At 34.9% G+C, this 72089-nt stretch overlaps 4 protein-coding genes and 1 non-coding gene across 6 annotated transcripts; 2 read left to right on the forward strand and 3 right to left on the reverse strand.

Annotated features, from left to right (window-relative positions):
• Nucleotides 1–2364: 2364 nt before the first annotated feature.
• Nucleotides 2365–8157, forward strand: LOC115725341 (AUGMIN subunit 8). Of its 2 annotated transcripts, none has more exons than XM_030654826.2 (7): nucleotides 2365–2657; nucleotides 4453–5954; nucleotides 6326–6445; nucleotides 6799–6915; nucleotides 7000–7089; nucleotides 7352–7459; nucleotides 7662–8157. In XM_030654826.2, the coding sequence occupies exons 2-7, from the start codon at nucleotides 4614–4616 to the stop codon at nucleotides 7764–7766; spliced, it is 1881 nt and encodes a 626-aa protein (XP_030510686.1). In that variant the 5' UTR covers nucleotides 2365–2657; nucleotides 4453–4613; the 3' UTR covers nucleotides 7767–8157. The 2 variants fall into 2 exon arrangements, with proteins under 2 accessions (XP_030510686.1, XP_030510685.1); XM_030654825.2 differs by having other exon boundaries at nucleotides 2438–4345.
• Nucleotides 8158–13114: 4957 nt separating this feature from the next.
• Nucleotides 13115–18637, reverse strand: LOC115725342 (cellulose synthase A catalytic subunit 7 [UDP-forming]). The gene is made up of 13 exons (XM_030654827.2): nucleotides 18304–18637; nucleotides 18008–18203; nucleotides 17039–17244; nucleotides 16852–16951; nucleotides 16635–16758; nucleotides 16283–16549; nucleotides 15843–16188; nucleotides 15418–15681; nucleotides 15089–15301; nucleotides 14793–15003; nucleotides 14500–14696; nucleotides 14041–14394; nucleotides 13115–13916 (listed from the first exon to the last, which is right to left on the reverse strand). Exons 1-13 carry the CDS (start codon nucleotides 18376–18378, stop codon nucleotides 13335–13337), a joined length of 3135 nt encoding a protein of 1044 aa, XP_030510687.1. The 5' UTR covers nucleotides 18379–18637; the 3' UTR covers nucleotides 13115–13334.
• Nucleotides 18638–23602: 4965 nt separating this feature from the next.
• Nucleotides 23603–26848, reverse strand: LOC115725546 (translation initiation factor IF3-4, chloroplastic). The gene is made up of 9 exons (XM_030655104.2): nucleotides 26447–26848; nucleotides 26281–26320; nucleotides 26059–26118; nucleotides 25526–25578; nucleotides 25276–25331; nucleotides 25133–25166; nucleotides 24534–24606; nucleotides 24338–24430; nucleotides 23603–24016 (listed from the first exon to the last, which is right to left on the reverse strand). Exons 1-9 carry the CDS (start codon nucleotides 26746–26748, stop codon nucleotides 23861–23863), a joined length of 867 nt encoding a protein of 288 aa, XP_030510964.1. The 5' UTR covers nucleotides 26749–26848; the 3' UTR covers nucleotides 23603–23860.
• Nucleotides 26849–37733: 10885 nt separating this feature from the next.
• On the reverse strand, nucleotides 37734–40028 carry LOC115695984 (heat shock 70 kDa protein-like). The gene has a single exon (XM_030623102.2). The coding sequence runs from the start codon at nucleotides 39857–39859 to the stop codon at nucleotides 37877–37879; it is 1983 nt and encodes a 660-aa protein (XP_030478962.1). The 5' UTR covers nucleotides 39860–40028; the 3' UTR covers nucleotides 37734–37876.
• A 19634-nt stretch (nucleotides 40029–59662) lies between these two features.
• LOC115696098 (small nucleolar RNA R71) lies at nucleotides 59663–59769 on the forward strand. Its single transcript, XR_004007696.2, has one exon. It is a non-coding gene; the product is annotated as a small nucleolar RNA R71 (small nucleolar RNA).
• The last annotated feature ends 12320 nt before the right edge of the window (nucleotides 59770–72089 follow it).

The raw sequence follows: 72089 nt of genomic DNA on the forward strand, positions 1-72089 counted from the left end.
AAGATATTTGCACAAATCCCGCATAAATATAATTTTATGAGATTAGAGAACTACAAAATAGAATTTTAAAAAAAATATTTATTAAAAAAAATGATAGATTTATTTATTTTTTTCTAAAAGAAATAAAAATAAATATGAGAAAGAGAAAGAAAAACTATGAGGTTGTTTGACTATCTTTACCGTTTTTAGTTTTTAAAATTGTGTTTTTAAAATTGAGAATAAAAAACAGTTTTTACCATTTTAAAAATTTGATGGTATTTGGCTTAGATTTTTTAAAACTATTTTTAGATTTTTTTACTTAAAAAAATAATATTCTACACCATACTATGACATGAATCCATTCAACCTCGAACCCGAACTTGAACACGATCCTAGACCCCAAACCTCGACACAAACACAGACCCTAACTTAGGCTGGCGTCTGGGTTGGGATTCGGGGTCCAGGTAAGGTTAGGGTCTGGAGTCGGGATTCAGTGTCCGAGGTCCAGGTTTGGGTCGGAGTCTGGGTCCGTGTTTGGGGTTAGGTCTAGGTCGGGGGGTCCGGGTCAAACTAAGGTTGGGGTTCGGGGTCAGGCCCGGATCGAGTCCGTGTTTGGGGTCCGAGTTGGGTCTGAGTCTGGGTCTAGGGTCTAGGGTTTGAGATCCGAGTCCGGGTTCCATGGTCAAGGTTCGAGGTCTGGGGTCTGGGTCCAGGTTCCTTGGTCAGGGTTCAAGGTTTGGGGTCTAGGGTCTGGGGTTCGAGTCTGGGTTCCATGGTCTGAGTCCGGGGTCCAAATTCCATGGTCCTGGTTCATGTCAAGTCTGAGTCCAAGTCTATGTTTATATTTGAAGAGTTATTTTTAAAAATGTGGTTGGTTGTAGTGTGATTTAATATTTTTGAGTTTTAAAATATTAAATTTGTGATTTGTAAAAAATCTGAAAAATATTAAAGTAAGAAAATATTTGAAGATTTTTTAATGTTTGAAAACATAAAAAGCATTAAAAAAAATTGTTTTTAGTTTTTAGCCTAGAACTTAAAATTATTTTGAGATTTAATTTTTGAAAACTCTTAACCAAAGAATTTTCACACTTTTTAAGTTTTAAGAAACATAAAATTATTTTAAAGTTCGTAACCAATCAACCCCTAATACAATATTTTGTTAGTTATATATATATATATAAAAAAAAAAATAATACAATATTTTGTTAGAATTCACATTAATTAATTGAGCTCTTAAAGCCACCTCACCATGATGAATAAGCCAACCTTGGACATTTAGGATATGAAGGACCATTTATTTTATGGTACTAAATAAATTAATCTTTCCACCACTTGGAAAATTTAACACATATATGGAAAATAAATAATTTACTAATTATATTAAAATTAGCAAATATTTTTTAAAAAAAGAAAGAAAGAAAGTGGTAGATAGATATACATAGATGAAAAATGAATAATAAATCATTCATCAATAGTTTCTAAATTCGATTTCGAACCATTAAATACCTAAAAACTTGAATTTCCCATTTTTAGTTAATAAAATCAATAATTAGGTTTAATCATACATTTGGTACGATTTTTGAGAATTTTTTGGACATGTAACATATATTTAAAAATCTATAACAATTGCTTACGAAGATAAAATTTATATTTTTATTATCTCGTGTATTTTTTTTTAAAAAAAATTCTTCCATAATTTATGATATATTTACTTAATGGGAATGAAAATTAATGGGATGATATTAATTCTAATACAATTTTTTATTAGATTTTGCAAAGAGAAAAAATAGTGGGGTTCACACAAATTAAGAAGAAAAAAAAAAGAAAAAGGTTAGAATTCTTTTCCTAATTTAATTTAATTTTATTTTATTTTATTAATTAAAAATAAAAAAGATAAATATGCTCTTTAAAAATCTATAAACAGAAAATAATCACATGTTCTAATAATGACAATTTTGTTAAATTAAAACATTTTATTATTTTTTCTAATTATGTAAATAAAATAATATAATTTTAATTTTAATAATCAACATAATAAAATATTATTTTTGATTATTTTTTATTTTCAACTAATTCATTTCTCCATTTATTATTCTGATTCCATATACAGTTTAGTAAACGCTCCACTAATAGCTTAAGTTTTTCTTCATTCATGAAAAAAAAAAATTGTAACACAGGATTGGTAAAGCTAATATATATTTTTTTAAAAAATGTTTAAACTTTTAGATTTATATTGGCATAATTCAAAATTAGAAGAAAAAAAGTGATATTTTTGCAAAAGAAAACGTGGAAAGTAATTAAATAGTTGGTGGCGCGAAATCAACGACTTCTTACTTAGTCCTATTCAACTCAAACCGTTTTTTCGCGCAATTTATTTATTAATTTATTTTTTATATAAATAATTAATTTTTTTAATCAATTAAAAGTCTTTTTTTTTTCTTTCTTTTTATTTATTAATTAAAAAATAATAATTTAAATTTTGATTATTTCTTCAACGCATTGTTTCCCTTTCCTTCTATTCCTTCATCTTGGTCTCTCAGCCCAACGAAGACTTCTCGCCGGAAAATCTGACTCCGATCATCGTCGATCGCTTCCTCCAGTCTCCGGTGATACATCAGAGCGGAATCCGTCGGATTTCGATTCGAAGTTTGGGAAAATCATTCAAACACAAAGTTTAGGTAATCGCTGAGATTTTGGGTATTTCATTTATGGATTATCGTTTATTAGTGATTGGATTCCGAGAAAATATTAAACACAGAGAGAGAAAGGTTTTAAGGTTTGTCGTTTGGTTATTATTAATAAAATAGTGAGATTTTTTTGTTATTCTCTTTTATGATGTATTAAATTTTATAATTAGCGTTTGGTAGGGTTTCAATTTCAATCTTTCATACTTTTTACTTATTGTGCCAATCAGTGAATATATATATTATAAATATATTACGGTTTGAATATTATCGCTATTATTTTACAACTAGAATGTAGTTAGTTTTGTTAATTTTTTTTTTATTTAAGTAAATAAATAAACAGAAATTGATTAATCTGATTTTGTTGTAATTTTGGGTTCAATGAACAATCAAATCTCTCTCTCTTTTTGCTGTGAAAATGGGTTATGGAGAGATTTGATGAACAGTGAAACACTGAAGTTTGTCTTCCACAAAAGAGACATGGACCCCTTAAATGCAGAAGTTTATGTTATGTTATGAAAAAACCTGGGTTTTCTTTCTCTATTTCAATTAAAGCCAATGCTTTTCATTGATTTTCGTTCCCGAATCTTGGAAAAATGAATTCAAGAGTCAAATGAAAAATAATTACCTATTATATACAATTATTATTTTCATATCTTACCACTCTGACCCTGTATCTCATATATATTGTTTTGTGTGTACTATATTTTATTTTATTTATTTCTACTGAGAAGTGAGAAGTTCTTTTCTTTTTCTTGGTATAATTTAGACTGTAAAAAAATTCATGGGGATGGATAGTGATCTCCATTACACGTGGATTTGCTTGTCTCTTGCCATTTCTCCAAGGACATTACCATCTGCAATTTCAATCTTCTAATTATACATGGGAATAAAATATACATTAAAGTATACAAACAAAATAAATGTATTTTCCCTTCTTTCTTTTCTTATTTAATTTATTTTATTTTTTTATTTTGGTGGGTTAGATTTGTAGTTGGTTTAGTAAAAAAGGCATTAAAAATCCATGAATGAATCTTTTGATAATAATTGGTAGCAAGTGATCCCAAGATTGCTTTTGTTTTTCATTCTAAGAAAAAGAGAGAATTTTTTTTTTATTTTTTTTTTTGAGCTTGTTTTGTCAAAGTTTAATTTTGATATACTTCCATTGAATTCGCTTTCATGAAAGTGAGTTGGGATAGAAGAAGAAGGTAATAAGTTAAGTGGGGTTGTGTTTAGAGCAAACCAACTTCCAGCCTAGCCGACCATGGCACTCTCGTGAGAGAGACAAAAGAAAAGAAGAAAAAAAAAAGAATCCCTTTATCCTACGCACTCCTCTTTCATAATATCCTACACCCATTACCTTCTTCCTTCCCCTTCTCTAGTCCACTCTCCCAGTATCCCCAAATTGCTGAGGGGACCCCTTACCCTGTAATGGCAGTTTATGGGATAACTAAAGCCAAAGCTACAATGATAACTGTTTGTGCACGTAGTGGCATTTCCCGCAATTCTCTGTGACCCCATTTCACCATATGTCTTTTAACCCCTTTTCCCACCTGAACTCCTTCCCATGGCCTGATCTCCCTGGATTCGGCCTTATCCTTAGGAAAGAGCAATACCCATTTGAGTTTATGAGTTGTAATACTGATATTGATACTCAATCAGATCTGTGGTTCTGTAAAGATGTATGCTTTTCTCATCTTTCCCTTTTTCTTTTGCAGGAGTTTATTCTTTGCTTTTCCTTTTTAGCCTGGCTTAAATTGCATCTCACTTTTCTTTTTTGTTTATGCAGAGAAAAGGATCTTCTTTTTTGAGGAAGCCTGTGTGTTGCCATTGAATGCGGAATACTAGAAAAGGCAAAGAAGGGGTGTCAGATGATTGCTGGTTTAATTTTGTGAATTTTCATTATATCTTCCTCTTTTGATCAATGTTGTCTAGTTTGGATATTGTTTGATGGATGTATGTAAATCGGAGCGAGCATTTAGGAAGCACATAACGGTGGAGACCCCACGACCACCATTGGTTCCGGCAGAAAAGAATAATGTACTCACCACCGGCCGCCTTCGAACGAGGGAAGTTTCTTCAAGGTACAAGTCACCTACTCCCTCGACCACGCCAAAGGGTGCTCGGCGTTGCCCATCACCCAATCTTACAAGAACAGCATCTTCACCCACTTCTTCTTCTTCCTCTTCTCATTTGGTATCTAAAAGAGCAATATCTGTGGATAGGAAGAGACCTTCAACGCCTCCTTCCCCCTTAAGTCCATCTACACCGGTTCAGGATTCGTCCGTAGATATGCATTTAGCGTCCAGAAGAGTTGCTAGTTCTCGGTTGCCGCCGGATAGTTTATGGCCTTCAACGATGCGGAGTTTGAGTGTTTCTTTTCAGTCTGATACAATTTCTATTCCTGTTAGTAAGAAGGAAAAACCAGTTGTTACAAATGCTTTGTCTGAACGTACTTTGAGGTCATCATCAAATGTAGCACATAAACAGGTTGAAACATCTGTTTCTAGAAAGCCTACACCTGAAAGAAAGAGAAGCCCTTTAAAGGTGGGGAAGAATGTGGCTGATCAGTCAGAGAATTCTAGACCAGTGGATGGTTTACATACTCGTTTGATAGATCAGCATCGGTGGCCGAGTAGAACAGGTGGGAAGCTGTCTTCTAATTCATTAAATAGAAGTATGGATCTTGGTGATAAAAGTGCCAGAAATCTTTCCACACCTGGACCTGGATTTGGGTTGTCTTCTTTGAGAAGAACACCCTCTTCTGATGTTATAGGAAAGCCTTTACAAAAATCTTCAAGTGATGCTGCAAGGCTATTATCAACCGTGGAAAGTTGCAGAGCAGGGTTTGGGGTGAGTTTAGTTGATGATAATTCACTTCATACATCCAGACTTCACAAGTTTCCCTCTACAAGTTTGCCAGAAAGACCCAAGTCTGCAAATTCTGTAGCCAGATCTCAGTCTTTGCCTACTCGTCCACCCTCACCTAGTAAGACCTCGTTGATAGCCTCCTCTGTTACTAGGGGTGTCAGTCCGTCACGGAACAGACCATCCACTCCCCCTTCTAGAGGAATTAGTCCATCTCGAATAAGGGCATCCGGCATTTCAAATCAACCCACCAATCCAAATTCTGTGCTTAGTTTTATTGCTGATTTTAAAAAAGGAAAAAAGGGTTCTGGGTACATTGAAGACGCTCATCAGCTAAGGTTGCTATACAATAGATATTTGCAATGGAGATTTGCTAATGCTCGCTCAGAGACAGTTCTTTATGTGCAGAAAGTAACTGCCGAGGTAGGATTTTGGTTTCAGTAGAAATAGCAAAATCTGGGCATGCATTTATTTATTATGTTAGCCTTTAGTAATGCTATTGTATCATCAGTGTTGGTAGAACTTGGCATTGTTTGCAGGAGTGATAAGAAAACTGAATTAGCACCATAACTAAGGATGCAGTAATCTGTTTTTGTTTTAAGATATTTGCAATCCATAACTAATTTGTTTTCTTATGTAATTATGTTGTGAGGGGCCTTGTACTCTCTAGATAAATATTTCAAAAATAGTTCATTTTGTTTATATTGAAGAATGGAATCCTTTTCAGTACTGGTTTGTTTAATACATTTACATATTGCATAGTTTTTTATAACAAATTTTATTTGATGGTGTAGAGAACTCTATTCAATGTCTGGAGTGCAACACTAAGTCTGTGGGATTCGGTGATTCGGAAAAGGATCAGTCTGCAGCAGATGAAGCTTGAGCTCGAACTGAACTCAGTTTTGAATGATCAAGTAATGTTTCTTCTTCTTATTATGTTACATGAACTTTATTAATTTTCTTCATGATATGGGTACATTTTCTAGTCAAGAGAATTTCAGTTGAAAAAAAGGAAATAATTGTATGCTTTTAGGAGGCTGGTCTGGGAATTCGGTTGTATCCACGTTTATTCATCCTGGTGAAATAAGCAAATGATTTAGAAAGTAATGTCATATATGCATAATTTATGGGCACCTTTTCAGTTTTAATCTCTTTCTATTATTTTTGTTTCCTTTCTTCAGTCTATACACATCTGAACCCAAAAGTTTACCTTCACATGTCATTGTGATACCATTTCTAATCTCTTGTTTACCTGATGATGATTCAGATGCCCTACCTTGATGATTGGGCTTTGCTTGAAAGAGATCACATGACCTCTTTATCTGGGGCTGTGGAAGATTTGGAAGCAAGCACTCTCCGTCTTCCAGTTACCGGTGTAGCAAGGGTATGTTAGTTTGAATGAAGTCATCCAATTTTGTCTGTTGTGGTAATAATTACTGATATCATTGTACACTTCTTATTTTTGCAGGCAGATATTGATTCTTTGAAGGTTGCTATCTGCTCAGCAGTTGATGTGATGCAGGCTATGGGAACATCTATTTGCTCTTTGCTTCCAAGGGTGAGCTCATATTTACAAATTACATTACACACACACATATATATATATACAATCCGGTTCTCCTTTTTCTCTTTTGCTAAATGCATGGTTTTCTGTCTCAATGCTTTTGTATTGTGAATGTTCCAATTATCCATCATTATCAAATATTTGTCTAGTCCAAAGGATAAGCCCTGTAAGATTGAAACCCGAGTAAGCCCATAGTGTCATTCTAGATACTATCAATGTACTAAAAGACTTTTTCACATCTTAACATGACTTGTAGGCGGAAAGCATAAATAGTTTGGTTTCAGAACTTGCTGTTGTAGCAGCTCGGGAGAAAGCAATGCTTGACGCATGTGAAACTTTATTGGCTTCGACAACAGCTATGCAGGTAAAAAGCAATGATGAAGTATTTTTTTCTCTAAAATCTCTTTACCGCTTCTTTCACTAACCGCTCGTAAGATTAATGGAAAACTATATGATCCAATTGCATCGACAACATGTTCTTTAAATTCTTCTTATCTAGTGTTTAAGGCTTTTTCAAATGTTAGTAGTAGTATTTCTATCTCTAATCACTAACTGACTCGAAACAGGTGGAGGAATTTAGTCTAAGGACACATCTCATACAAATAAAAGAAGATTTGGGAAGATTAAGTAGCCAATTTTGGCAATCAAGACATCCTTATAATCCTCACTAGTTGCGGCGAAGAGATCAGCGGTGTCTCCTCCGTTCTCTGTATGTAAATTGAGGTTTTAGTGTTATCTTTTTTCTTTTTGTTCCCTCCCTTAATTTTTTTTTTTTCTAGAACTTAAATGGATTATTTTCTTTTTCTAATCAATCCCTTTTTTCTTTTTAACAAAGCAAAGAGTGATTAGCTTAGCTTAATTGCTCTGTCTTTTCCCACTTGTAATTCTTTTTCTTCTTGTATTAAGTAACTAAAAAAAAGGAAAATTCAAAGAGAGATATATATATAGAGTGAGAGATAGGAAAATGTTGAGTTTCATTATTGTACATGCAAATCCAGAAATGGGAAAGAAAAGGGTGTAGAAAAACAGGGTTCTGTTTTGTACATGTGTTTTTGAGTTAAATTTTGAGTTGATATATACTTAGAATTGGACATAACATATCTAACGTTTCTTATCATTGAAATGAAGAAATGGAAACATCCCAATTTGCTATTGTGTTTCAACTTGAGATGCGTACAGTTTATGCTCAAATATTACACTTAGCAAGTTTGGGTTTATTTATTTTGTTGCAGAAAGTTTAATTTTGAACTAATCATATGAATGGATTTATTTTAGTTTTTTTTTTTAAAAAAAAAAAGCCACGTGTAATACTTGATTGTAAAATAAAATCCAAACACTGCAAGTAATTCACGTTATTTTTTTGATAAACATCCAAACACTGCAACCAACCACGTGTAATGCTTAATTATTTATTGTTTCTCATAAAAGTCAAGCGGTCATTACAATTATTCACCCGTTAAAAGAATTTCGTCTCTAAAATCTAACATGAATAACTCCAGACACTGAGACCTCATGTCGAACTCTAATTCTCAGGTGGCTTTCTCCACTTTACTATTTCTCCAGAGTACTTTGACTAGTGTTATGATCTTGTTTCAAAGGACTTTATTCTTTCTGTTAAGAATCGACACTGGTTGCTCCTCATATGAAAAATGTGATTGGAGCTCTTGGGTTTCATAAATTAGAACATGGGTTGGATTCGAGATGCATTTCTTCAACATAGAAATATAAAATATGTTATGTATTGGTGACAAAGCTGAAGGCAAGGCTAGACGGTATGCTACCAATCTAAACTTCTCGAGAATCTCAAATGGCCTTGTAAATCTAAGGCATAGCTTGCCCTTTTTCTAGAAATGTTTAACCCCTTTCATTGGTGATACCCGTAGGAAGACATGATCTCCTACCTGAAACTCTATGTGTCTATGTTTTGGATCTGTATAACTATTATGCCAGCTCTGAGAAGCAAGTATTCTGGCCTTGATCTTCTCTATAGCCTCATTGGTCTGCTAAACTAATCCCGAACCTAGGTATTTTCTTTTTTCGATTTCATCCCAGTGAATTGGAGATTTACATTTTGTGCCATACAACATCTCATAGGGAGTCATCCCTATGGTACTCTGATAACTATTGTTGTATGAAAATTCCATCAGTGGCAAATACTTACTCTAGGAGCCTTCAAAATCCATCACACAGGCTCGTAACATATCATTTAATATTTGAATTGTCCTCTCGGACTGACCATCTGTCTAAGGATGGAAAGTTGTACTAAACTTCAGCGTTGTTCCCATGGCTCGCTGGAGACTTTTCCAAAACTTGGAAGTGAACTTTGGATCCCTATCCAAAATAATGGACTTTGGAGCCCCATGAAGTCGTACTATTTCTTTTACATAAAATTCTGCACACTGATGTAGTGAATATGTTGTTTTCAGTGGCAGAAAGTGTGTTGGCTTGGTAAACCAATCCACAACTACCCATATGGAATTAAACATACCCGTGGTTTTAGGTAATACAACCACAAAATCCATGGTAACATCCTCTCACTTGCACTCAGGAAGTGTCAAAGGCTGCAACAATCCTGCAGACCTTTGATGTTTAGCCTTAATCTGTTGACAAATAAAACATTTGGTCACATATTCCACCACATCCTTTTTCATACTACACCACCAGTAGTATGGATTTAGATCTTGATACATCTTGGTGGTACCAGGATGTAATGAATAGGGAGTGGTATGAGCTTCATCTAGAATCTCTTTTCTAAGTTCGGGATACAAACTTGGGTTTTATAAAATAACACCATGTTAGCTGATACTGAGAAATCTTTAGCTTGGCCAACTAAGACTTCTTCTCAAACTTTCACCAATTCTGGATCCACCAACTGAGCATTTTTAATCCTCTCCAACAAGTCTGATTATAGTGTCAAATTACTAAGTTTGCCAACCATAAACTTAATACCTGATTTGACCACGTCATCTGCCATCTAGGGTGGAATGGTTCGAGATTCAACGGTGTTGTTTCTGGAAAATGGGTCGAGTGGAGGTTTAGGAAGATTTGAATCAAAAAGTTGAAGACTTCTTACATTCACTATTAATACAATGGCAAAGAAGATATTTTTTGGAAAATAGAGTGCTCTAGCTTGAGAATTCAAAAATGGGGATTTTGAAAGTCTGAGATAGTGAAAGAGAAGAAAATGGTTAGACAAATCCTTTTGTACCTCTATCAGGACTCTTGTAACTCGAAATGGATGGCCCAGATCTTTTCTTCCAAAAAGCATCTTTCGATCCGACGGATGGGAAGTTGTAAAGATTGCATTTAATACTCACACTGCATTTATTATTCATCATTGCACGTCCCGTGTACTATACACATTATAAGAGGGGTCATCTCAATTGTCCTACCATCATTGCAACTCCTCCTAAGAAATGTGCCCCCAACGCGCGCATGTTGCCAACAATTTCTTTAAAGGTGCCGCATGCGTGCCACGCCAATGGTACATGAAATTAATGACCTCTTACTCGATAACAGCTCATGAGATACGTTTGTGATCCCAGCCAACACCATGTGTCAAAGACTTATCTCCAAAGAGCAAAAGAGTAATGCAAGCTATTGGACTGTAGAGCGTCCTGAAAGCTTGCGGGTAAATATTATTTGTACTTCTGAACATATGACATATGACATTTAATGAGGGGGATTAGCTTAATGCTTTCCTAATCAAAGTCCTTTGGTATAATTCTGTCACGGAGAGGCCTCCTAGAACCGAGAATAGCTCAGGATAGAAGAATACACGGAAGCCTACTTAACTTTGCCTTGGCTTCCCGGACGCAGAAGGCGAATTGCCTCTCCTGGACCCGGAGGGTTCTAAGCACGGAAGCATGCCCAGCTGATACCCAGACGGGTATTCGTAGAGCCTAATGTGGATGTCGACCATCTTGGAGTGTCGCGGATGTCTACCTTTTTTGCATGTCAGATCACCAAGTGACAGTGATGCTTTTTCTGACGAAGATCAGATCTTGTCTCCTACTTCCAAACATGGTAGTGCGCACACCTCTACCACCTTTTTTCCAGGCAGATATTGCAGACTCTTGCTTTTAAAGAAGAAAGCTTTGAGCGACACGTGGACTATACTTATAAAGGTTAAACCTTTGGATGACGCGTGTTCACTTCGTACAAATAGTCCCCCATTGTCTAGCTACATCACGCATAGGGACAGTGGTTCCTAAGGGACCCAAGTGACATCTCTTGCTTTGCACAATTTACCCTATTAGTGGGCTTTGAGTAGAAATTTTAGGCGGGTCATGGCCATGTCCATACCCGTCACTTAGCCTATAAATAGCCTTCTGTTTACAAAAGGAGGATCACAACCTACATAGCTAAAATTCTTCCAATATTACTCTTGGTCTTCATCTTCTACAAGAGAAACTTAGAGTATAGAGTTAGGGAATCTTGCAAAAAATATTGTAAACATATCAAAAACTCCCTAAGAGGCTAATGACTAACTCATAGACTAAGGTTAATTAACATCCGAACCACGTAAAAATTCTCTGTCTCTTCATATTCTGCATTTCACTATTTCTTTAGTTCTAAAATATTTAGTTTCCAAAAATTTCGATAAACAAAATCATATATTTAACCACTTTTCAAATTCAAATAATAATCTCATTGAATTAATTAATTAATTAATTAACCCAAAAAGACAAGCTAAATTAACCCTTGTCTGTTTAGGACAAGGATGGTGTCTTTTAACCTGATAATTTTTGTCTCAACAAATTTTGTCTTGATAAATTTTGACTTAACAATTTTTATCTTTTTCCTATTTAATTAATTTGAAAATTATTTATTTATTACAAAAATAAATAATTATTATTTTTCCAATCTATATCCGAATGATATTATAGTACTCTTTATCCTTTCTCTTGACAGTGTTTCAAGGTGGTTATTCGGGGACCATGAACCTATAATTCTAAGCTCCAATAAATTAGATTATTTATTGAGCATCAACCAAATAATCTTTGTTTATTAATTTCATGATTACTCCACTAAAAATATAGAATTGAACTCTTAGTAATTATATAATTATATTTACTGAGTTTTACTCCATTGTCTATTGATATAATCAATTCCAGTGATTATCCCTCCATGTGTTAGTTTGTAATTAGTTTCGGTCAAAATACAGTTTTATTCTTCTAATTACTTCTTTATCCTTTAGTACATTAATTCACTAGTGGAAGTATAATTTAGATCCCATCTAAATTTGTGCATAATATTCCAGTTCTAGAATTAACACTTAAAAGGAACTAGCATCCGATCCGTTAGAAAAATCAAGATTCCATAATTGTAAATCATGTTCCCAGCCATCCACATTGTTAGCTTCTCAAAATAGAAGTTCTAAGAATCATCTTCTTTGATAAACTTTAACGAGTGAATCAAGAAAACTAATAACACGAGTAGGAATTCATGATTACTCAAGATTTAGGTCGATTTACTATTGATCATTGTTATGATATGAATTAGTCTTTATAGTAAATGACATATTAAATAAAGACAGTTTCATTCATATTGGTCCTTGTTATATATAATCTCTATTATATACAACACCTTCACTTTGATGTCATACTACATCCGTAATCTGAATCAATATTACTTGCATCAAAAAATGGGCATTAGTGAACCGTACTAGCAACCATTGATTAAATATTTTATAACTTTAATATGTTCTCTGTTTTATTCATAGATAAATGGTCTTAGTTCTTTGTACAACTACAAGCTACAACCTCATATATGAATAATTTTTTTTTTTTATATTTATATATAAATTATTCAATACTAAATTTTAATAATTTAATATTCAAGTATATATCAAAATGTTGCGATGTTTTGTATTTTTAGACTTGGACTATGAAACTTAGCGGTTTTGTTTCATCCTCTATTTGACAGCATAAACTAGTTACAAATAGTGTGAAACAACTTGATTGTATATAAACATTTGGAAACATACTTTGTGTAACTGATTGCCAAAAGATGGTACTGGTGTGAAAAGCATCATAAGCAACAATTTTGTTTCAATTGCAAAACTGGGTACATACATTGAATTTATGCTACACAAAAATTTCACTCTATCTTATTCATTCTTGGGAATCTGCAATGTATTTGGTTTATACATCATAATCACATAAACAAAAATATACCTTGTATTCTTGTGGGGATGCACACATTGAAAGGGGGACAAATGCAAGTACAAAATATTTTCAGCAATTGAGTCCACATTGCTTGACATCAGGCCCCTTGGTTTTCATTACAAATGGATCAATTCGAACCCAAAGTAAGGAGAAGATAGAAGCCAAAAGAATTGACCATATGACAACAATGGTAGGTGTTCGGTTTTGGCGCCCCATCAAACCTTTAAGGAAGGGATATAGATGGACAATGACCCAAAAGGCAAAGAAAAGCTTTCCAAATAGAGGACCCCATGATTGGTATCCATTGTTTATGGCATCTGCAATCCCAGCAACCACTCCAACAATGTTGATGATTAATAGAGTTGTTGGTGGAATTAGAAGTGTGGTCCATTTAAAGGCATACAACTCTCCAAAATCATCATCATCTGTTGTTTTTGATGTGACTGTAAAGTTAGTGTCAATTCCAGCCAAAATCTTTAGAAGACCTTGTACAACAGCAAATAAGTGAGCTGATACACCACCAATGACCCAAAATTGCTCATTTCTCCACCACTCTTCAATGCTTACTCCACTCCATCTCAACTCAAGAATACCAGTAGCAAAGATTGAAATGAACAGAGAAATGAAGTAGAGACTTGCCCAAGTGCTTATCTAGATCATGAACAAACCAAATCATCATTTTACCAACAGAATCAAATAAATGTAAATGGTTAAATGAATAGTTATCTTCCTCATAAAATGAGTTGAGTTGAAAGAGTTAATGTAATGCACATACCGGTGGCATGATGAATTTATCAGTGAGCAAGCAAATTGCAGGGAGGGTACAATAGGCAAGAAGTGGTAGGGAGGTGAAAGGGTAGACAGTTGTGTTGACATAAGCAAACCGCTCGAGCCACTTGAGCTTTCCTTGCTTGTGGCCATACCAGAGAGGACAATGGTGACTGAAAAAGATTTCAATGGAACCTAAAGCCCATCGAAGTACTTGGTTGAGCCTATCAGAAAGATTGATGGGTGCTGTACCCTTGAATGCAGGCCTCTTTGGCATACAATATATTGACCTCCAACCACGGCAATGCATCTTAAATCCAGTCAGAATATCTTCTGTGATAGATCCATAAATCCATCCTAGCTGCATATGCAATGAGCAAGAAAATATTCAGTTCTTTGTTCAAGCTACCATTTTTCTAAAACTCATTACATAAAATGTAAATGTTGATAAGCTTTTGAACTCTACCTCAAGACCCCATTCTGTTTTGTCTTCATAACCACAACTGATGACATGAATGGCTTCTTTGAGCAAGGCTGCTGGACTAGAGGAAGGAGGCACACCACCTTCTGTCATCAATGTTGAGGTTACAAAAATTGCAGATTGTCCAAATTTCTTTTCGAAATTCATCTCTGACAGTAGTATCTCCTTGTCATCTTCCACTCCTACACGAAAAACGAACATAAACTTAGTCGACTTGGAAAGAAAAGTTTGCATTTGATAACAAGGAAAGTATTTAAAGGATAATGATCTTTACAAACCTTGTAGACTGGCTCCTTCATTTACATCATTCTTGACATACTTGGGAAGCTTCTTGCGGCGGCCAAAGCAAGGACAACAGTCACAACTCACCATCTTTGGACGCTTTGGACCCTTTGGAGGATTGTAGCCATATAAGGCTTGTCTTCTAAACACACATCCTGTACCGACATATACTGGTCCTTGAACACCATCTAGACCTCTCATGTTAATCTACAAAAACAAAGATTTTGATTGTTAACTACTTGAAATAGTAGGATTATAGGCCATTATGATGTGAGAGTTTTGTGTGACTTACATCAAAGAAGACTGAGTTCTTGTTGGCATATCGATCGTTCTTATCAATACCATCAAATCTTTGAGGGAACTGAACATAGCAGACTCGCTTTCCCACCTGAGGATCCATCAAGAAACACATGGCCTCTCTTGCAGCCTTGCTGTTGTTAATATAATGATCACAATCCAAGTTCAACATGAAAGGAGCATTGGTAAGCACAGCAGAAACTCGAACCTGAAGAATGATTTTCATGAAGTTTAGAAGCATTGGCAAGTAAAATCATTGCTATTACTAAAACATGCACATTGATTTTCTCAGGATAGAAAGAACAGAATGCTTGAAATTCTTACCAGGCAATTCATGGCACCAGCTTTCTTGTGATGTTGGAAACCAGGCCTTTTCTCACGAGAGACATAGACAAGGCGAGGCAGCTCATTTCCCTCAGTGTCAAGTCCTCCACTATGACCAAGAAAAACTTGAATCATACCAGGATGATCCTTGGTGTTGTTCCCAGGCCATGGTGTTCCATCTTGCATAATCCAACCTTCTGGAGGAACCTTTGTAGCTTTGGCAACAAGAGCATTGATTCTCACCTTGAATTCCTCATATTCTCTCTGTCAAAAAAACAAGCAAAAAAAACAATATATTATTATCTCTCAAAAGGGTTTCTAACTTTTGATTCCAACATGAGCATTGCTATGTAACAACTTAGCAGGAAAAGCATCAAATCAAATCAAATCCTTGTGTAACATTTTGATCTATTTTGTTCACAAACCTTCATTGCTCTTCTCTCCTTGACAAAAGTAGGTTGCACTTTGTCCTTGAGGTAATCAATCTTCTCACAGAAGTACATGTCAGGAGCTCTTGGCTCTATGGAAAACTTCTTGCAGAAAGGAACCCATTTCCTAGCAAACTCTGCAGTTTCCGATAAGGCTTCGAATGTACACATGGAAGCTCCATCATCAGAAATGTAGCAAGAGATCTTGTCAACTGGGTAGTCCATTGCTAAGATCGAAAGAATTGTGTTGGCAGTAACAATAGGAGGTTCCTTCATTGGATCCACAGTACTCACAAACACATCAACTGGGGCAAGCATGTTTGGCTCTCCCTCTCTCTCATACCTACATAAAATTTGAGTTAGTAAACTCACTTGTCAAAATACACAACTTTTATTTTGATTTTCACTTGCTTCTTATGCTCTTTAGTTTTACATACCTGATTGAAAGACGATCAAGATAGGTCTCGCGGTCAATGGGGAACCATTTGGGAAACTGATCAAGAATCCATGAAAACCCAAACCAAATCTCACATATCACAGAAGTCAACCATAGACCAAATGAATCCTCAACTGGGTTCAGAATTCTATAATGGAAGAACAAGGCCAAGATGAACAAACGAGCCACAATCACCATTCGATATGGATTGAGCTTGCTTGATGCAAGTGGTACTTTTCTTGATAGTGGCTGCCTTGCCTCATCAATCCTACATAAAATAATTAGTATTAGTCTTTTCATATATCATATTAATTTGTATATACATGTATTGATTAATATGTAAGTTTACATACAGAGCCATGTCTTGATCATTAACATCATCATGAGGATCAGGACCAAGATTTCCCTGCTGCATTTTCCAATCCTCCATTCTTTCTTTCCATCCTCCCTCTTTCTTTTCATCCCATCTTTCACTCCCTTCATTTTCAAAAACCAATAATTACAAATGTAAGAATCATTAAGGTTGTTATAATCTTTATAAAGAAATATAATAAGTAACCAAAAGGGTACCTGGCTCAGAAACTGGATATGGGTGAACTCTCTTATGGAGAGAAGAAGACAACATTTGCTGATCATGATTATGAGATGCCAATGGAAACTCTCCACTAACCTGTGTAAACATGTGAAATTTACATGAACAGAAGTTTTAGAGCAAATTCAAGTGAATACATTTTAAATATTATATTTTTTTTATTACATGTCTACTTCTAACTCCAGCAATAACAGGTGGGAATTGAGCATTGGAAGTGTCCTCATCTTCATGGCCTCTTCCATAGCTCATTTTTCCATGAAGCAGAGCATCCACAATATGTTCTTGCCTTTTCTTTTCATCTTCCATGTTGAACTCTTGCTCAATATCATCAACATCTTCCTCATCCTCATCTCCCTCCACCCTAGGACTCCCTTCAATAACAGCATTTTATATATAATTAATAAAATTATAATTCAAATTATAGATGTAATTATATATAGATAAAAAATTAGGTCAGAGAATCACTTTTGCCTGGTAGGAACATTTCTGATTTACAGCAGTACATAGAAAAATTGATTTATACATTATAAGTAGTATCTATCCACTTTCAGAAAATTATGAATAATTTAAGTATTGTTTAGTAATAATTAAAAAATTAGTTTTCTGATTAATTAATCAAAAACTATGAACAACCCACATAATTTTGTTAAACTAAACTAGAAAAAAGAAAAGAGTTACTGAAGAGGCATTTAAGGTGCCAAAAATATGATTCAAATAGTCTTTTTTTTTAAAAAAAAAATGCGTAGATATATTAAACATTAAAATAGTTAGACCTCATGGTCATTACAAATTAAGTTACTTGGAATGGATGACGGATCCACTGTACCAGACACATTACAATTGAAGGCCTATTTAGTCACATTATAAGCAGCATAGTTACAGTTGAAGGCCTATTTAGTCAGTTGTTGGGGTATTTATATTATTTCATATGCGTGTAACTGATCAATTTGAATTTTTTTTATGCCATAAATTATTCAAAATTTCTTAAAAACATACCAAATGCTTACTATAACTTAACTATAGTATATACCTCCATAATTCATATAAAAAATTTAGAATATAGTTTCTCTAGGTGACAAAAACAACATAAAACAATATATACGTATGTATGTATGTATGTATGTATGTATGTACCTTTGAGACGTTTGAATCTGGTTTTGCATTGGGGGCAGTTTTGAGAGCCTTCTCTTCTCTCATACTCATAACAAGGACGACAGACAGGAAAGCCACACTCATTACAAGCAACAAACAACTCTCCATCCACTGTCAATCCCACTTGGTCTCCACATATCTCACACACTTGACCATCCAAGTTCCTCAATGTCTTCGGCTGCAATACACAAACATATATATATATACTCTATTAATAATTCTCATGCACGTACGTAACAATATAATTAATATACAACATGCATATGTCTTATATGCACCTCTTCATGGCCATGAATGACCACAAGTTCATTCCGGTTATGAGATCCGGCGACAAGTCCGGCGCTAGCTTCCATGTTGTGATCAGAAAGATGGGAGAGAGCATGCAAATGTGGTGAGAGATGAGAATTGAGAGGTGTGAAGTAGTGAAAGAGGGGAGAGTTGTAGGTTATTATGAATGGAGAGGGAAAAGAGAATTATGGGATATATATTTTTTATTATAATTTTGGTGTGAAGGTGTCTCACCTAATGAGCACACGTTATTAGAGGTGTTGTTGCTGTTGTTGTTGGTTGCAGGGTCCCCATTGCCATGAAGTTAAGCTTCAGCTATTATACATTTTCAGATTTTCTTTTCAACTGCCATATATATCTTATATGGTAATGTACTATACTATACTATTACTATTCTTCTTCCTTAGCTTATTAATATTCTATCTGTGTTGCCACATTTTGCCTTTTCACAACGACCAATACTGTTTTCAAGTCTCATTCTTCACTTTTTTTTTTTTTTTTTTCAATGGGCGACAGTATGTATTTAATGTTTGTCATAAATAATTAGGAAATTACTTTATATACTATTTTTTTAATTTTTTTTTTTTAAATTATGGTATCGATTGTTCTGGTAATTTTTATGTAGATTGCTGTGTAAATTTTAGTTACAATTTAAATTGTTCTGTTAGTTGCTCTATATAAATTTTTATGTGAGTTTCTCAACAAATTAAAAAAAAAGTATAAAAATAAAAAACTCCAAAATATTTTTAGGATTATATTACAATTTAAATGTAATTGTGTAATTATAATTAATAGAGTAATATTTATTTATTTAAATTGATGATTACATCTTACATATGAACTCATCTAATAATAGTTAGTTTTATAGAAAAAAAATTAATATTGTTTAGTAATTAATGTTTTAAATGAAAAAAATTAGTAATTATATAGACTCAATTCTCTCAATTACTTTAATTACATTAAATTTAAAAATGTGTAATTAAGTTAAATGTAGTAATTATTTTTAATTCCCAATTCCAATTAGATGGTAGGTTTATTTTTTTACACGGTTGTTACGAGTTGCTACTCCAATAACAACAATTTATTGTGTCTATAGTTGTACTGATTTTTTTATACATTTTTTTAATGTTTAAAAATGAATATACAGGTATATATATATACTAGCAAAAATTACGTGCGAGGCACGTATACTAAATTTTATGCTAGTTTTTTCTATGTTATTTGAAAGTGATACAATAAAAAATTAAAGAAAAAACATTATTAGTTATTAGGTGAGATTATTTGAATAAAGAACAATAAATAATCACGTAAAAATCAAAAATAATTATTTGAATAAAGAATTCAATATACACATTTATATATATGAATCTCATTAATCAAAAAGAATTATTAAATATATGAACAATAATTTGTCACGCTATATGTTTCCCAATAAAGAAATCCACCTCCTCATAGTCAAAAATAAACAATATATGTAATACAGATCTTTGTAATGAAGTACCTAAAAGAAACAAAACTTCAGTTAGCATAATCGGAAAAGGTTTAAGTGAACTAAATAATGACTAAGAACATCTAAATTACAAAATGAAAATAACATGTCTATATGAGTATGATTCTATTGCTATATGAGCATAATTGATCTAAGAGAAAATAGATAAACTTATAAACATATAAATATACTTAATATTAATTTTGACAAAGAAACAATTCAATTATAAACAATTCTAAATATCAGCTTGACAATTTCAACACACTAATTACTCATTAAATAACCATAATGTATACATCATGATAATTTTATTTTATTTGATATCAAATGATAGAGATTATTGAGGTTTTCAGCCATGAAAAACACACTATGATCAAAAAGTAATGCTCATTAATTGTATATTTCAAAGAAACTCTAATTTCCATGAATGTCCCTAATAATATATAAACAATAAAGTTGTAATAAAAAAAAAAAAGTAGCGAAATTTCATTTAATATAAGAAATAGAACAAATTGAAGATTTATACAATACTGGAATTTGAACTCTTAGAAGCCATTAGCGAAGGGGCAAAACTCGTTAGATCTCCTAGTTGAACACTACCTTAAAAAAAATTAAGGAGGCGTTTGGTTGAGAGGAATGAAAATATAGGAATAGGAATGGGAATGGGAATAAGAATGGGAATGGAATGGAATAAAATTTAAAATGTATAAAAAAAATTGATAAAAAAATAATTAAATTTTTTTTCTTGTTACATTGGAATGGTCATTCCTTTCTTTTTAAAATGGAATAGTCATTCCACCAAAATTGTGGAAAGAGCATTCCATTGGAATGCCATTTCAATACTTTAAAATGCAACCAAACAAAGGAATGGAATGAAAATTATTTCCTTTCCATTACATTCCATTTCATTACCTCCAACCAAACGCCACCTAAATGATATGGAGGTTTTTTTTATGTGTTTCTGTTTCGATATGTTCTTTTAAAACACCATAAATTGTAAAACAAGCCTAACAGTTGCTTAATGTTTCCTTAGCTTTAACGTGGCACCCACTTCTTAGATTGACTTTTTTATCTTGTATATTTATGTATCTTTGAGATTTAACGGAAAAGGCTCTATTGCCTTGAGATTTAAACCACGTTTGATTTTCTTATTATTTACAGGGCCGGCATGCTTTGGTCTATTATATAAATACAACAAATGAGACTTGGGAGTGGGTTGACCCTAAGGAGGTAACAATTGTGTTTTAAAATCTTGGTTCCTGAAGAATGTTTCAAGATACAAGTATGATGGGTTTTTTATATTATAGACGATTTGTTCCAAAACATAATAGAACTAACCAATTTAGGTTAATGATCTGGCTTCTGATACGTCCATATTAAAGATGATTGGGGGTGTGCGGTTCTCTAAATGCTATGAAATAATTTTGTAGTTAGTCTGTGAATATTGCAATGAAAGTGTTGGTTTGAACTGACAATTTTGTGGTTACTTACAACTTACAAGAATTCTTGACAAGGTTGTTGAATAGTAAACCAATATAAAACTTGTTTTACTCTCTTGAATAATATGAACGATAATTCATTTTTTCACCATGTTTAAAAATAAATACAAATTTGATGAGCATATTACTTTTTTTTTTTTTAATTGAGAGTCTCAGAGTATCAAATCCCGGGTTGTTTTTTTTTAAATGTGTTGTGATTCTCGAATATTTAGCATCAAATATCAGTTCAAATATTAATAGAATTTGTTTTATTATTATTTTATTATATAAATAATATTTTATTATTTTATTAAATAAAAATTAAAAGTCACCCAAATATCAGTTCAAATATTAATGGGATTTGTTTTATTATTATTTTATTATATATAAATAATATTTTATTATTTTATTAAATAAAAATTAAAAGTCACCCATAAATTTCTCAAAAACCAAGAATTTTAGTTATATAGGCACACTTTATATAGAATAGATATAGAGAGAGAGAGAGAGAGAGAGAGAGAAGAGAATACTTGTAATTGAATATTGGTAAAGAATATAAAATATATGAAATAGCGTAAAAGTTAGAGAAGTGAACACTCTGGTTGAGATGATTGCTTAAGGAATGTTTGACAATGAGGAAATTTATTTGGTCACACCCACTAACTACAATTTGTTATAACACAGCAACAACATCTGTATATTTTTAGAAACTCATTTCATTTACCACTTACTTGATTCATTTCCCCAACAATATATTATATTATTAATAATTACTTCATAACCCACAGTTTTCAATTACCAAAAATATTTGTTGGGTCTCAATTTATGTGCTCAAAATGGCAATTCAGTGAAGTCTTCACAATATCATATCAACACACATTTTGTAATTTTTAAGTTGTTTTTAAATTTTAGAATTAAAAAAAAATGGCCACAGCTATTAACAAAGAAGGGTGTTCTTTAACGAGCTAAGTGTGCTATTTAAGAATGTTATAGTTTTATTGTTTAAACTTTTAGGGACAATTTTGTTCCATGTGGCTCGGGATGCAAATTCTGCAGCACATGATTTGGCAAAGCATGCCCTTTAGTTAGACGATAAGTTATCTTAGTTTGAGAAAGTGATGCCGCCGATTGTAAATTATTGCTTTGTTAATCATGTGTGATTTGATCACCGTCAAAAAAAAAAAAAAAACCCACTTTTAGAAGTTTTTTATAAGATTTATTATTAACTAATAAACATTTATTATATTTTTCTTTAGTTTTTTTTATTGTTATCATTATTTTTATTATTTTGTAGCTTTTATATAGAAATTATTATAAGTATAAACAAAAGTAAAGTCAAACAGAGATATGATCCCTATTGGCAAAGCTTAAAATAAGTTATTTCTAGCTTATTTAATTAAACAAAATACACTAATTTTTAAAGAAATTAGGATTCCAAGTTTACTAAAAATTATATATTTATGAAGCTACAAATACAAGCAAAATCTATCCCAAACACAATATTTAAGCTTTTAAATTTGAACCAAAAATGGTGGAGTACAAAAATAGAATTCTAGAATTAGCCACAATGTTTCTTAATTTAATTTAATAGTCTGAAGAAAGTGATGGTAGAAGAATAGATAGATAGACACATTGCCAACATATTTAACATGAGTTGGCCTTTGAAATTTTTAAACATTGGTGGTGGTGCCTCACCTAAACGGTGACGTTTTAAGAAGAAACCACAAAGGGAACAAGTAGCATCAAAAGTACTTATCTTGATGATGATTTGTTTTTTTTACAGAAATAGTTTCTAAATAACCAGAACAAGAAGAATTGAAAACCATGCTTGAATTGCAAGAACTTAAAACCTAAGCCAAAGCTCATATCGTTAGGTAAGTGAGTTGAAGACTCTCTATCTAGGACAGAAATAGCAGCCTTGTGGTTGTGTACCTGTATTTGCACATGGTATTATATTGATTGGGACATGATTTTGTTTCGTGATTGTATTTTTACGAAATGTATTCCATGATGTACGACAACCGTTAGATGAGGACATTATTTGATCTGATGGTTGAGATTGATCTAGGAATAATTAAGGTTAAAAAATAGTAACATATCCTGAGACCCATCTAATGTACCACGAAATACATTCTGTGAAAGTACATTATGGGACAAAATCGGGACAAAATCGTGTCCCTATATTGATATATATATTTACATAAATGTATGTATATACTGAGAGAGAGGTTAGAAGTACATCAAACAATGATTTTCTGCCAAACAATCAGGTTGTGCCAATCTAATCATTCTAGTACCAATAAAGTTTTCAGAAGATATGAATAATCTTAAGCTTTGAAAATCTTTTCACAACTATATGCTTATTACACAATCATAAGTGTTGCTTCAAAAAAATAAATATTTTTTTACAATAAGGGCCTTTAAAATCCATTATAGAATTCTAAATCCAGAAGATAGTTTACAACAAAATTTAGTGATATAAATATAATCTCAACCAGCTGTTACACTAATGCTATACATTACCTTCCAATTTTACTCAAGCTTGTTAAATAATACAAATTAAATCACTATTTCCTTCAATCAAACATTGGCTGATACTTCATCAACTCCAACTGCTTCATTTGAAATGTCTTTTTTCTTTGGGGGTTCTTGAGCTTTTTGTTGAAGAGCTTTGTTTGGAACCAAGATTATGAATATATTCCTGTCCCTAAAGTTTTTGGCTTCCTCTGTTGCTAGCTGCAACAACAAGCAGAGGTGAACAATTAACTCTGAAACTTACACAAATCTGAGCATAAGCCCATAATGAATATTTGGAAACATGAGATGATAAATCTGAGTCATGATAGATTACATAATCACCAAACAAACCAACCAATGATAAATTGAACTTCATTTTTTTACTGTTCCTATTTTTCGGTAGAGCCACAATCTTTCTGAATCTAAGAGATTTGACAGTCCATAAATTTGCAAGAAAAATAATTGTATGTTGTTTGTGAATATTAAAAATAAAGATGACAACTATTCAAAAAACAAAAAATAAAGATGATAAATACACACCTCCCCAACATCGTTCTGGAAACGTTTGATAAGCTCTATAGCAATATTTCGGAAATCATTTTCACGACCTTTCAAGTTAACTATAACTTTAACCTGCAGAAATTACAACAAAGATTTAACTATACATGCAAAATAAAACAAGAGACGAGATAATGTGTGTAGGCAAATGCTGACAGTTAAAAAGAGTTTTATTAACCTTGTCGCCATCTTTCAAAAACTTCTTCGCAGATCTCAAGCGTACGGAATAATCGTGTTGATCAATATTAAAACTGCAAAGAGAATTAGTTAAAGTAATTAGAAAAAACACAATATAATAAGGATGTCTTGTTTCCAATTTTAAAAAGGTAGAAACTTAAATGAGGAAGCGGAATAAAGAGCATCATAAACAGTTATTTTGCAGCCAAATTCCAAATTTCATTATATTTTTTTAGCAACTCACAGTTACTAAATCAAAAGGGTAATTATTTTTCTAAATGGAAATCTAATTCAGGGAGATAAATAAACTAATGGAAGGAAATTCACATTACACAAAACATGCACCATATGCCTCATGGCCAAACCACTAACAAGGATTCTTTATTTCCCCTTCATTCTTTTTTCAGCTCTTGCAATTTTCAGGTCTTTTGTTTGTATGCACATGGGTCCATTCTTACATGTGTATTCCTCAGTATAAAATTAGTCAGCTTTCCCCTCCATAATGTATATACCATTATAAAATGCACCACACAGAACAAAGAAATACTAAAAGAAACAGAAGTTGTATAATAGAATAGAAATAAGACTAGAGTATTGTACCCCATTTTTAGCTCTTTCAAATCCATGCGACTTGCTGACATTTAACAGCACAATGTCATCAGTAACTTTTCACATATCTAAGAATCATTCATGAACGGTAATGAGAAAAAAAAAAAAAGAACTATAGAAAGAAGGACATTCACCAGCACTTTTCTTCTGCTGTTCTCTTTTCTTCTTTTGTTGTTCATATCTATATTTACTGAAATCAGATAAGAAATGGATATTATGGTTTAGAATAGATTTCATGCTCTCTGTCCATTAACTGATTACTTTTCCCTTTATAAAGAAACTACTTTCTAAAACTGAGATTTTAGGAGACATATGTATGAATCATAAATGATCTACATAGATAGCTAGCTTTGTGTGTGTGTGTATACAACAAATTTTTTTTACTTGTAATCCATTATTTTGAGGACGGGTGGGTCTGCCTCCGGCGATAATATAACCTGCAACAGCAAGGAAAGTATAAGTCTATCAAAATACAAAAATCAACCGCAACTTGCATTAAAAAAACTCAAGGTGAATGCTTCCATATTTCATGTCAAAAGAACACAATGACAAAGAACTTCTATTCAGTTTATATATATAATGTCTAAGCTTGAACTCCATCATGAACTTAATAAACTCATAACCCCACATAGCCTACTTAGTCAACAATAACAACATACTCTAATATTCCCCCGTCATAGAAGATAGAGAAAAGGAAAGAAGGCCTTCAAAACCAATGATAAATCAGTAGCTAGTTAGCAACAATTGGAAATTTTCAGATTATTCCTTTTCCATTGAAGTTGCCATCTTTAGCCACAAAAGGGAAAAAAGGTACTAAACTTTCAAAACATAACATTGTAATAGCTATAAGTATGTATAAACAGATATATTTATATATATATATATATATATAGAGAGAGAGAGAGAGAGAGACGTACAAGATCAAGACCAGCATCGTCAGCCATTTGAACAGCCTCAGACTTAGTAACGACTCCCACCTACATAGATAGATACAGCCAATATTAATCACAAATCCCAAACTTAAACACAGTTAAACAAACTATCTGATTATAAAACAGAATTCAAATATCAAAAAATGACAATGTTGTGAATTTTTAGCTATGCATTCATAACAGTAGACACAACATTAAGTCACTAACCATATTCTGCCGTTCATCAATAAGCCTCACGGAGCCTGACCTATTTTCAAACCACCCAACAAAAAACAAAACCCACTTCAATTTCAACTCCAATTAGCTCAAATTTCAAAACCCACCAAAAAAAATTCAAATTTTGGACAACAGAAGAAGATTAATTTCGATTAACCTGATGGTGGACAAATCAAGAGCTTGGTCATCGTCGGAGTCGTTCTGCTTAAAACGCCTAGAATCTTGGCCCGAGTAACGAGACCCGCCGCCGCCGCCATAACGGGATGTAATTGGAGCTCCGCAAGTGGAGGAAATAGAAATGTGAGAGGTGAATTTGATGAGGTCAGGGTAACGAATTTTAAGGCCGAAAAGTCTGGAATCGAAGGAAGATAGAATGAATGAAGAGGGTGCCGCTTTGGCTGGTGCTGTGGTCCGACTACGGACCAATTTAAGCGAACAGCTGGTGGTGATACCAGCCATGGCGTTTGAGCTCAACTATGCTACAGTCTACACTGATAAGTGGTAAGGATTTGGCACATTATTGCTTATATTTTTCTCCTTCCTTATCCACAATTTTTGCTAATGAGAAGAAGAAGACTACAGAAGGAAGATCAAGACTATTGGGCCGTAAGTGGGCCGTGAAGAAGGCCTGAAATATTTCTGGCCCAAAGCTGTAGAAAAATTAGATTGGAAAATTTGAATGTATACCCACTTTTTCTATTTTCTTACAAAAATACTACATGCCACGTGTCTTTATAGGGTTTTGCCACATCAATTATTAAAAAAAAATCTTCTTTTAAAAAAGGTAATTGGACGTTGGATGTAACTGTTTGTAACAGTTGTTTACTTTTTTTGGTTTTAATCTATTTAAAAATTATTCTTTATTATTTTTAAATATTAAATAATCATTACATAAATCTCACTGTTCATCTTCTTCTAATTTTCTTTCTTTTTTCGGGCAGTTATTGTGTTGTGGGAAGTTTATTTTTTTTTTCAAATTTTTCTATTATTCTTATTACTATTATTATTATTTATAATACTAAATCTAACAAGGTTCAGTATATATTTTAGTCAAACAACCTTTAAAGTTATATGGTTCTGTTCTCACTCATAAACAAATTGATCATTCTAAATCCTAAAGTCTTCAACCTCACTATTATACTCTTTGCCAAATCCATGTAACTCCTTACAATTATTATCATTCACCATCATCTAATGTCTCTAAATCCAAGAAGCTTAAAGTATTTGAGGTAAATAATTCTAAGTTTACACGTCTATTGTTCACAATAGGGAAAGATTCATAGGTCTTGTTTTCTTATTTTCATTTTCAAGTTTATGTCGGAGTAAAACTGTCATATCCCCCTAAGTACTAAGTACTCATCCGATTATAGTGATCTTGGTACCGTCGCAAAGCTAATTTGGTGATCTAAAAATTTTATGAAGAACCTAGTTTCCAATTCGGTGCTATTCTATATCAAAATTTATCATCTTTCCGATGCTATTATCATCTTACTCATAATTTTAGAAAAATTACTTTCACTTAAAATATAATAACTCTCTCAATTTTGATCTATTTTTAATGATCTATATATTATTTTAAATCTTATTCGATTCTCATAAGTTTCATGAAAAATCTTTTGTTAATTCGGAGTCATACCACGTCGAAAAGTTTGTTTTCTTCTATATTATGTTATTCATGTCTTGAATGTTGTTTTTGAAAAACTATTTTAGTAATATTATAACATCTCTCTCAATATAAGTCTGATTCTAAAAATTTTAGTATCATTTAAAGGTAATTAAATATTCTTAAACTTTCATGAGGAGAGCATTCCATAGTTTAGTATATTTCTATGTCAAAACTTTATGTGTTTGTTGTCTCCTGTAATTCACTACTCTATTCTTTCTCAGAATTTGTTTTAGTAAAACTATAATAACTCTCTCAGTTTTAATAAAGACAACTTTTACTGAATCCATGTAATTCTTGGTTAAAATTATAAAGAAATTAGATAGTTTATGTGTTGAATTGCATAATTTAATTATTTGTATATTAGAATATGATTTACGATTTATTATTATGGATGTATGTATGATACTGAGAATGTATAATTTTGGAGACAATATGAATTATGTGAATTGATATATATTATGGTTTTTATAGCTTGTATATGCTGTATCTGTATGTTGCATGTTGTATGGTGTATGTTGTATGCTAACGTCCCATGTAAAGTGAGGGACCATAGTGGGATATGAAACGGGATAAGGTCGTTGAATGTAGAGATATCCTACCGTGCCTTTTTCTGGGTCGTGTATGAGATTGTAATTGTGCAGTATGATACGGCGATGTTGCTGTTGAATGTAGAGATACCCTATCCTATTACAATGGTAGGGTTGCATATGCCCAGGTTATTATATGGGCAAGTTAGGCCCGGGATGTTGTAGGGCCAAGTTAGGCCCGAGTTATGTCTGTAATGGCTATGATATGCTAATGTTATGGCAATGATATTATGATTTTATAGTATTGATATGATTATATTATGAGTATGATATTGGATTTATGATCTTTGTACATATGTATGGTGTGAACAATTAGTATGGACCTATATGATAAAGGTTTCCATGTGTAGCAATATTTGGTTATGGTTATAAAATAAGGTGTATAATATTGCTAAAACTTAATTAGTACATTAATGATATGTGTTATATTGTATGATATTGTATGATAAGTATTTTTTTATTGGGCTTTTAGCTCACTCCCTTATTTTCCCCTACAGGTATTAGACAGGGAAGTGCTACTACGTATAGTGAGCAAGGTGAGTTTTGGTATGTATACTACGAGTGGCTACGAACGAGCAAATGATCTTGAACGTAGGTGGTGCCTTAGTTTTATTTTAAGCAGTTGATAATTCTAAACACAGTGGAAATGTATAATTTAAAACCATTTACTTATCGTATTTTGTTTTACAAATGAAGGATCTGATGCGTGTCGTAAGCCACAATAAATTTACTAATTAGTATATGATTTAGAACCTATAATTAGTATAATTAATTTTTATATGTTAATTATCTAAAATTACATATCAATTTCGTTATTATTTTATGTGCAATTTTTTGTTTATAAATCTTAAAACTTTAGGGGTTTTATTGATCGTTAAATTCTCTTTCAATTGATATATTATATGCATGAAATCATTGTGTATATTAAGAGAATTTTAACTTTAAAGTTTCAGGGTTTATATAATTACATTATGAAATTATAATTTGTGTTTTTTAATTTTATAGTTTTTGATCTAAAATTGATAATAGATTTCTCATAATTAATTGTTTATCAATGTTCTTACACAATTTATTTCGTGTTTTAACCGAGAATTTATATCACAATCAATTTTTTTAAGTTCTTCAATTTTTTGGATTGATTTTAAACATAGATCTACCCATTTAGTCTTTAATACACGAAATTAATAGTGTAAATCAACTAGAAATTGATTCCCGATCGAAACCCATCCAAAATCCCCACTTTTCGTCGTTTTTTTGGCTGGTTTTCACGTCAGACCCGAACTGGAGGCAACCGGGTCGCGTGACCCGGTTTCAGACCCGCCCAAGGTTGAAGAAGGTTCCAGCCAGCGAAGCCCACTCGCGGCAGTGGCGCGTGGGGGCGCGTGCGGCCACGTGGGACATCATTTTTCGACGTTTTTTTTCCAGCGTGCTTAGAATTTAATTTCTGATTTTTCTATGATTTTTAATTAATTTTTTGACTCCGTTTAATAATTATTATTATTTTAATGATAATTATGTAGTTAAAAAATTATTAAAAATATTTTTTGATAATTTTTCGAAATTTGTCGATCATAGAAAAATTTTTGAGTTTCTTCTCGTTCCATAAGACATAGTCACTCTCTTAATTAATTTATTTTGACTATGTAGTCTCCACCAATTTTCTTATATTCAAATCTTTTGATTATTTGTTGTTCTAAAGTTATAAAACTTGGTTGTTTGATACAAAAATAATGTGTTATGGTGGACACTTTATTTTTGATTATCAATATAATAAAAGCAATTATATATCTCTTTTGGAAATTTGGTTGAAAATTATTAATTTTCAATGATTGTTTTATCACCAAATTTCACATGTTGAAGAAAATATTATATTTTTGGTTGACTATATGTGTAATTACTTGCCCAAAGGTAGTATTTACATATATTAGTTCACATTCCATGAAGTGAGTTAATATTAAATGTATATATTTTAATTATTTGCCCAAAGGTAATAATTTAAATATATAAATTTATTATTATTTTTTGCTTGAATTAATACATATTTTTAAGAAATTTATTTGCCCAAAGGTAATAAAATTCTTAAATAATATGTATTTTTTTCTTTGTTGTAACTTCATGAAGGTAGATCATGTGTGTGTTATATTCTCACCCCAAAGGGGAGTTTATAATGACCAGTTGATTCTACAATATTTTCTAATACATTGCTCATATTGCTTATTCAAGTTTTAATTTTTGAATTTTTCGATCTCCTTTTACGTGAACAACAATAATGCTTCCATCCATATTTTGAATGCTTCCAACTACAAGACATGGAAACGAGATGTGGAATTTACTTTAGGCATAATGGATTTGGACTTGTGCCTACGAGAAGAAAAACTCGCCGATCTTATCGACTCGATGTACCGCCGAGAGAACTCATCATGCACAATGGGAAAAGTCAAGTCGTCTTAGTCTTCTTACTATGAAAAGATCCATTCCTGAACATCTATTGAGTGGTTTGCCAGACACTACAAATGCCAAAGAGTTTTTCAATGCTGTAGAAAAATTATACGACACTGGTGAAAACGCTGAAGCTGGACATCTTATGGATGAAATGACAACCATTAAGTATGATGAATTAAAAGGAGTGCGAGATTTTATTCTGAAATTGGTGAATGTTCAGTCCAAGTTGAAAGATCATAATATTCCTCTTCCTGACTCTTTCATTATTCATCGAGCTCTTCATGCTCTTCACCTCTTTCAGCCTTATCAAGACAGCCTACAACACTTACAATCAAACATGGACTATCAGCGACCTAATTTCTCAGTGTGTAGCTGAAGAAAGCAAGCTTAAAAGGGAGAAGAATGAATCTGCTAACTATGTTTCTCACCTCAAGCCCAATAAAGGAAAAGGAAAATTCAAGAATAAAAATGATGGTGCTACTAAACAGAATGGTAATGGTAAGGAGCATAAGAATAAACAGAAGAATAACAATGGAAAGTCCAAATACTCTAATGTGAAGTGTTACTTTTGTGAAAAATTGGGGCATCGGAGAACGGTAGTCACAAATTTAAGACTTGGTTAGAAAAGAAGCAAGCACAATCAGGTAATCCATTAGCATGTGTTTGTTTTGAATCTAATCTAGTTGATGTTCCTATTGATTCTTGGTGGTTAGACAGTGGTGCTACTGTTCATGTTTCGCTTCCTTACGGGGGCTAAGGGATCTCGGGAAGCCAAGTGAGAGGGAGTCCAAGCTTAAAGTGGGCAATGATGTTGGAGTTGACGTTATCTATGTTGGAACATTTATTCTTGAATTACGATCTCGTTAAGATTATTTTGAACAATACCTTTTATGTTCCTACTTTTAAAAGGAATTTAGTTTCGCTTCCGCTTTTGGTTAAACAAGGATATTCTTTTCATTTTGCAAATGATAATGTTGACATTATGCTTGACTCTCGAATTATTGGAAATTGCTTTTATTCTGATGGTCTTTACAAGTTGTCATTGGCTCCTTTAGATTCCTCTTTTAATGTTGTGAATACTGTGGGTAAAAGACCTCATATTAAGGAAACATCCTTATTGTTATGGCACAAAAGATTGGGTCATATTTCCAGAGAAAGGGTTGATCGTTTAATTAAATATGAAATACTTCCTCATCTTGATGCTTCTGATTGGGATACTTGTGTTGATTGTACTCGTGGAAAATTGACTAAAACAAGAAAGAAGACTGCAAACCGCAGTCAATCTTTATTGGAAATTATCCACACAGACATCAGTGGTCCTTATTCCACCACATTGTGCAGAAATAAATATTTTATCACTTTTATCGATGATTTTTCTCGTTATGGATTCACCTATTTAATTAAAGAAAAATCTGACGCCCTTGATAAACTCAAAATTTTTCGAAATGAGGTTGAGAAACAATTAGGAAGAGTCATCAAAGTTGTTCATTCTGATCGTGGAGGAGAATATTATGGTCGTTACACGTAATGCGGACAACACATGGGGCTTTTTGCGAGTACTTACAAGAAAATGGTATAGTTGCTCAATACACTATGCCCGGTTCACTGAGCAAAATGGCGTTGCCGAAAGGAGAAATCGCACTCTCATGGATATGGTTAGAAGTATGATGAGTAGAACAAATCTTCCGTAGTTTTTATGGGGTGAAGCACTTATGACCGCAACTTATATTTTAAATCGTGTTCCCGGTAAATCTGCTCCCAAGACCCCTTTTGAGTTATGGGTAGGCGGAAGCCTAGTCTTAATCATCTTCGAGTATGGGGTTGTCCAAGTGAAGTAAAGATTTATGATCCTAATTTGAAAAAGTTAGATCCGAGAACAAATCGCTGTTATTTCTTTGGTTATCCAAAGCGCTCAAAAGGCTATCGCTTTTCTTGTCCCACTCGTGGTACGCGAATTGTTGAATCTCGATCGCTAAATTTACGGAATTTGATGTTCTTGTGAAAAAATTCCTTCAACATCTCTTGAAATGGGGGAGTCCTCTAAAGGAATTTGTATTCCTATGTCATTTTCAAGAGATGATAATAGTAGTCTCCATCCTACTCCAGTTGGTAATGCTCCCATTGTTGATGAATACATTGCTCCCGATATCGAAGATGATGAAGGTCCTATTATTGATGAAGGGCTTGTTAATGATGAAGCTCCTATTGTTAATGAGAATCCTGTTATTGAAGAAATTCCAGTTGTGGAAGATGTTATTCAAAACAATGATCAACAAAGAGAAGTTATTCCAGAAGTACCTCCTCTAAGAAGATCTCAGAGACAAAAGAAGTCAACAAAGTGTCATGATAATTTTGTTTATCTTGGAGAAGGAGAATATGATATTGATCATTTTGTGGATCCTGTCACTTTTAGTGAAGCACTTAATAGTCCACAATCTTCAAAATGGTTAGCAGCTACGGATGATGAGATCGACTCCATGAAGAAAAATGGTGTATGGGAGCTAGTTTTATTACCTGATGGTTTTAAACCAATAGGTTGTAAGTGGATTTTAAAGGCTAAAAGGGATAAAAAGGGACAGATTGAAAGGTTTAAAGCGCGTTTAGTGGCTAAAGGCTTTACTCAAAGAGAAGGTATTGATTACACTGAAACTTTCTCACTTGTTTCCACTAAAGATTCATTCAGAATTATTATGGCCTTAGTTGCGCATTTTGATTTAGAATTGCATCAAATGGATGTTAAAACTGCTTTTCTGAATGGAGAATTGAATGAGGAAGTCTATATGTCTCAACCTGAAGGCTACAAGGAGAAAGGAAAAGAACACTTAGTTTGCAAGTTGAAACGATCCATTTATGGTCTCAAACAGGCATCTCGCCAGTGGTACTTGAAGTTTGACAAGGTTGTGACATCGTTTGGTTTCGTAGAGAACAAGCTTGATCAGTGTATTTATATGAAGATCAGTGGGAGTCGTTATATTTTTCTTGTTCTTTATGTAGATGACATTTTACTTGCCAGCAGTGATTTGTCACTACTGAATGAGACCAAAAATTTTCTGTCTTCCAATTTTGATATGAAAGATCTTGGAGAGGCATCCTATGTTTTGGGGATTGAGATCCATCGTGACAGGAATCGAAAAGTTCTTGGCTTATCTCAAGAAGCTTACATTAATTGTGTGCTCAAAAGGTTCAACATGGATTTATGTAAAGTCGGTTCTGTTCCTATTCTGAAAGGGGACAAGTTCACTAAGCAGCAATGTCCTAAGAACGACTTGGAAAGAGGAGCAATGAAGAACATCCCTTATGCAAGTGTAGTAGGGAGTTTGATGTATGCTCAGGTTTGCACTCGACCTGACATAGCTTTCGTAGTCAATGTTCTTTGGAGATATTTATCTGATCCTGGCCATGATCATTGGGTTGAAACCAAGAAAGTTTTGAGATATTTGCAAAGAACGAAGAGTTTTATGCTTGTGTATAAGCATGTTGACAATCTTCGAGTTGTTGGTTATTTAGATTCAGATTTTGGTGGTTGTGTAGATGATTTAAAGTCAACTTCTGGCTATATTTTCACCTTGGCAGGTGCTGCTATTTCTTGGAAGAGTGTCAAACAGACTTTGATCACATCATCTACTATGTATGCTGAGTTTGTTGCATGTTATGGGGCATCTTTGCAAGCTTTGTGGCTGAAGAATTTTATTTCGGAGATACGAGTGGTTGATTCTATTTCCACACCTATGCTAATCTATTGTGATAATAATGCTGCTGTTTTCTTTTCAAAGAATAACAAGATTAGTAGTGCTTTTAAACATATGGAAATAAAGTATCTCACTGTCAGAGACTTGGTCAAGAAAGGAGACATTGTTATTGAAAATTGCAAGACCGAGTCAATGTTAGCAGATCCTCTAACCAAAGGGTTAAGTGCCGTGTTGTTTAATAAACATGTTGTTAATATGGGCATTTTAGAATCTTTTGATCTTTTGAGTTAGTGGGAGTTTTGTTTTTTGTTTGTTTTTTAGAAATTATTATTTATAATTTTCTGAATAAAGTTATGAACTACATTTTATGTTTCAATTTTTTTATTATTGAATGGATATGTTTTCAATTATGTTTTGTTATATTCTCGAGAATGATTGGATTGAAAGCATGTGGTTCATATTGTTGTGATCATTGTCTTTTAAATTTATTTGCTTATTGACAATGATATGTTGTAGGCTTAATTCTTTAAGCAAGTTTAGTGACACTTACTTATTTTAAGTGGTGTATGTTTAATTTCACTGGCTTATTTATTAAGCATCACGGTATCAGTGAAATTGAGGACTGATAAGGATATTATGTTATTTTAAATTGATCACATGTTGAACATAATTCCTTACCACACTACTAGACTTATTGACCATGTCGATTTAATACTTTGGTATTTGTGATTATGAATGTCTTTTGTTGAGTTAAAAACAATATGACTGTCATAGTTCATTATCAAAGGTTAAATTGGACCGGTATGTTGAGATGCTATCAGAGAACTATCATTTTTTTTAAAGTGGCCACAAATGTTTTCCTGTTGTTCAACCCATGAGTCGTTTTCAAACAAATTATTTTGATATATAATATATATGTATTAAAATCAATGTAGCCCAAGTGGGAGAATGTTAGACTTTTATTTGGGCTTACATTAAATTTTATTGGTTTTATTAAAACTTGGGTTGATTGGATAGTTCTTTGATGTGTTAGCCCATGTTGTTGGTGATCAATTGTTAATGGGCTTAGCATCTGTGAGTAAAGTCTAGGTGAAGCAGAAGTGTGGGCTTTTCTAGTTGACTGAAGCCTTTGATGAGCAGGCCCAGCCCAACTAGGGTTTTGTAGCTAAGTCCCCTCCCTAACTCTATAAATACATATTGTCTCATCACAATTGTATACCTTTTGATAATCAGATAAATAAAGCGCTTCGATTTAGAGATCTAGGGAGGAAGACTTAGTTGATAGTATTGCACTATCAAATTGGAGTAACTGCTGTGGATCAAACAGAGATAATTGCTATGGATCAATCAGGTACACATACCTAATTATTATATCTTATTATTGTGTTCTATGTTATATACAAATAGATCTTGAGTTAATTGTTAATTTATCTAACATATATTACCAATTACTTCAGTATAACGGTAAACGCAGGTCGATCCCACAAAGACTATTATCAATTTATTATTCAAGAATTAGAAAATGAGATTTCGATGATGAAAATAAAATAACATAAATAAAAATAAAAACAAATTAAATGTGATACTACGATATGAGATAAATAGTTAAAGGTTATTCTCCACCCTCAACAATCATTCTTAACTTCTATTAATGAATGTAATTTCAATTTTTTAATCAAATTATTAATCCCACAGATAAAGGTGAAGCACTTAAATTATCTCCATCTCCCATTACATGTAATTAAGGCAAATTGCTCAATAATTAACTCTTTTACCTAAGCAGTAAATCCACGAAGCATGCAATTTATTTAACTTAGATAAAACTTTAAGATTTATGGAGATAGATTAATCTAGGATATAAATTAATGAAGCATATAATTCATTTAATATAGACTATATTCTTCATCACAATTAAAATACCTTTGACAATATTAGAAATTGCAATTTATCACAAACACTAAGAATCCTAGACTATTAAGTGAATAGTAATCATAAGATGACAGTAGATTAAAGTAAAACCTAATTTAGTGATCATCTAAACAAAATTAAAACAATAATCATGACATTGAACATAGAAGAGTAGAAACAATTTGATATAATGGAAGCTAGAAATTAACATGTAATAATGAAATTAAAAATTCATGTCTCGAGTTTTGAAATAACCCTTAACTAAAAGAAAACTATCGAAACTAAACATTATAATCAAAATCATAATAAATAGTAAGAGTTTAAGGAGAAGAAAAGAACTATAATGAAGAACACTAGAAGTCGCAATCTTTGTATTTTCCTTGCTCTCTCTCTAAGTTTCTTTCTCAATTTTGTAGCTTAAGGGTTCTTAAATTCGAAATTGCCCAGAAATCACCTCCTCGCTATGGCCACGAGCAGCCTCGCCGCGTCCACGACTTCCACGCCGTGGCCATGACTTCCTACCAAAAAATTTATGTCACGTGATTCGTAGTTTGGCCATAACTTCTTCAATACAACTCGAAATTAGACGATTCAAGATATTCCGGAAAGCTAAGAACGAGATCTACAACTTTCATGTTGAGCTCTAAATCTAGTTCTTCTTCTATGGTCATCAAAATTTATAATTAAGTTTCGCCTTGTAAAACCGAACTCGATGTAGTCACCCTGCGATTCCATTGCTGTTAGTAGAGTTACATGTCCTATCTAGCATTAGAGGCTAGATCATCTACAAATTTCAAACAATCCCTTTTGATGAGGTACAGTTTACAGTGAGTAGAACAGGCATTTATAAATGCTTGAATATGCAAACTAGTGTAATCTTTTAAGTCGCATCAGAATTCTCCCCAACGAAATTACGAACACCTGTTAGGATTATCAATAGTTTCTCATTATTATATCACTGACTCCATTAAGTCAAATTATCATATTGTCTCATCTCATCTCATGGTACTTTTTCTATTCATTTGTTGACACTTTTGAGATACTTAACCAAGTTAAACATAAAAATGTCACGTGTAAATAATTATCGATTTTCACGTGTAAAAATGTTAAACTAATATTATATATAGATCAGATATATTAAAGATGAATTAATTAAAGAAACTTACTTAAGAGACTCATTTTATTTATTTATTTTCATAAACTGTAAACATGCGTTACATATACTAAAACTAAAAAACTATCCAAAACGACAAACAACTTATCACCTCCAACCCCAAAACGACAACAAACCAACCTTAGTCAACCTCTTCGATCTTAGGACCAGTCCCACCACCCGAACCAGAACCACCACCACCACCATTGCTTCCACCACCAAACTCATCACCCATCGGAACATCACCACCTCCGGCTCCGGCGCCGGCACCACTCTGATACATCTTAGAGATAATAGGATTACAAACACCTTCCAATTCCTTAAGCTTATCCTCAAGCTCATCAACCTCCGCCAACTGATTCCCTTCCAACCACCGAATAGCTTCCTCCACAGCTTTCTCAATCTTCTCCTTATCACTCTTATCCAATTTCTCACCAAACTTCTCATCCCTAACAGTGTTCCTCATATTATAAGCGTAATTCTCCAACCCATTCTTAGCTTCAACCTTCCTCTTCACCTCTTCATCCTCAGCCTTATACCTCTCTGCATCTTTAACCATCTTTTCAATATCTTCTTTGCTCAATCTCCCCTTATCGTTAGTGATCGTTATCTTGTTCTTCACTCCCGCCGTCTTATCTTCAGCCGAAACGTTAAGGATTCCGTTAGCGTCTATATCGAAAACAACGTTAACTTGAGGCACACCTCTCGGCGCCGGAGGGATTCCGGTCAGTTCGAATTTTCCGAGCAGGTTGTTGTCTCTGGTTCTTGCTCGTTCTCCTTCGTAAACTTGGATCAAAACACCAGGCTGATTATCCGAATAAGTTGAGAAAATCTGCTCCTTCTTCGTCGGAATCGTTGTGTTTCTCGGAATTAGTACGGTCATAACACCGCCGGCAGTTTCTAATCCGAGACTTAGAGGAGTCACATCCAGTAGGAGAAGATCTTGAACTTTTTCGTTTCCTTCTCCGCTTAAAATCGCCGCCTGAACCGCTGCCCCGTAAGCCACCGCTTCGTCTGGGTTTATACTTTTACAGAGCTCTTTTCCGTTGAACAAGTCTTGTAAAAGTTGTTGAACTTTCGGGATTCTTGTAGATCCACCGACTAAAACCACCTCGTGGATCTGACTCTTGTCAATTTTAGCATCGCGTAAACATTTTTCCACTGGCTCCATACATCTCTTAAACAAATCCATATTCAATTCTTCGAATCTCGCTCTGGTTATAGTGGCGTAGAAATCGATTCCTTCGTATAGAGAATCGATTTCAATTGTCGTTTGAGTTGTAGACGACAACGTTCGCTTCGCTCTCTCGCAAGCGGTTCTCAATCGCCTCAGTGATCTCGCGTTGCCGCTAATATCCTTCTTATTCTTTCTCCTAAATTCAGAAACGAAATGATTAACCATTCTGTTATCGAAATCTTCACCTCCGAGATGAGTATCTCCGGCTGTAGCTTTAACTTCGAAGATTCCTTCCTCGATCGTTAAAATTGAGACATCAAAAGTTCCACCGCCGAGATCGAAAATCAGAACGTTCTGTTCGCCTACTCTCGAAGCTTTCTTATCCAATCCGTACGCAATAGCCGCGGCGGTCGGCTCATTGATGATCCTCAACACGTTCAATCCCGAAATCGCTCCAGCATCCTTCGTCGCTTGCCGTTGCGAATCGTTGAAATACGCTGGTACAGTTACGACGGCGTTTTTGACGGAGTGACCGAGGAAAGCTTCAGAGACTTCTCTCATCTTAATCAACACCATGGATGAAATCTCCTCTGCTGAAAATTGCTTCTCTTCTCCTTTGTAGTTCACAATTATCATAGGCTTATCGCCTTGTCCCGGGATCACCTTAAACGGCCAGAGTTTCATATCGCTCTGAACCGACGGATCAGAGAATCGACGGCCAATCAGACGCTTAGCATCGAAGACCGTATTCTGAGGATTCATCGCCACCTGGTTCTTCGCCGCATCGCCGATTAATCGCTCGGTGTCAGTGAAGGCCACGTAGGAAGGAGTCGTACGGTTGCCTTGATCGTTGGCGATTATTTCAACTCGATCGTTGAGCCATACTCCAACGCAGCTGTATGTAGTGCCAAGATCAATTCCTATGGCTTTATCAGACTTTGTCGCCATTGTTACAGAGTAAAAAAGCTCAAAATAACAGATTTTTTATGAAGATGATAGTTAAGAGATTTTCTTTTATATATATAGTTTGAAGTGAGAAAATTCGAGAAAGTAATAGAGTATAGTGGATAGTTCTGATCTTGAGCGTTTGATTTTTGGTTCTGAACGCGGGTAAATATGGGTAAGTACTAAAATGGGTCTGAGTTGTGTGGAAATTACTTCAATACCATTGGTTTTGGTTATGAAATAAATAGAGGTGGTGAGGGTATTTTGGGGAGAATGGATAGTTTTGTCGGAGGTTTCAAACTTATCTGAGGAGAGGAGTGAAGGTTTAGGTGGTATTGACGTGGTAGGGTTTTATGGGTTTTAGGTACACGTGTTGACTTATAAGGTCAAAGATTTTTCTACGTACCCAAATGCCACCGCTAATATTAATCAAGAACGATCTACTGTTAAAAAGTGTTATCTCATACTTATACATCAATTAATTTTTTATTTATAAAAAAATTAAACTTCTAATAAAATCAACAAAATTAATTAACATATTTAATAAAATTTAAATTTATTAATATGTCAAATTTTGATATATTTAACACAGTATGAAACATTAATTTTTAACAAAAGATATTGATTTTCGCTAATAAATAGAGAATTGGTAAGAGTATTAGACACTAGTCGTGCCTAATTATTATATTAAATTATATGAGACTTAATATTTAATTTGACTAATAATAATATTAACACATAGGAGAGTGCTAACCACACTGCTACTACGGTTGGTGTAGATGTTAGAGCACCTCCAATTTGAGGATGTTAAAAATTTACACATTATCTAAAAGTATAATATTTTGTTTTATCTTTCTTCCATATTATTTTTTAGGCTCTTAATTCTAAAATCACTCCAATGTATAATACTCTTTAAAAATATTATAATTATATTCTCACGCATTATTATTTAATGGGATATTGGCGGCTAAACCACTTGAACTTTACGTTTTGTAACACTTAACCACAAAAACTGAATTTTTGGTGGCTAAACTACCTAAACCCTGGTTCCGTTTTGCTCTGCACACCTCCGTCCAAAAATCAGCGTTAAGTGCCACGGTGGACTGTCCACGCGTACACACTTGTACACGTGGCAAATTTTTAGTGGTCCACCTAATATTAATTTTAAAAAATAATTATAAATATTAAAAAAAATAATAAAAATATTTTTTTTACTTTTTTTTTCTTTTTTCTTTTTCCTTTTCTTTTATTTTTTTTTCTTCTTCTTTCTTCCTCCTCTCCTAGAACAAACACCCACACCCACACCCACACCCACACCCACCCACTCCTTCTTCTTCTTCCTTTCTTCATCCCTTCCTCTTCGTGCAAAATTAACACAAGACACAATCACATCACCCTCTTTCCTTGCTTCTCTGTGTGTGAACCAGTGATTATTCAGATTTGGAGAGAAGGACTAATGGAGAGAGAGACCATCGAGATGGGAAAGGCGTTTGTTCTCGGTGGAGGACGACGCTTTATTGACGGCGTTCTTGGGCTTGGAGGATTCTGGGACTTGGGGAACCATGGGGAAGTCGACGGGGTCTTCGCCTAGGCCAATGACGGCCGACGGTGGTCTGTTCGTGGATCCGAGGATGGGGGTTTCAGGAAGTTTAGATCTCTTCTTTTTATTTATTATTTTTTTTTTGAGATATTAATTTGGGTTTTTTTGTGGCAAATTGGATTTGATACAGAGATTAATTTTTTAGTTTTATTTTTTGTTTTGTGTTATAACAGATGGACATATTGATTTCTATTTTTTGGTGTTAGATTTGGATTTGAGATATAGGTTATGGTGATGGGTGGTGACAATGGTGATGGAGGTAGTAGCTGTGGTGAAGATGGTGGGTGATTATAGCTTTATTTGATGTTATGTGTGGTTGTACAGATTGTGATGGAGTTGCTAATGCGATTTGGGTGTTGACAAGGTGAACGGAGGTAATGGTGGTGTTGAAGGTGGAGGGAGGTGGTTCGATTGTTGTTGGTGACTCGCGTGATGATCATAGTTTTGTTGATCTGGGGCTGGGCGGAGATGGAGGGTCGGGTTAGGGGGGGTCGGAGAGGGCTGGGGATTCTGTAGAAAAATGAAGAAGAAAGAAGAAGAAAGAAGAAGAAAAAAAAGAAAAGAAAAGGAAAAAGAAAAAAAAAGTAAAAAAAAAAATATTTTTCATATTTTTTATTTTTTAATTATTTTTTAATATTTATAATTATTTTTTAAAAATTAATATTAGGTGGACCACTAAAGATTTGCCACGTGTACAAGTGTGTACACGTGGACAGTCCACCATGGCACTTAACGCTGATTTTTGGACGGGGTGTGCAGAGCAAAACGGAACCAGGGTTTAGGTAGTTTAGCCGCAAAAAATTCAGTTTTTGTGGTTAAGTGTTACAAACCGTAAAGTTCAGGTGGTTTAGCCGCCAATATCCCTTATTTAATATATATCTTAATTTTTAGCTACAGGAAGTTTTTAGCTTCAATTTTTATTAAGAAAAATAAATAGTATCAATGCTACAACATAGCATCTATGTAAATTTTTAGAATGTCATCATTTTCTCTCCAATGGTATAGCATCTCAATATTATGCTACATAATATGTCCACCCTCTAAAATTTTAAAATTGAAGATACTCTTGTATGACTATTATTGAGTACAATTTAAAAAAATTGTTTTTAAAAAATACTATAAAAAGTACTAAATACTAGTAGTACTAATAAGATTATTTCTAATAATAATATTCTTGAAAAGTATTATATATTTCTACATCAAACAAATATATAATATTTTAATTTATTTCATATATTTTTGACACAATTACTTTTCAAAATACTTTAACATTATAACTGTTAGAGAGTCCCACATTATTAATGTGTGGAAAGATAATAAAATATATAAGAGTAATGGGCTACTCCTCCCATTGCCAATTGGTTTTGGGATGGAACCTCATTCATCTTAATCCTCAAATTCTAACATGGTATTAGAGCAAAAACAAACAAACAAAAAAAAAAATCTCTAGCGACTATTCAACCCCAGAAAAATAAACCGATCGAAGTAGAGCCAAAAAAAAAAAGAGCCACCAAAAATCCAAAAAAATTGATCCAAGAGCCAAAAGTAAAAAAAAGTCACTTGTGATTCGGGGATAGTGAGCCAAAAATAAAAAAAGAGCTACCAAAAATCCAAAAATACCGATCCGAAAAGTAAAGCAAAAAGAGCCACTTGTAATCAGGGATAGTGAGCCGAAAAAGAGTCGCTTATGATCGAGTTGTCCAAGATGGTGAGCAAATAAAATAGCTACCATCTTGAGGGGGGATGTTAGAGAGTCCCACATTGCTAATGTGTGGAAAGATAATAGAATATATAAGAGTAATGGGCTACTCCTCCCATTGCCAATTGGTTTTGAGATGGAACCTCATTTATCTTATTCCTCAAATTCTAACAATAACACATTTTAAAAATATTATAATTATAATCTCACACATTAATATATATATATATATAAATCTTTTCTTTGTTAACTTATCATATATATTACACTTTTAATTTTTTATTGTAAAAAAAATATAGCATCAATACCATTGGGTGGCATTAATGTAAATTTCAAGAATAAAATTCTTTTATCTTCAACTAAGTAATATAACCGCTCTTCGCGAGGCTAAATAATATTTTTATAATATTATAATAAAAAATAATAATTTATTAATATAATAAATAATAACTTACAAATTATTCTAAAATATAATAACACTAAATAATATCATCTAATTATATATTATTTAATAATTTTATTTATTAAAAAATAAAAATCATCAAAATAAGAAAAAAATTAAGTCTATTCACAATATTATTAATTATTATAATTAAAATAATTATGAAAAAGTCTCTTAGATTTATTTATGAAGAAGATTAAAATTTATACTATTAATGTATATAAAAAGTTTCTTAGATTTATTTAACCCTCTTAGGACCCGTTTGGAATAGTTTTTAGAAAAGTTAAAAGCTGTTTTTTGAAAAAACTGTGATAAAAATGTGTTTGGTAAATAGTCAAAAATAGTTTTTTGAAGAATTTTTGGAGAAGCTAAAGCTGCTCCAACCCAACTTTTAGAAAAAAATTATTTTAATTAAAAGATTATAATAATTTATTCTATACTAAAACCATATTTACTTATTTATTATATATTAAAAAATAAAAATAAATAATTATTAAATCTCTTATTTTTTTTTAAAAAAAAAATTACATTTTATTTTAATATTAACAAACAACATCAACCTAGAATTTTTCTTATATACTTGAGTTTCTAATTTTTTTTACATTTGATAAAACATAATAAAAAAAAAAATACTATAATTTTTTTTATCAAATTAATGCATATAAATTTATATTTGAAAAAAAAAATATATATATATATATAGAAAATAAAATATTATATAAAATAAGTTCTTACATATTTGTGATTATTATAAACTAGATTATAACATTATCATTATTATTATAATAGATCTTAACAACTCACAGTACTTTAAAATTTATAATTTACCAAACACTTAGCTCAACTTTTTTCCACAGTTTTGCTACAGCTGCTTTTTCTCACAGCACAACTACAGCTACTTTTTTCCACAGCACAGCTGTGCCAAACTGGCCCTTACTCCTTGAATCTCGATGATCTAATGTGAATACTTGGGCAGGTCAATTGGCTTCATCTTTGTTAGAGTATTAGCTGTATATTAGGTGTAAAAGAATTAGGGTAACTTGTATTTAGTAGTTTCCTATTTTGTTGGTAGTTTCCTATTTCCTAGTCTCCTAGCTTTGTATATAAATATGTACTATTCTATGAAATACACAGATAATTCGATTCACTATTTTCTACATGGTATCAGAGCATTGTGATTCAAAATTCGAAATTCGAAATTAGGGTTCTGAAAAAAAAAAAAAAAAAAGAAAAAAAATTGAGTTTAGGGTTGTTTTTTTTTCGAAAATCCTATTTGGAGTGAACATTGTTTCTCACCGCCCACATAGGAGGACTGCCCAGCCGCCGATCTACGAACCCCCGAAGTCCGGTCGCCGATTTCCTCGCGCGTGGGGCTCACGCGCCGCCTGAAGCTTCTGCGCGTGGGGCTCACGCGCCGGCGCGTGGAGGCGCGTGTGACGGCGCCTTCGACGGCGTTCTGTTGCCGATTCTTCACTGGGTTCTTCTAAGCCCACTCGCATCTGTTCTAGGTTGTAATTCGGTATTTGTTTGTCTTCTTCGTGTTTGGGTGTTCATTCTTTGGTGTTCTTTTGTTCTTTTTCTCTGTCTTTGTGTTTGCTTTTGAGATTATGGCAGAGATAAGATCAGATTCAAAATCAGTTGTTGTTTCTGATGTTGTTCCCGTAATGTCTAAAATCACGGATCATAAGTTGATTGGTTCGAATTATTTGGAATGGAGTAAGACGATTCGACTGTATTTGAGGAGTATTGACAAAGATGATCACTTGACTGACGATCCTCCTGAAGAAACAAACGATTCAAGGAAAATATGGCTCCGTGAGGATGCTCGCTTGTTCCTTCAAATTCGAAATTCTATCGATAATGAGGTAATTAGTTTGATTAATCATTGTGGATGGGTTAAAGAACTAATGGGTTACTTGGAGTTTTGTATTCGGCAAAGACAACATATCTCGCATATATGATGTTTGCAAAGCTTTTTATCGCGCGGAGAAACAAGATAAGTCTCTTATGAATTATTTTATGGCTTTCAAGAAAACATATGAAGAACTTAATGTGCTATTACCGTTTAGTCCTGATGTAAAAGTTCAACAGCGCCAACGAGAACAGATGGCTATTATGAGTTTTCTTGCAGGACTCTCATCTGAATTTGACTCGCAAAGTCACAAGTTCTCTCTGGTTACGATGTCTCCTCTTTACAAGATGTGTTTACTCGTGTTCTTCGCACGTAGACTACCTCTTCAACTCCTCTGAATAGCGCCTTGGTGAGTCGTAATAATTCTGCACCGGAAAGAAACTCTACTCCAAGTGGATTTAAAGGAGGTAATTCACAAGGACCTGATAACCGCACACCAAATTCTGGGAGCATCATGTGCAATTATTGTAAGAAACCAGGCCACACCAAGTTTGAGTGTAGGAAGTTACAATTTAAGAATCGACAACAACACTCTGCCAATATTGCAAGCACTAGTGATGCATCTGACAAATCGGTCCTTATTTCTGCTGATGAATTTGCCAAGTTCTCAAGGTATCAGGACACACTTAAGTCTTCATCTTCTTCACATCCTTTGCGATTGCCGATTCGGGTAACTCTAATGCCCGCCTTCTTTCCAAATCCTCAAAATGGGTCATTGATTACGGTGCCACGGATCATATGACGAGTAATTCCGTCTCTTTTCCACTTTTCGGTCTCACGGTCCCACTTCGTTGTCACCTTAGCCGATGGGTCAACGGCTTCGTTCTTGGATCCGGCACTATTGTTCCTACACCTATGCTATCTTTATCATCAGTCTTACATTTACCTGATTTGTCCTTTAATTTGCTTTCTGTTAGTCAACTCACTCGTAATCTAAATTGTTGCATCTCATTCTTTCCTGATCATTGTTTGTTTCAGGATCTTATGACGAAGAAGATTATTGGTAAAGGACATGAATCTGGTGGCTTGTATGTTCTTGACCCACTTCCGCCAACCTCTATTGCTTGTTCGAGTGTTGCTTCCGCTTTTGAGGCTCATTGTCGTTTAGGTCATCCATCCCTTCCTTTGCTCAAGAAACTGTGTCCCCAATATAGTAGTTTATCTTCGTTAGAATGTGAGTCATGTAAACATCATCGTGTTAGTTTGAGTCCACGTGTCAATAAACGTGCTAGTGTTCCTTTTGAGTTAGTTCATTCTGATGTTTGGGGTCCTTCTCCTATTTTGTCTCAACCTGGATTCAGGTATTTTGTTACTTTTGTGGATGATCATTCTCGTTTAACTTGGTTATATTTAATGAAAAATCGTTCTGAGTTGTTTTCTATATTCTGTGCTTTTTGTGCTGAGATTCAAACTCAATTTAATGTATCTATTCGTACTTTGAGAAGTGATAATGCCAAAGAGTACATGTCTGCTCAATTTCAATCTTATATGACCTCTAATGGCATGCTTCATGAAACTTCTTGTGTTGATACGGCACCTCGAATGGTGTTGCGAACGTAAAAACAGACATCTTCTTGAAACTGCACGTGCTGTCTTGTTTCAAATGAAAGTCCCTAAACCTTTTTGGGCCGATGCAGTTTCCACGACATGCTTTCTTATTAATCGCATGCCCTCTTCTGTTCTTAATGGTGAAATTCCATTTAAAATTCTTTTTCCTAATAAGTCATTATTTCCAGTTGCTCCGCGAGTATTTGGTAGTGTTTGTTTTGCTCGCGATGTCCGTCCATCTGTCACCAAATTAGACCCTAAGGCACTAAAGTGTGTCTTTCTTGGTTATTCTCGTCTTCAGAAAGGGTATAGGTGTTACTGTCCTGATCTCAACAAATATCTTGTGTCTATTGATGTTACTTTTGTAGAAAATACACCTTATTTTTCATCTTCCACTACTTCTACTAGTCAGGGGGAGGATGATGATTTGTTGGTTTATTCTGTCACATCCTATGCGCCTGCTCCATGTTCTGGCGGGTCTCTTGTTCCTTCACCTGCCTCGGTCGTCACCCCCACAATGTCTACACCTCCACCACCTCCACCACCTCTACCACCTCCACCACTCCCTCGGCCTCCTATAGTGTACACCAGGCGCCCCCCTCCTCCACCTCCTGTTTCATGTCCTGCACCTGCATCTTCGTCATCAGATCTGGACATCTCAGATGATCTTCCCATTGCACTACGTAAAGGTAAACGCCAATGTACTTTTCCTATTACTTCTTTTGTGTCTTATAATCATCTCTCCTCTTCTTCTTGTTCTTTTATTGCTTCTCTTGATTCTATCACTATTCCTAAAACTGTTCGAGAAGCGATGTCTCATCCTGGTTGGCTTGCTGCAATGATAGAAGAGATGAATGCTTTGGTTGCGAATGGTACTTGGGTCTTGGTTGATTTATTTTCCGGAAAACATGCCATCGGGTGTAAATGGGTGTTCACGGTTAAATTCAATTCAGACGGCACAGTTGCTCGCTTAAAGGCCCGTCTTGTTGCCAAGGGTTATGCTCAAACCTATGGAGTGGACTATTGTGATACTTTTTCTCCTGTTGCTAAACTCACATCTGTTCGACCGTTCATTTCCATGGCGGCTACTCATCATTGGCCTTTGCATCAGCTTGATATTAAAAATGCTTTTCTTCATGGAGATCTTGAGGAAGAAGTATATATGGAGCAACCTCCTGGGTTTGTTGCTCAGGGGGAGTTAGGGCGAGTTTGTCATCTTCGCAAATCTTTATATGGATTGAAACAAAGCCCTCGTGCTTGGTTTGGTAAATTTAGTCAGGCTGTTGAGAAGTTTGGTTTGTTGAAAAGTAAGTCAGATCATTCTGTGTTTTATAAAAGATCCACTGTTGGTATCATTTTGTTAGTGGTGTATGTTGATGACATCGTTATTACTGGAAATGATACTGAAGGCATCTCATCCCTTAAGTCTTTCATTCACACCCAGTTTAACACGAAAGATTTAGGGGAACTCAAGTATTTCTTGGGGATTGAAGTTACTCGGAGTAAACAAGGTATTTTTCTGTCTCAAAGAAAGTATGTACTTGATTTGCTAACTGAGACAGGGAAATTGGGATCAAAACCTTGCAATGCTCCAATGAATCCAGCAGTGCATCTTACACGTGATGGGAAACCATTTGAAGATCCTGAGAAATATCGCAGGTTAGTTGGAAAGTTGAATTATTTAACTGTGACTCGTCCAGATATTGCATTTCCAGTTAGTGTTATCAGTCAGTTCATGTCTTCCCCAACAATTCATCATTGGGCAGCATTAGAACAAATTTTATGTTACTTAAAAGGAGCACCAGGACGAGGTATAGTTTACAAGGATCATGGACATACCCAGATTGAGTGTTTTTCTGATGCAGATTGGGCAGGCTCCAAGGTAGATAGACGATCCACTTCGGGATATTGTGTATTTGTTGGGGGCAATCTGGTCTCTTGGCAGAGTAAGAAACAAAATGTTGTATCTAGATCCGATCTTTGAATCAGAATATAGAGCTATGGCCCAGTCCGTGTGTGAGGTAATATGGATTTATCAGCTTTTGACTGAATTCGGGTTTAAGACTTCTATTCCAGCAAAATTATGGTGTGATAATCAAGCTGCTCTTCATATTGCCTCGAATCCCGTATTCCACGAGCGAACTAAGCACATTGAGATCGATTGTCATTTTGTTCGTGAGAAAATTCAACAAGGTCTGATCTCCACAGGATATGTGAAAACCGGAGAACAACTAGGAGATATTTTTACAAAAGCTTTGAATGGGGTGCGGATAGACTATCTTTGTAACAAGCTGGGCATGATTAACATCTATGCTCCAGCTTGAGGGGGAGTGTTAGAGTATTAGCTGTATATTAGGTGTAAAAGAATTAGGGTAACTTGTATTTAGTAGTTTCCTATTTTGTTGGTAGTTTCCTATTTCCTAGTCTCCTAGCTTTGTATATAAATATGTACTATTCTATGAAATACACAGATAATTCGATTCACTATTTTCTACAATCTTCTTCCAATTTTATTTAAGTCCATGCCTTTGCCAAAACATCTTCCATGGTACGACACGGGTACTTAGTGAGCTCTTTGTAAAGATCGGACTCCATCTGAAGTGTTTTGTAGAAGGTTGTAATAGCAGTATCTACGTTGCAATAAGGAATGGAAACTTTCTCTTTGTTAAATCTTCCTATGTAGTCCCGAAGTGATTCACTCCGCTTTTGCTTGATGTGGTATAGGTCGTCTGAAAGTTTATCGAGTTTCCTACTGTTAGCAAATTGTTCAACAAACACATCAGTTAGTTGTGCAAATGAAGATATTGAATTATTTTGTAAATAAATGTACCACTGTAGGACTGGCCAGACAAGGCTAGACCCAAACTCTTTACACATGCAAGCTTCACGCAAGTCACGATAAATTGTTGCTGTGAAAATTCTTTATTTATATTGTGCGATGTGATCGTCAGGATCAGTCGTTCCATCAAATTGTTTCATGGTTGGGAAATTGAACTTCTACAACATCTCCACTAGGGCAATTGCATCCACGAAAGGAGAGTCAGTAAAGTTGTTGGGTAAACTCTTTTTGATTGGTGCTGGCACTCAGGGGATTTGATGGATCAGGGCCTCCATCTCCACCATCCTACGTGCTAACCCTAAGTCAAAAGTTTTCCCAAGTGGCATTGTTGTTCCTGTAATTGTAGAAGTAGTTAGTAATGAATAAGTTGCAATTGATATAGGAAATACTCCCATATAGACTGGTGAGGTTGACCTAAAAGGTTGAACGTATCAATGAAGTTCATGTTAGTTGACATCGGGAGGGTGACGCCTTCTTGTTGTCGACTGATGTCACTCTGCATAAAACCAGATGTCATATTTGTTGTAGCCGGAGGTACATGTGGGTTTATTCCATGGGTTTGAGATGGAATGTTGAATGGAATGTTATTGTTGATCTGTTGCTATATTTTTAAACGCTACGCAAGTATACGCAATCAAGTAGTAAATCTCACACAGGTGAGGTCGATCCCACAGGGAATTGGATTAAGTACCACTAAATTATACTTATGATTCTATTCGGTAAATCAACAGTAATTATGGTTTAAAAACAGTAAAATTCGAAAGAAATTCAGAAAACTTAATAACACAGATTAAAGTTGAGCAAGATGAGACAATAGGGAGGAGAATCCTGTTGTTGTTTACCCAAATTGTTAATGATTAATTACTATCCTATTCTTGGAGTGAATGACAGATTATGAAATAACCTAGCTCCTTTCAGATCTTCTAGATTCTAAATCACATGTTATCTAATTAATTCCTTAACTAAACTAACATGAAATCAGCATTAAGCAATAATCTACTCGTCACATAAGTCATGTGAATACTTTCATTTCACATAGAACATCGATTATCTTAATTTTAGCATTCTCAATTCTCACTTTTCAGATTTTGAATTGAGATCATAGAGCATGCACAAGGTGATCAATCTTAAACATGAAATTAAGAACAAATTAAGATAATTTCACACACAAGAATTGAGGAATGGTAATTAAACATTAACTAGGAAAACATTAAACAACAATCATCATCCTCCCTAAATGGGAAATTTAGTTCAGAAACAAATCCATAACCATTCCTATAGCAATATTCAACATAAATAAATTAAAGAGGAATAAAGAAAAGAACTGTTTGAGGATGAATTCTGGATCTTCACTTGAATCTCTATGCTCTTCCTGCCGCTCTCAGCTGTGTTTTAGGGTTCCAAATCGCTCTCCCTGACTTCCAATCGCAGTTTTCTATTTATACTTGAAATTTAGGGTTCGATGGACGAAATTGCCCCTGGTCCGTACGGGATCTCGCCGCGGCCAAGCTTCCTCTCGCCGCGGCGAGAATTTGCCAATTTTAGGTGCTTTCTGTAAGTCGAATCTCGCCGCGGCGAGCCTCTTCATCGCCGCGGCCAGATATGCAAAAACTCAGAAATTAAGTTTTTCTTCGGCTCAGCACGTCTTTCAATGAATTTCTGCACCCGAAACCTCTTTTACTCCAAAGAACCTGAAAACATAGAAAACAAGCGTAATTCCGTCCCAACACAGCTAAAAATGCACATAAATTGGATCCAAAACATAGGCTAAAAATAGCCTAACAAACTCCCCCAAACTGACTCTTTACTCGTCCCCGAGTAAACTAAGACTAAACTAAAAAAACTGACAATGATAGCTGAACTTTCCAACAATTAAATTGTTACCACCACCTGCACAACTTCAATCCATCAATAACCAGAATTTCAACTTGCCAACTCTAGGAACTAAGTTGAATGTGCAATTTACAAGTAAGTAATTCATACAAACATAAAGCATCGCAATTTCCATCAATATCACAACTGTTCTAACTTTCCAACATCCCACTAACACATGATCAATAAGTTTGAATGACATACCTCTCTCCACTAATGTTGACAAATTTCTATTTGGAATCAATAGGTCTTTTTCGGTTAGCATCACATGGCTTAGGTACATGGGTAGGTGAGAAGTCATTTAGGCTATACTATACCATAAGCACTATTAACCAAGCAAGCCTAGACATTTATTTTGCTTTCTTTCCATATATCCCAAAAACAGAAATAAGAGATTGTAATTTTTCTTGTGTGTGTACCTCATAATTTTCTTAACTTTTTTTTTTCTTCAAGAAGACACATTTTTTTCTTTATATAGGCACAACACACAATATTATTCTGTTTTTTTTTCTTTTTTTTTTCAATCTCTCATTCCTACACTTTATATTTTTTTCACTTACAGCACTTATTCCCCCCCAAACTTGCTTCAAGGCTCATGGCATAATAAGATATGTTCAGGGTGAAAAGAGTTGAAGATAACGAATTTAGCTCAGTTAAGTGGTGAAAAATTTTTTTCAAACAGGCTAAGGCTCAACTTTGGGTATACTATGGTAAAAAAAATTCATAGGCAGGCTTGAAAGGCTCAATCGTTCCAAAGAAAACTTGCCTAAATCACTTTCCAAACAAAAATCATCAAGGATTTCGCTTCAAGAGAGTATGTCAAACAAATTCTATTCCATGTTCAATCAATCATTCCACAATCCAAATAGAACAGAGGTGATATGTGAGAATAGCAAATGTTTTAGATCTACATGAATCACTTCCTAGCACACATCCAGTTTAATTCAAACAGTTGCAAGTCAAGCACACAGTTATGTTTCAATCCATTGCACAAGTGAATAACAACAATTCAATCCATTTTTCAATTTAGCTATCACGCAAGACTAAAAAAACTAAACTAAAACAAATAAACGCGAAAAAATAAATTAAGTTTCCCCCCCCCCAAACTAAAATGCACATTGTCCCCAATGTGTGAAAATAAACCAGGGTGAGAGAAACTTACCTGAGCCCCTTAAAAGGGGTTTGGCGGCGGTGGCTGGTCATAAGGGTTGAAACGGGGTGGCATGGGAAAATAGTTTGGATCATCCACACCGATATTCATCCTCGTGACAAGTGTGTTCAATTGAGCCACCTGCTGCTCATCGAAGATACTCCTCTGGGCCATGTAATTTTGCATATGCATGTTCTGCTGAATCAGATAATTCAGCTGATTGTGAGTGTACTGCATGGCAGGGTCAAGAGGCCCGACAAGACGTGGTGGTTCAATGTCCTCACGTTCCGCTTCTTCTCTTGCCGGAGGACCTCCTTGAACTGGCGGTTGACCATGAGGATGAGGAGGTTTGAAGCGCAGAACAGTCGCCAAGTTAATAGGGCGCTGGGGCGGTACCTTTGTATCATATGAGTACTGTGGTACTCCATGTTTCTCACAGAGGTCAGTGATTATTCCAGCCAACCCCAGTCCTCCACCGGAAGATCCCTCAACCATAATGTCAAAGGTCGTTCGAACAATATCCCCCACATTCAAATTATACCCTTTCATAATGCCGTAAACCCATTTAAGTCTGTCCATTTGAGCATCAGAAAAATGCTTGTTGGGGAGCATCCTTGCACTAACAAAGTAAAGCCAAGCCTTGGCCACTGGGTTGAGTTCACATCGGTACAATTGGTATGGTTCCCCACTAAGCTCATGGAACCTAAGGCCAGGGTACCCTAGAGTCTCAGCAATATCCACATAATTCGTACTTCTCTCATAAAATTGTCGTTTCAAGGGTTGTTCTTCATAAGTGAAAGTTTGGAGATCATAAAGGGCATGAATAGCGTCTGTGGTAGCAGGCACTCTAACCCCCCTAACTCTAACTTTGCCCTCTTCTCTTTCAGGCCAGTTGGCTAAAAATTCCAAAGCTAGAGTTTGATTACCACGCTCAGTGACATCTACGAACTTAGTCCACTGCCTCTGTAGGATTTGATCCCTAATAGATGCAAAAGCAGGGGGAATGTTGGCAGTTTGGCTTAGGTTGACAATGTCTATCCCTCTATCTTCAATGAATGCCCTATCTTTCAATTTCAAAAACCGCTCTTGAGCCTCGATGTTGGTAAACCTAACTCTATCTAGATTAGGGCGTCCCCTAGATGGGTTGGATGATGAAGCTCCCTCTTCATTAACCCTTGACCTCTTTGGACCCATAGCACCCAAATTTTTTTCTAACTTTCAAGATTTTTCAAAATTTTGGCAGCACTTCCCCTTAAAAATCGACTTCCCGGGATTTAACCCTTTCACAATCACATTCAATTGACTCACCACAATAATGTTCAACAATGTATGATCAACAATTCCAAAAATTTCAACACAAAGTCTAATATTCTCTAGCAATCCACAAATAATCCAATCAAACTTGTGTAGAAAAATTAAAATTTGTTACCTCAATGAAAATCACTCTTTAGTCAACCTCCATTGATGAGAACCTTGAAGCTTTAGGGAAGAAGAAGGTGAATAGTAATTTTTTTCTGAAATTTGGGTGAGGTTTAGGGATTTTGGAATGGATTTTTAGAGGGAAAGAGTGTTAGATGAGAGAAATAAGGGATTATGATGATTTGGGATGAAAGTTTATGGATAATTTTGAGGAAAATTGGTTTGAATGGGGTTAGATGAAGAAATTAGGGTGAAAAGGGTGGTTTTCGGCGTGGAGAAGAGAGGGTTTGAGTGTGGGGTTTGATTTGAAATGTTAGGGATTTGGGGTTTAAAAAGGGGAAACTGACCAATCTCGCCGCGGCGACCTATACCCTCGCCGCGGCGAGAATCCGTGAAAATATGGCTGTTTCTGTAAGTTCAACCTCGCCGCGGCGGTATGTCCCCCCCCGCCGCGGCGAGAAATCTCGAAAATAAGCTCCTCTCTGTAAGACAATTCTGGCCGCGGCCAGACATTTCATGGCCGCGGCCACTGACCAAAAAAATTTTTTTTTTTTTTTTTTTTCAATAACGAAACAGAATGAACATCAAGAAAAATAACAGCAAACTTAAAAAGAGTTCAACTAAATCAAAAGAACACTTGGGTTGCCTCCCAATTAGCGCTAACTTTATCGTCGCTCAGCTAGACGTTGATCGAGATCTTTAAAGTGGCGCCAGAATCATGGCGGACTTGGTTTGATCAAATTGACCTCCCAAGTAGAGCTTTAATCGCTGTCCATTCACTTTGAAAGTATTAGGACTTTCACCTTTTAGTTCCACTGCTCCGTAGGGAAACACTTTGATCACCGTAAATGGCCCTGACCACCTTGATTTTAATTTACCAGGAAACAACTTTAGTCTTGAGTTAAAGAGTAGAACTTGTTGACCGGAGTTGAAACTCCTTTCGACTAGATTTCGTCATGCCATCTCTTAGTTCTTTCCTTGTAAATCTTGGCGTTTTCATAAGCTTCATTTCGAAATTCTTCCAACTCATCCAACCGTAGTAGTCTTTTACGCCCAAAGGCTTTTAAATCCATGTTCAAAGTTTTCATTGCCCAATACGCCTTGTGTTCTAGTTCCACCGTAGATGACAAGCCTTTCCAAACACCAACCGATATGGTGACATCCCGATTGGCGTCTTGAACGCCGTTCTATAAGCCCACAATGCGTCATCCAACTTTCTTGACCAATCTTTCCTTGATCTCTCGCACCGTTTTCTCCGGAATCATCTTTATTTCCGGTTAGAAATCTCAGCTTGGCCATTACTTTGCGGATGATAAGGTAGAGCTGTTCTATGACGAACACCATATCTCGAAAGGAGTGCTTCGAATTGTTTGTTGCAAAAGTGACTCCCTTCATCGCTTATGATTGCTCGGGGAGTTCCAAACCGAGTGAATATGTTCTTTTGAAGGAACCGAAGGACTGTTTTACCATCATTAGCTGGTGTGGCTGCAGCTTCCACCCATTTTGACACATAATCCACAGCTAATAGGATGTATAGATTGCTAAACGATGAAGGAAAAGGACCCATAAAATCTATCCCCCATACATCAAACAATTCAACTTCCAAGATTCCTGTCAAAGGCATTTCGTTTCTCCTTGAGATGTTTCCTGTACGCTGACAACGATCACATGCCTTCACAAAAGTACTAGCGTCTTTGAAAAGTGTTGGCCAAAAGAATCCACTTTGCAACACCTTGGCGGTACTGTCTAGTTCCACTGAAGTGTCCCCCACATGGTAAAGCATGACAGTGATTAAGAATAGAATACATCTCCTCTTCAGGCACACACCTTCTTATTATCTGATCTGCACAGTGCTTGTAGAGGATTGGCTCTTCCCAATAGTAATGTTTCACCTCAGAAAAGAACTTCTTTAGTTGTTGTCGAGATAGCTCAGGAGGAGTGATATTGGCAGCCAAGAAGTTAACATAATCAGCATACCATGGTACCATCAGACTTTCCCTCACACTAAAGAGTTGTTCATCGGGAAATTGTTCATTTATTTGTACCTCTTTTGTATTCTGACTTTCTTCCAGTTCTAGTCTTGACAAGTGATCTGCCACCAAGTTCTCTGTACCCTTCTTATCTTTTATATCTAGATCAAATTCTTGCAAAAGAAGAACCCATCGAATCAGTCGTGGTTTGGCATCCTTCTTAGTCATCAAGTATTTGATTGCTGAATGATCTGTATACACTATCACTTTATTACCAATTAAGTAGGGTCGAAATTTGTCACATGCAAACACTATGGCCAGCATCTCTTTTTCTGTAGTAGCGTAGTTTAGTTGGGCATCATTCAAGGTTTTGCTTGCATAATAAATGGTTCTGAATACCTTGTCAACCCGTTGTCCCAAGACTGCTCCAATAGCATAATCACTTGCATCGCACATGATTTCAAAAGGTAATTCCCAGTTTGGTGTAGTCACAATCGGTGCTAAGATTAACTTCGCCTTGAGAATTTGGAATGCTTCAAGACAATCTTTCCCAAATTCAAAAGGTACTCCACTAGCAAGAAGATTGGATAGCGGTTTGGCCACTTTGGAGAAATCTTTGATAAATCTTCTATAAAACCCTAAGATGACCCAAAAGCTTCGAACTCCCTTCACTGAAATTGGAGGAGGCAAGTTCTCAATTGTAGATACTTTGGCTCTGTCAACCTCAATACCTTCTTTTGAGATTTTATGTCCCAGCACTATTCCTTCTGTAACCATGAAATGACACTTTTCCCAGTTCAGCACCAAATTAGAGTCTTCACATCTTGCTAAAACCAATTCCAAGTTACTCAGACATTGGTCAAACGATGAGCCAAACACTGAAAAATCATCCATGAACACCTCGATGCACTTTTCTATTAAATCTGAAAATATAGCCATCATACACCTCTGAAATGTTGCTGGAGCATTACATAGCCCAAATGGCATTCGTCGAAAAGCAAAAGTACCATATGGACATGTCAATGTTGTTTTCTCTTGATCCTCCGGTGCTATAGCTATTTGGTGATACCCTGAGTATCCATCAAGGAAACAATAGTACTCTTGTCCTGCCAACTTGTCTAACATCTGATCAATGAATGGGAGTGGAAAGTGATCTTTTCTTGTGGCCTTGTTGAGTTTTCGGTAGTCAATGCAAATTCTCCATCCCGTGACAGTTCTGGTTGGGATGAGTTCATTCTTCTCATTCTTCACCACCGTCATCCCTCCTTTCTTTGGGACAACTTGGACTGGGCTCACCCATTTACTGTCTGAAATAGGATACGCTACCCCTGCATCTAACCACTTCAAGACTTCTTTTCTGACAACCTCCTTCATTGGTGGATTTAATCTACGTTGTGCATCAATGGTTGGTTTCACTCCTTCCTCCATTAAGATTCTATGCATTACAGTTGAAGGGCTGATCCCTTTAATATCTGCTAAAGTCCATCCAATGGCTTTTGAATGCTTCCTTAGAACCCGTAATAGCTTATCTGTCTCTACAGAAGATAGGGAAGAAGCCACAATAACAGGAAGTGTCTTATTCTCTCCCAAATATTCATACCTGAGATGCTCTGGTAGGACTTTTAACTCTAGTTGAGGAGGCTTTTCAGTAGATGGGGTAGGCTTTGTTGGTATGACTCCTAACTCTTCATAATATTTTCTATTCAGCGGTCCATAAGAATCGAGCCACATAGCATATTCATAAGCTTCCTTACCATCTTGTTCTACCACCTCTTCTTGTACCAAAGTCAGATTAAGAGGATCTTCAGCATGTGTCTTTGTCTCCACCAACTGGTCCACCACATCAATTGCAAAACAGTTGTCACTAGCTGTAGGATAAGTCATTGCTTTGAGTACATTAAATACAACTTCATCTCCTTGTACCCTTAGCTTTAACTCTCCTTTCTGAACATCAATTAGTGCTTTCCCTGTTGCCAAGAACGGTCTCCCCAGGATGATAGGAACATTACTGTCTTCTTCCATATCCAGAACAATGAAATCGGCGGGAAGATGAACTTGTCCACCTTTACTAACACATCCTCAATGACTCCTCTAGGGTGAGCTAGCGATCGATACGCCAATTGAAGAGTTACGGTAGTTGGCTTTGCTTCACCTAGCCTGCAATCTTTTGAACACCGACAAGGGCATTAAGTTAATACTGCTCCCAAATCACATAGTGCATTTATCCCTTCAATTTTACCAATAGTACAAGGAATAGTGAAGCTCCCCGGATCTCCGAGTTTTGGAGGGAGTTTCTTCGTAGAATAGCGCTACACTCTTCGCTTAGAGCCACCGTCTCATAGTCTTCCATCTTCCTCTTCTTTGACAAAATTTCCTTCATAAACTTCACATAACTTGGCATACGCTCTAGAGCTTCGGCAAAAGGAATGTTAATGTGAAGTCTTTTGAAGACTTCTAGAAACTTGGTGAACTGCTTGTCCTAAGCTTGACTTCTCAGCCCTCTGAGGATAGGGTATCTTTACATGATGATCAATACTAATCGGTGGAGACTGTGCGGGTGTGCTGGGCTATCAGTAGCCTTCTCTGTTGTCGGTGTTGGTGTCGGCCGGTTGAGCATTTATTTCTACATCTACCTCAACTGGTTGTGGTAACTCAGGCCCATCATACTTCTTACCGCTCCTCAGGGTAATTGCCTTGCAATTTTCTTTAGGATTAACTTCAGTGGTGCTAGGCAAATTTCCTTGAGGGCGGGTTGCTACCTGAGTTGCTAGCTGGCCCATCTGAGTCTGCAGGTCTTTAATTGAAGATCTAGTTTCAGTCATGAATTGGAGCAGTAAATCTGTCTGCAAACTAGAACTTCCACCGCAGGCTTGTTCTTGATTAAACTGTTGGTTCTGATTTCTTTGTTGATAGAACCCACTATTTCTTCGGTTGTTATTCTGGTTGAACCCATAATTGTTGTTGTTGTTGTTCTGTGAAAAATTCCCAATGGCCTTAGCTTCATCCATTGGCAAATCATCCACATCTGCTTGGCACTCCGAAAAGTGATGACTTCCTCCACATAACTCACAAACAATTTGGGCTTGCTTAGCTTGTCCTGCAATGATTTTAGTCAATGCCTCAACCTGAGCTGTTAACTTTGTGATGGCATCGACTTCTAACACACCGCCTACCTTCTTGGATTGACTCCTTTCGGTTGGCCACTTCTTGGTTGTTTAGAGCCATCTCCTCCAATAGATCATATGCCTCATTAGCACTCTTTCTCATAAAAGCTCCGCCCGCTGCTGCATCTATTAGAGTTCTAGTATTACCAACCAACCCGTTGTAGAAGTTGTGAACCAGCATCCACTTCTCTATACCATGATGGGGACACCTCCTGATCAGATCTTTAAACCTCTCCCAAGCCTCATAGAGAGATTCATTATCTTGTTGGCAGAAATTGTTGATTTCTCCTCTTAGCTTTGCAGACTTAGCTGGAGGAAAGAACTTTGACAAGAATTTTGTTGCCAGAGCATTCCATGTAGCAATAGAATTCGGTGGCAAAGAATTCAACCAACTCTTGGCTCGTTCTCTGAGCGAGAATGGAAACAACCTCAATCTAATGGCATCGTCGCTAACTCCATTAACTTTAAAAGTTTCACAAAGTTCCATGAAGTTAGAGAGATGCAAATTAGGATCTTCAGAAGGGAGACCACCAAACTGAACTGAAGACTGCACCATTTGAAGGATGGCAGGTTTGATCTCGAAGTTGTTTGCATCCACTGCCGGTGGCCTAATACATGACTGCACTCCCGTCAGAGTAGGGAGAATGTAATCTCTCAAGCTTCGGCCATTAGCTTGATCTTCCACAGCGCCTCCATTATTACCATTATTACGCCCATTGTTCCCAACATTATTATTCACATTGGCAGCCATGATTTCTGATGTTTCAGCAGTTGCTGAAACTCTTTCTTGCCTCTTGTTCTTTCGATTCTTCCTGCAAGTTTTCTCAATTTCAGGATCAACTGGTAATATGACTGATTGTCCTTGACGGCGCATGCACTTAGGATTCCTGAAATAAATAAAGAAAATATTGCAAGAAAAAGGTTAGAAAAATCAGCAAGAGAAAATATACCAAAGTAGAAGTTAGTATAATTTTATGTAATATTAATCTTTAACAATTCCCCGGCAACGGCGCCAAAAACTTGTTGCTATATTTTTAAACGCTACGCAAGTATACGCAATCAAGTAGTAAATCTCACACAGGTGAGGTCGATCCCACAGGGAATTGGATTAAGTACCACTAAATTATACTTATGATTCTATTCGGTAAATCAACAGTAATTATGGTTTAAAAACAGTAAAATTCGAAAGAAATTCAGAAAACTTAATAACACAGATTAAAGTTGAGCAAGATGAGACAATAGGGAGGAGAATCCTGTTGTTGTTTACCCAAATTGTTAATGATTAATTACTATCCTATTCTTGGAGTGAATGACAGATTATGAAATAACCTAGCTCCTTTCAGATCTTCTAGATTCTAAATCACATGTTATCTAATTAATTCCTTAACTAAACTAACATGAAATCAGCATTAAGCAATAATCTACTCGTCACATAAGTCATGTGAATACTTTCGTTTCACATAGAACATCGATTATCTTAATTTTAGCATTCTCAATTCTCACTTTTCAGATTTTGAATTGAGATCATAGAGCATGCACAAGGTGATCAATCTTAAACATGAAATTAAGAACAAATTAAGATAATTTCACACACAAGAATTGAGGAATGGTAATTAAACATTAACTAGGAAAACATTAAACAACAATCATCATCCTCCCTAAATGGGAAATTTAGTTCAGAAACAAATCCATAACCATTCCTATAGCAATATTCAACATAAATAAATTAAAGAGGAATAAAGAAAAGAACTGTTTGAGGATGAATTCTGGATCTTCACTTGAATCTCTATGCTCTTCCTGCCGCTCTCAGCTGTGTTTTAGGGTTCCAAATCGCTCTCCCTGACTTCCAATCGCAGTTTTCTATTTATACTTGAAATTTAGGGTTCGATGGACGAAATTGCCCCTGGTCCGTACGGGATCTCGCCGCGGCCAAGCTTCCTCTCGCCGCGGCGAGAATTTGCCAATTTTAGGTGCTTTCTGTAAGTCGAATCTCGCCGCGGCGAGCCTCTTCATCGCCGCGGCCAGATATGCAAAAAACTCAGAAATTAAGTTTTTCTTCGGCTCAGCACGTCTTTCAATGAATTTCTGCACCCGAAACCTCTTTTACTCCAAAGAACCTGAAAACATAGAAAACAAGCGTAATTCCGTCCCAACACAGCTAAAAATGCACATAAATTGGATCCAAAACATAGGCTAAAAATAGCCTAACATGATCATAGGAACTCCAGTTGATGTGTGATGTTCTTCAATTGGCTGAGTTCCTCCGTGTTGACTCGTTGAGCCTACCATTGCCGATTGTGAGAATACGGTTGATTGGGCCACATTCATTGGAGTTGATTCCAATAATTGCATTGTGTTGATTGGAACTCTGAGCCTTGAGCTTTGGTCGAGTGAAGTGGCCATGTTGGCAGACATTGACTCCATCTTCTCTTTTAACATCTTATTTTCGTCACGAAAGGTTTGAATTTCCTTTTCAAGCACCTGGACTCGCTCAACATTCTCTCGCACTTGAGTCATGAGTTGAACAACTTGAGTGTTGATGTTGATCTCCCCTTCCTCTATGTCTGCCATTGTTGAATGTCTAGCTTCATTGTTAGATTGATTGTCAGGGCCCCACGGTGGGTGCCACATTATGGACGTACGAATCTATAATTGAATTAATTGAAGGTGGGCACCGATAACCTGTACATAACAAAAGGGAAGTAGACCGTAAAGTCTTTGGGACACTGGGATGGTGCCGACTAAAGGGATTCCGACGGTCAAGTCAGTAATGTAGTTCTTAACAAGTAGAATGGAAATAAAATAGAAAGACTTAGCTATGATCGTCGTTGGAAGGTTGGAGATTGAAGCGAAGCTGGGATGTTGAGAGAATAAGAGTTAGAGTAAATGAAACGCGTAGAGTGTAGGATGTAGAATGTAGACTGTAGAAGATAACAATTGTCAAATGATCCTTCCTTGAGAAGGATCGATCCTTCTAATAGAACTTGTTTTTTAGAGAGTGAAAATGTTGCTTCTCACAAGACTAGGCCGTGGAGTGACGTGACACCCGATATTCCCTCTACAGTTAAAGAGTCGTAGACTGGTTCTCAATTGTAGAGTGAACCGTTTGAGATAGTTTCCACATCATACGTTTGACTTCATTGTTGAGTAAGTTGGACTTTGATAATGGGCTTGAGTATTTATGACTTGGGCTTACTAACCTACTTAGATTTATAAGTTAGTAGACTGAAAGTGTGCTCTTTGGGATGCGGGCCTTGTGTACTATATTTTGCCACTACAACTAGATTGAAGCCTTTCATAGGAAAGCCTACCATTCTAATCCACATTGGAACTCTGTGAAGCGTCGCATCTTCCCATTGTCCTGACTCAGGCTAGACTTGAACGATTATAAATCCACCCTTAAAAGTCCAGGGTAGTGTGCTCTGGACCATTTGAAAATCTTTATCACAATAAAAGGAGAAACCAGCATAGGTACTAATATGGTCATGTTTTAAAACATTAACTTTCCAATTCATGTTAGTCTTCCATATACTTCCAAATATAGTTCTAATGAACTTGTGATTGCATCTCTTTTTAGAGAAAATTCTTACAACTATTAAAAGGCTCCCAAATCCATGAACCATGTCATTATCAACCACCCAATCTTCATCTCCTTCATCAAGAGTTGTCTCAGTTTCTATTTATTATTCTGAACCTTCATAATCCTCTTTTACTTGGTTGTAGTTTGTCATATTCAATGTATCTGTTTCCTCCACATCTACAATACTAGTGCTTATAGCCATAAAATCATAGACAAAGAAATCAAATATTACCAAAATAAGGGTCTCTTGAGCCATACTCTCTCACACAGGATCCTAATGACCATTTTTAAGGTTATTTCTTAATCTTAAGATGTTTGAAGTTTCTTATATTACATCAATTAAAGGGATAATTGCGGCAAAAGTCCCTAAAAAGTTAGGATTGATACAGATTAGTCCCCAACCTCAAAAATTGGCGGTAATAGTCCCTAAGGTCACCATTTTTGTTAGTCCGTTAGTACCTCTTTCTAACTGATTCGTTAAACCTAAATAAAATGTCACGTGTCAATTTTTAATTGGTCCAAATCATAATTTTAATTAAAAATTTTAAAATAAAATAAAAAACTTAAAAAAAATATTTTAAAATCATAAATTTATTTTTTTTTTTTGAAAAAATAAAAACAAATAAATTATTTTAAAATTAATTAATTAATTTATTTTTATTTTTTCACAAAACCGACCCTTACTTTTCTCTTTCCCCTTCGTCTTCTTCATTCTGTGCCAAAACCTCCATAGCCACCATGGTCTAAAGCTCCAACCGTCGTCCCCTAAAACCTCCATAGCCGACCCTTGCTTTTCTCTCTCCCCTTCGTCTTCTTCTTCATGAACCCAACTATCCTCTTTTCTTGTTCATCTTCTTTATTTCTCTTCAACCCAGCCATCATCACCACACTTCAAGCTCCACTTTTCTTAGATCTGTTCGAGCTAGACTACCCCAAGATCACAACATCGTCCCCATGCCAAGCCTCACCCCCATTTTATTTCTTCTCCTACAGTTTTCCCACAACAAGCACAAAAAAAATTCTCACCCACACCATGCTCAGATTTGAGATCGGGACCACGCCGATATCATTCCAGAACTTTTCGCTGGGAGGTCGAGATTTGAAGGCCAATGAACCGATTCTGGGTTGATTTTTGTGGTCGATGACCGGAGCCTAACAACCTTGTGAAATCGAAGGGACCCATTAAGTGATGAACAAGAAAACCCCATTTTTATTTTGAGCATTTCAATATGTGGGAAATGGCTGATGAAACACTGAGGTTTCATATACCAAACCAGTAAGTGATGTACTACATTGATGGATTTTCTTGATAATGCCATTACAGATTCACAACATATGCATTTATAAGAAAAACCCAACAACTGAATTTTGGCATCACCGGCTCTGAATGAGTTTAAAGAGTATGGTGCAACATATAACTGTAGTTATAAATCAGTTATAGCTTTGTTCATCAAACATTGGGAAATATATGAACTTGGTCCAGTAAGTGATGTACTATATTAGGTTTTTTTAATTAATTAGATTTTTTTTTCCTGGAACATTGATAAATTGTTTGAAGAAGAAGAGGATCAGGGTGGGTGGGATTTGGGGATAAATTATAGGATTTTGTTTTATTTTTTTAGATATTTTTTTTAATTTTAATAAAAGAAAAAGAAAATAAATAAATATTATAGTTTTTATTTTTTATATAATTTCTAATTATTTAAATTTTTAATAATATTTATTAAGTGCACCAATAATGCTTTGACATGTGGTAATTGTTGTAGCAATTAACGGACTATTTAACTTAGGTACTAACGGACTAACAAAAATGGTGACCTTAGGGATTATTACCGCCAATTTTTGAGGTTAGGGACTAATCTGCATCAACCCTAACTTTTTGGGGACTTTTGCCGCAATTATCCCTCAATTAAAATATATTAAAAGTCTTGAATTTGCGATTGCTTTCATATTATCTGAGAAGAACCTTGAAGAATGAGCGAGACACTCATTAGAGTGGGATACTAGTATACTACCACCACCATCAAGAAAAGTACAAAATATTTATATACAAATATATAAAATGTGGTATAAGGGTTATTCGAGCCCTAACTTTGAGTTTAACAATATAAAACCCCACCATCCAAACCATAAGTGAATAGTAAAAATAAATATTATGTTATTTAGGAATTTTGTTCCCTGAACTATGACTTATGTATTATTGTGCCCCTACATTTTTCAGCTTGTTAAAAATAGTCCGCGAACTATTTACAGTGTTGTAAAGTAGTCATTTTGTCAAGTTTTTTCACACGTGACAAGTAGAATGATGACGTGGTTGTTTAGGCAATTGACATATCACCGCCATGTGTATATAAAACTAAGAAAATTAAAAAAAAAAATTATATTTTTAAAATATGATTAAATTAAAAATCAATTAACATTTAAAAAAATTAAAAACTTTTATTTTTTTTTCAAATTAATTTCACACGTGACGTATGACATGACACTGATGTAATAATTATTTAAACAATCATGTCATCATTCTATTTGTTGCGTGTGACAAAATTATCAAAAATTATATTTTATAAGAGCACCCACAACTACTTTTCTAAAATAGAGAAGCTTTTGTTAGAATTTTTTTAGTATTAATTTTAGTGTATTTGTAATTTAGTTTTACTCGTGTTTGGAGTAATTTTACACTTGTTATCTTTTATTTTTGCATATTTAAAATATAAGAAGATTAGAAAAATATCAACGGAAAAATATGAAAAAAAAGATAAAAGATCGCATAAAATATCACTGTGCAAAATTGGGATTTACCTAGAAAAAAAGATAGTATGCGTTGAACACGTGTGAAAATTACACACGGGTCGCGGCCTAGGAAAGGGCATGTCGCGGCCCGTATTAAGAAAAAGCAGCATCATCGTGTGGAAATTGCACACGGGTCGCGGCCCAAGAAGGAGCGTGTCGCTGCCCGCCCCTAGTCTGAAGTAGAAGAAAAAGATTTCTCAGTCATTACCGAGGCATAACAAACACATAAATAGGATCTCCATTATCATCGAGACTATAACAATCACAATCGTTAATTATTGAACCATAAGTGGTGAGTATCACTTTTTCTTACCTCAGTCCATAAATCAGGCGTGCGGGTCGACCTGAGTGGAAATAGGGTTGGATGATCCCGGTCCTATGTTACAATAACCAAAACTCAATAAATGCCTTAAACCAAAACTTTGGGAACAAACCCTAATTCCGAAACCGAACAAAACCAAACTTCTAACAACCCAAAAATAGGTCATACAACACATAACCAACCTAAATCAGATACTAGGTACTACCTTGAGCCAAAACAGAACTTGAAAGAAACTCGACAATTTCCCCTACAGGGCAACCGACCCACCGGTTCTGGTGCACCAGAACCAACCGGTCAATCGGTTCTGGCAGACCAGAAATCCTTAGGTTTCTTCCCCAAATTTGAACAAAACACTCACCAAACTTGACCAACAGCTCCAGTACAGTATATTAATCACAAAACAAGGTATTCAATTTATCCATTAACAACAATTCATCAATTATCCCAAATTAACATGTTAAAACCTAAATTGGACCTTAAAATTCATAACACTAACATAGCAGCCATCAAATTCATTTAACCCAAGCTCAAACCTATTCTAAAATATGTCTAAAAACACAATCTCAATTCAACTTAAACCCCCAACCACGAAGTCACAAAATCCTAGCCTAAAAACTTGAAAATCTTAAGTTCACAAAGAAAGGATCTTACCTCAAAGCTTCTAGGTTGAAACTAGGTACAAAACCTGTTGAAATCAAGGAGAAAGATGAAGAAATCACCCCTGCTATGGCTCGCTTCTAGCTTGCTTGAGAAGGAGAGAAAGAGGGAAACACTTTGGTACTTTCTTAATTCTAAAGAAATAACTTAATACCCTTTTAAATAATCAACATTTTCTATTATTAAACAATATAATTCAAACCCATTAACAAAGTGGAATTAACCTTATAAATGACCATTCTACCCTTCTTAACATAATTAAAGATATTTAACACTTAGGGTTATTTTGGTAATTTCTAGCTAATCTTCCAAACCGACAACTTAAAATTCTAAACTAGTCCGGTATAATTCCCATGCGATCCATATTTTATTATCGTGACAGTTCCGACCACTCTGTTGAGTTCCCATAGTCGTCGGGCTCGAAAATGTTTTATTCCATAAATGGTATCTACGATACTCCCATAATTTAATAAAATATTCGTAATTAATAAATTATGCTTTATTTAATCATTTATTAAATTCACATTAATTAACCTAAGTAAGATCATAATCTTACTTTATTACCAAAAAATTACATATTTAATAAAATATGCCCAATTAAATACCATAATATTTTTTGGGATATTACATCTACTTTTTCAAGAATGTCATTCGGGCTGTGTAATGCTCCAGCAACATTGTAAAGGTGTATGATGGCAATCTTTTCATATCTAATTGAGAAGTGCATCGAGGTGTTCATGGATGACTTTTCGGTATTTGGCTCATCTTTTGATCAATGTCTAAGCAACTTAGAACTGGTATTAATGAGATGTGAAGATTCCAATTTGGTGCTCAATTGGGAAAAATGTCACTTCATGGTAAAAGAGGGGATAGTATTGGTTCACAAGATTTCAAAAAGTGGTATTAAGGTCGACAAAGCCAAGGTATCAACAATTGAGAACTTACCCCCTCCAGTATCAGTTAAGGGAGTTCGAAGCTTCTTGGGGCATGCCAGGTTTTATAGAAGATTTATTAAAGACTTCTCCAAGATTACCAAACCCTTATCTAATCTTCTTGCTAATAGAGTGCCTTTTGAATTTGGGAAGGATTGTCTTGAAGCCTTCCAAATTCTCAAGTAGAAACTAATTTCAGCGCCGATTGTGACTACACCAGATTGGGAGCTACCTTTTCAAATCATGTGTGATGCCAGTGATTATGCTATTGGTGCAGTATTGGAATGAATGGTTGACAAGGTATTTCGGACTATCTACTATGCAAGTAGAACCTTGAATGATGCCCAACTAAATTATGCTACTACACAAAAGGAGATGATGGCTATAGTGTTTGCATAAGACAAATTCCGACATTACTTGATTGGAAATAAAGTGATAGTGTACACTGGCCATTCAGCAATCAAGTACTTAATGACTAAAAAGGATGCATAATCAAGACTAATTCAATGGGTTCTTATTCTACAAGAATTTGATTTAGAAATAAAAGATAAGAAGGGCATAGAGAATTTGGTAGCAGATCATCTGTTATGGTTGGAACTTGAAGAGAGTCAATGCAAGAGAGGTTCAGATTAATGAAGATTTTCCTGATGAGTAAGTGTTTCTCTTAGATTCTACGGTACCTTAGTTTGCAGATTATGTGAACTTTTTAGCCGCCAACATTACACCACCAGATTTGACAAGGCAACAGTTGAAGAAATTCTACTCAGAAGTCAAACACTACTATTGGGAGGAGCCTATCCTCTATAAGCATTTTGCTAATCAGATTATCACTAGAAGAGGAGATGTTCTCTATATTAACTCACTACCATAGCTTACAATGTGGAGGACACTTTAGTGGAAATCGAACTGTGGCAAAAGTGCTTCAAAATGAATTTTTTTAGCCTACTCTATTTAAAGATGCTCACCAATTTGTCCAAGCATGTTGACCGTTGTAAAAGAACTACAAATATCTCAAGAAGGAATGAGATGCCTTTGACTGGTATATTGGAAGTTGAACTGTTCGATGTGTGGGACATTGACTTCATGGGACCTTTTCCGTCATCATACAACAATTCTTACATATTTCTAGCTGTGGATGATGTGTCAAAATGGGTAGAAGCAGCAGCAACACACTTGAATGACGGCAAAACAATGCTACATTTTTTTTAAGAAAAATATATTCACTCGGTTTAGAACTCCTAGAGCAATCATTAGTGATGATGGAAGCCATTTTTGCAATAAACAATTTGCAGCTTTACTTGAAAGATACATGGTTCGCCATAGGACTGCACTACCTTATCATCCTCAAAGTAATGGCCAAGTGGAAGTGTCTCACCGAGAGATTAAATTAATTTTAGAGAAAACTGTTCAACGCTCACGAAAAGATTAGGCCAAAAAGCTGGATGAAGCACTATGGGCCTACATAACAACATTTAAAACACCTATTGGTATGTCACCATATAGGTTGGAGTATGGAAAGGCTTGTCATCTTCCAGTGGAATTAGAGCATAAGGCATTTTGGGCCATGAAAACTTTGAATATGGATTTATCGGCAGCAGGAGAAAAGAGGCTATTAAAACTAAATGAGATGGACGAATTTCGCAACGAGGCCAATGAAAATGCCAAGATCTACAAAGAAACTTGGTCAGAAAAGAATTTCAACCCGGACATCAAATTCTACTCTTCAATGCAAGGTTGAAGCTTTTCTTGGAAAATTGAAATCAAGGTGGTATGGACCGTTCACAGTGGTTCAGGTATTCCCATATGGAGCGGTGGAACTCAAATGAGAGAAACCAGAGATTTTCAAGGTCAATGGTCAAATGATAAAGCTTTATTTGGGAGGCCGCATTGATGAAGCCAATATCATCATCCAATTGGCGCCTCTTTGATTAGAGAAACTGAGTTCGGCTAAATGACGTATATGTTGGGTTTTGTGCCCTAAATAAAACCCATTACAATCTAATTAGTTATCAATTTTGAATATTGAAGTGATTTATGACTACATGTATGTTACATGTTTATGGTTTAATATATATATTTGATATATGCACAAAATCAGTTAAATCCAGAACATATAGTTATTCACAATTACAGTATTGTCAATACAGTGGAATATTGAAGTGATTTATGACTACATGTATGTTACATGTTTATGGTTTAATATATATATTTGATATATGCACAAAATCAGTTAAATCCAGAACATATAGTTATTCACAATTACAGTATTGTCAATACAGTGGAATGTGATTGTGATTATATGATTCAAAAGATTTGGTCCCTGTTCATCAGTGTTTTGGATTTACACTGATGTGATAATCAGCGATGAAGTATACTTACACTTGGAGTAAGTGTTATGTTCTTTCCAGAGCATTGGCAAAGTATACTAGTTTCGAATGTATGGAGTATACATTGGACTTGACCGATATTGAACTTGGTCAAAGATATTGTAAACTTACCGTTGTATCTTTTCAAGTCAATGTCAGAAGTTGATCTTAGATTAAGAGAATCTAAATCCTGATATGCTTAGGCTCAATCTCAGGAGTGCTATTCATGTTCTTTGATTTATTAGTTAAGCCTACTTTTGGGTCAGGGTGATACGTATATTTTGGGAACATGATAGCATAACTGAGTGGGAGTGCTGAACATAAATATGGAAATCTATAGCTTCTACTGGTGTATAGAAGTAAAGTGATGATTCCCTTCGAGCTTAGTTAAATAGAAGTAAATGGATGAGCTCTTGTTTCAGTGACTATATATTAGATCACTAAAACATCATTTACTAGTAACTAAGTGTTCAAAGGGGCAAAATACATTGAGGGGTGTAAACGGTAAATTGGTCCCATCTCGATGTAAATCATCTATATAGAGGATCTCTAAATCACATTAAGATTATAACAATGGTTAAATGAGATAGCATATTGATATCGTGAAACATATAATATGCTCTATATAAGTTTGAGAGTGCAATTCCGAGTTCTAAGAGTGGATTCAACAAGGAATTAATAAGTTATGGATTTACTTGGTAAATCAGTTCAACTTATTGGAAGCTCAGCATATAGATCCATGGTCCCCATTCTAGTTGAGACTATACTGTTTGTAAGACTCTATAATTGATTTATGATTAATTAATTATAATTCTAAAAGTTAGACTATGTCTAATTTGTGAATTCTCACAGTTTAAGGATGAAACTGTAAATAAAAGGGTTTCTAGGTTTAATTATTAATTAAGAGACTTTACATGTCTAATTAATAATTATTTTAAATGGCAATGTTATTTAATAATCTATTTTAGTTATTAAATAATTAGTTTTGGCATTTAAATAATTAGAATTGGAAAAATGGCATTTTTGGAGAAATAGAAATAAAATTGAGGAAACTGCAAAATTCAAGTGAGGCCCATTCACACCATGGCCGGCCACCCTTTGCATGTTTCCCAATTATTATTTTCAATTTAAATTGCCATGTAATTACTAATCAAAGCCTAGCAAAAATAGGAAAGTGGTGGATCACACTAAATAAGGCAGTTATTCAATTACACAGTAAAAGAGGAAACTGCTTATTAGGAAAGTTGTGCTCTTCCCTTTTCCTATTTATAGCCGCCCCTCTCTTCTCTTGATGCATGGTCTTTGTGTGCAATCACTATACACGAAATCAAGAGAGAAAACAAGAGAGAATTTCGAAAATCCTAGTGAGAGAGAAGTGCCCACACACATCACTCAGTACCTCATCATAGTTTGGAAGACTGTGAAGGATCACATCCAACTGAAGAACTTTCGGGCTCAGATCTTGATTATACTCTGCTACAGACAGAAATCAAGGGTTAGAGATCTGAGTGGAAGGAGACACTTAATTCCGCTGCCATCACTGTAAGTTATTCTTAACTTTTATGTGTTTAGTTCATCTTTTTAGAAGTTCAATTTTAGGTTGTTAAATCAACATACTTGTGAGTAGATCTAAGTTCCTGGTAAAATATAATTCCAACAGTAAACGACAATGCCCTTGGGAGGCATCCCAAAATTTTACCGCCTATTTTAGAAACAATTACAATTTTCTATTTTTAGTCATTAGTTTGTAGTAAACTTTAATTTTAATTTAGAAAAAATAAAAAAAAATATGTGTAAAACTGTGGAAATCGTGAAAACTAATCAATTTAAAATTTTTTAGTAGTGCCTAGACATACAGGTGAAAAAATAATAAGCAGCAAACAAACAACATGAGAAAACACAGGTAGGCTGCGACATGACAAGGAATGGGTCGCGACCCCTGGGCTTTCCAGTTGCACATCAAAGTAAAGA

Source organism: Cannabis sativa, chromosome 6 (assembly GCF_029168945.1).
Source record: "Cannabis sativa cultivar Pink pepper isolate KNU-18-1 chromosome 6, ASM2916894v1, whole genome shotgun sequence".
NCBI lineage: Eukaryota > Viridiplantae > Streptophyta > Magnoliopsida > Rosales > Cannabaceae > Cannabis > Cannabis sativa.

Bases quoted from the DNA above. Each gene is read 5' to 3' on its own strand.
- LOC115725342 (XM_030654827.2), bottom strand. From the start codon at position 18,378: ATGGAAGCTAGCGCCGGACTTGTCGCCGGATCTCATAACCGGAATGAA. The intron at 15,004-15,088 runs GTAAGTCACACA...TTGTTTTTGTAG, and splicing joins AGAACTCAGTCTTCTTTGAT to ATTAACATGAGAGGTCTAGA. The intron at 14,697-14,792 runs GTTTGTAAAGAT...TTTTTCGTGTAG, and splicing joins TGAAGGAGCCAGTCTACAAG to GAGTGGAAGATGACAAGGAG.
- LOC115695984 (XM_030623102.2), bottom strand. From the start codon at position 39,859: ATGGCGACAAAGTCTGATAAAGCCATAGGAATTGATCTTGGCACTACA.
- LOC115725341 (XM_030654826.2), top strand. From the start codon at position 4,614: ATGGATGTATGTAAATCGGAGCGAGCATTTAGGAAGCACATAACGGTG. The intron at 5,955-6,325 runs GTAGGATTTTGG...TTGATGGTGTAG, and splicing joins TGCAGAAAGTAACTGCCGAG to AGAACTCTATTCAATGTCTG. The intron at 7,460-7,661 runs GTAAAAAGCAAT...GACTCGAAACAG, and splicing joins CTTCGACAACAGCTATGCAG to GTGGAGGAATTTAGTCTAAG.
- LOC115725546 (XM_030655104.2), bottom strand. From the start codon at position 26,748: ATGGCTGGTATCACCACCAGCTGTTCGCTTAAATTGGTCCGTAGTCGG. The intron at 25,167-25,275 runs GTGAATGTCCTT...GTTAAATGTCAG, and splicing joins ACAGCAGAAGAAAAGTGCTG to CAAGTCGCATGGATTTGAAA. The intron at 24,607-25,132 runs GTACAATACTCT...TTCTCTTTGCAG, and splicing joins TTGAAAGAGCTAAAAATGGG to TTTTAATATTGATCAACACG.